At 44.0% G+C, this 72,089-nt stretch overlaps 1 protein-coding gene and 2 long non-coding RNA genes across 3 annotated transcripts; 1 reads left to right on the plus strand and 2 right to left on the minus strand.

The window, feature by feature from the left end:
- Nucleotides 1–4,498: 4,498 nt before the first annotated feature.
- On the plus strand, nt 4,499–38,071 carry LOC135369263 (uncharacterized). The gene is made up of 3 exons (XR_010415034.1): nt 4,499–4,671; nt 7,365–7,517; nt 37,860–38,071. It is a non-coding gene; the product is annotated as an uncharacterized LOC135369263 (long non-coding RNA).
- Nucleotides 16,046–19,552, minus strand: LOC135369262 (uncharacterized). The gene is made up of 7 exons (XM_064602872.1): nt 19,164–19,552; nt 19,026–19,085; nt 18,613–18,864; nt 18,037–18,180; nt 17,760–17,894; nt 16,927–17,674; nt 16,046–16,365 (listed from the first exon to the last, which is right to left on the minus strand). The coding sequence occupies exons 1-7, from the start codon at nt 19,476–19,478 to the stop codon at nt 16,112–16,114; spliced, it is 1,908 nt and encodes a 635-aa protein (XP_064458942.1). The 5' UTR covers nt 19,479–19,552; the 3' UTR covers nt 16,046–16,111.
- Nucleotides 38,072–53,888: 15,817 nt separating the features above from the next.
- On the minus strand, nt 53,889–55,272 carry LOC135369264 (uncharacterized). Its single transcript, XR_010415035.1, has 3 exons — nt 55,131–55,272; nt 54,063–55,015; nt 53,889–53,985 (listed from the first exon to the last, which is right to left on the minus strand). It is a non-coding gene; the product is annotated as an uncharacterized LOC135369264 (long non-coding RNA).
- Nucleotides 55,273–72,089: the final 16,817 nt, after the last annotated feature.

Consider the following 72,089-nt stretch of genomic DNA (forward strand, 5'->3'; position numbering starts at 1 on the left):
CAACACATATTTTGAAAATGGCACACACACGCACGTATCTGACACCTGGTCTTGACATCACTCCACACATATGCAAAATGCCATATGCGGCGCGGGAACATCTGTGCGGTCTGGACATGCTCTCACAGAGATGCTCTGGCAAAGTGAAGTATTGGTGTTCTGCACTATTCTTGCTATTCACGTACAACTTTGTGTGATATTTTTATCTTTGAGTCATCAGCTGATAGGAGTGCCGCACCAGACAGACAATCCCTCTCTCAGGATCCATAGTGGTTGCTTATCTCCGCTGCCTAAGTAGGGGGCTATTGTTTACCTTGCCAGAAAAATCTGAAAATGATAGCCTGTTAACGCAACAAAGAAACGCCGATTCCTCGTTCTGTGTTATATCCCTGTCGCACAGACACTTTCGAGCAGGATCCAACTCTGATCCTCCTCAACCCGATCCAGTTCGTTAAGCGGGATTGAGATTCTCAAGACAGCTTGAAGACCGCCATTGGCGTCCTCGAAGTCAGTGAATTTCTGGTGGTAAACAAAACATTACATTAATTTGCAAATGTTCCTATGCAAGCCCATGGAGTTTCACGGTTACTGTTTTAGTCTAGGCATGAGGGGCGACAGCGGTTGCTGATTTCTTTAGTCTCCACCACTCTCGACACCGCGCTCCCCGTAAAGGCTTAGTAAGCGGCGGCACAATGCGGAAGATGATGCGGTTATTCTCGACTTTTTAGGAACATATTTCTCAATCACAACGTACTGACTCGGGCCTGTTAGCGCCGCATGACGACAAGCCAACCTTTCGATACGCATAGAGTTGGACCGTGTATAGCACCATCGCGCACCGAACGCTCTTGAGAAACTCGATGCGGATCGGATTCAATCCGCATCGTGTGCCGCACGGAATCCGCATCAGGATCATCCGAATCAGGGAATCCGCATGTGACAGGGTATTACGAAGATTAATATTGAGACCGCGGTGACAGCGTTGATCATGGAACTTGTGCGACGGAAACACATGTGGGACTTATTTTTGTTGTGAAAACTTCTTCGGTATCAAGTGACCGAAGGCACCAGATGTTGTCATTGGGACAACTTCGTATCTTTGATACTCAAAAAAAGTTAATTGTTAAAAGGTAATTAAGACTTTGCCTTAGGAGTTTGCTAATGCCCTGCTAATCAGTCCTCTTCAGCATATACTATACAGTGAACCCTCGTTGATATGACCACCACCGTTCCCGCAGATTTTGGTCATAAAGCAAATTGTCATACTAACGAGAAACACACAATCCGCTGACCTCAGAGACCGCTTCTTTCCGGCCATTCTTAGGTGCACAACAGCAGCAGCGGCACAGTGTGACCTGGTCCCGTGGTCACTGTTGTTTTAAGCACTACAGTGCTTTGGTTGTTCGAAATGCGCTACGATAATTCCGAGGTCAACAACATCAGGAGTCATCACAAGCCTAGGTGCCCTACTTGAACACGTGTCACGCTCTGCCTGAGGCATGTGTGTATAGCCTCTCCCTGGGATTACTCTGCGGGTCATGTGACGTGGTCATAATAACGAGAAGATAATACTTGTGTTTGATCCAACTTGTGACAAAAATCTCAGTCATAGTCGGATAAGCGGATTGTCATGCCAACGAGATTGATTTACATGGCGGTGGATCGGTTCCCAAGGAAAACGGTCATAAAGTGAGTATGTCATATTATCGGGGGTCGTATTAACGAGGGTTCACTGTATTGCAATTGATTTCATATCGGAAAAAGTGATACATATTAATATCTAAGCAAATATATGTTAGCATTTAGCTGGGACGCCCTGTATATCTTGTCTAAAAATCCGCTATCAGGAATTCACCCCACAGCTTGACTGGATTGCGACGACTGTCCAAGTCGTTTTAGCGAACAAAAGACCCAATTTAGCGATTGTTATGTTTAGAAACTGAATCCAAAACGCTGTCCGAGGCATGATCGGGTTAGGTGAAGTTCGGCGTGTGCCCCCCTTCCCCCCAGAGTAGCGAAGTTAAAATTCCGAAATTGGAATGCTTCCGAAGTGATGCCCCGTCTTTAGCGCACTGGAACGGAATGGGAATAGAGTTGAGTCACCAGCTGTTGGGAATGGAATTTGAATGGAATTATACCTCTTTCGGGCCGGAATGCAATCGCCAGCGAATGGTGTTAAATTTCTCGCCTCCAGCACGCTGGGTTTTGAGCGGAGGCCACTCAAACTAAGTGTCTGGCAACCATCCGTTGGAGACAAAGGAACATAAAAAAAAATGCAGTATACGATTTGTTGGCTGGCTGAAGCGTTCGCGGTTGGTGGGATATATAGTATCCCGTTACATTATTCTTTTTTTTTTTTTTTTGCACTTATCAGTGTACCAGTTAACAACTTATAGTGCACCACGTTAGCTTCGGAGTGGGAATGTCCTGTTCTTGGGTGGAATGAGGATGAGCCTCACGTCTTCATTCCGAGGAATTAAAAGGAATGGAATTTCGACTCGCGGCCACTCCTCGGAATGGAATTGAAATTGAATGGATCGACCCATTCCGCAACACTGGCCCCATCTTTCATCGGGTTACTCCAAATCCGCCATGGGCATTTTCCTGTACATGACGTGCGTGAATTTTAGACGGCCTATTTTCCAGTGATGGCCAGTAGTTAACTACATGTAGTTAAACTACTAGTTAAACTACCTGATTGTAGTTAAAAAGTAGTTATGAACCACTTGCAGAAATGTAGTGGCGACTACTAGTTAAACTACTATTTCAAGTAGTTAACTACAGTAGTTAGGTTACTGAAGGCGCCAACTACTTCCGATTTTGCCGCAAGTTTTACGGCACGATTGTGCTTCCTACTTTTACCTTGAGCTACTTGTTTGATGAGAACGGAGGTGCAGAGCAATTGTATCGTGCGTGTGTACTAAATCTTCACTTTTAATGCTTGTCAAGGGGAGCCTCACTTGCTGCAAAATAATTCTGCAACTTAGTTTATCGCATAGGCACAGAAAGAATTTCGCCGCAAGCCTTGTATTTGACGATCGTAGCAACGGCTTGAGCCAAAGTTTATCATTGCTCGTGATTCATATTTAGGTGTCCAAGAACACTACAAGGGATTGGTGTTGATGGACAACATTAAGTAGTTATGGATGTAGTTAAACTACATTGCAGTAGTTAAAAAAGTAGTTTTAACTACTCCCCTGAAAAGTAGTTGAACTACTAGTTAAACTACTCAATCGCAAAGTAGTTAGTAGTTATAGTTAAACTACTGTAGAAGTAGTTAGTGGCCATCACTGCTATTTTCTATGGGGGACAACGAAACGTTTATCTGTAACAGCTTGTATTGCAGCGCAGGTTTCTGTATGAGCGTGGATTTTGATATCCAGAATTTCGAAATAGGGCATATCGAGGGCTTCCCAATGTGGGTTTATATTGGGATTTTCTCTTTTTATCTCACGGATTAAATACGTAGCGCAGGGCCGGCGACGTTTTTACATCCTGTAGGACGCCGTCCTCATGGTAAGGCACCGTTACCAATGGGGTAGGGTAGGGTTTCTTCCCTGGCGATTAAGAACTCCACGCTCGTTATCATTTGAAAAAACCTGTTGTTCGTGCATTATATGGAATGTGCTTGCAACGACCCATGGAATACTGCTCTCGTTTCAGGATCAGTATAAAGATCCTCTCAAGTCACCCTTCAAGGGGCAGTAAAATGCAAAAAAAAAAAAAAAACTTGCTCTCAAATGAAAGTCCGTGTTCGAATAAGTATAACGAAGGTAAAATTTCTTCACACAGCGCCACCGTGTAGAAGAGAAATGCGAGAGAAAACAGAGCTGTCTTTGGCGCCAACGAATGGGATCCGCAGGAGGCAAAGATTGGCGGCGTCCAATAGGCCATTTGCAAAAGTTCCAGGGACCTGCGCGCGCCCTGGGAGGGCATGCCGGGAAATGCTGTGCAAAACGACACCGACAATGCACCCGTACGACGACGACGACGATCGGAGACGATAGCAAATCGCCGTCGTTTTGCACAGCATTTCCCGGCATGTCCTCCCAGGGCGCGCGCTGCTCCCTGGAACTTTTTCAAATGGCCTATTAGGCAGCAGGAGAAGCACGCCGACCTATCATGGCCTGTGAGGCCGACAACGGCAAGCCCTATCACCACCACCACCACCACCACCACCACCTATCATGGCCTTGTGGATCGTAGAGTACTGTATATGCGAGGCATGATGCACACTGCTAAAAACACCCATGCACGAGCTGAAAGCACATTCACTGCTTAGTGGCGAAGCAAGAAAGAGCCCGGTATAATCTCGATTGTAGCTCCGTATCGGAATCAAAGTTTGGCTTGTGATAACAGGCGCGAAATTAACGAGCGAACATAATTTGAAGTGAACTTGTTTTCGCATTTTAGTGCCCCTTTAAGTGCTTGTATGTGCATATAAAACATGATGTGCGTTGCATAACATTATGTTTCCAGTCTGTTTCACTCTTGCAGAAGATGATCGTGGAGGCTCCGGAAAGTCAAGTAGTTGGCTACGTGCAGGAGAACTGCAGCATCTTTCGCTCCTTATTTACTATCCTCGATGCCCATAAAGAGCCTGTGCTTAAAGTGGGCGGCGTCAAAACCTGGTCAATTCTTCCCTGCTGTCCAGCGAAAAAAGCTTTCGGGGTACTGTTCTTTCGTACAATTGGTGTGCGTGTGATTTGGTTGCAAGGGTGAAGGTAAAGAAATGGGCGATTAATGTAATTAATGCGGCAGAAATGCGTCAGGATTAGACGTATTCTCCTACATGTTTTTGCGCGTTTTTTTTCCTTTTATGTGTTCTCTTGCGCTTTATATCTTTTATCGGATGTTGCCTTTATGTGTTCCCTTATCACCCCACCACGACGACCACAAACAGCACCACATACCACTACCACCACCAACTATCTAAATCTGCTATCTGCTTCTCTTCTCATATCTAACACCCTACGTGTCAAATAGAGGGTTCATATCTATCCGTCAGACTGACGCTTCATATAGATGGACGGGTCGCCATGTTCCAGCTTGGGGGTTTTAATGGGAACGTATGAAAACTTGATTTATTTTTAATTTATCATTCCTGGATTTATATGTCCCGAGACAGCTGCGACACAACAGCAGTCGGTCTGTGACCGGTCGTTGCGCGAATCGTTCGAATCCCCCCTTGGGAATAACAATAAAGTGAAAACGCTTATTTGCAACTGCCGAGATCGTGAATTCAACGCATTTTATTATTTTATTGACCTTTGGAGGGACTTTATTTCCACTATATACTGTCTAACCCCCCCCCCCCCTTCCAGGGCCTGCCGTCCGGCACTATCTCCGTCCAGAGCGCCCGAGGCATCTCTCGCTCTCACCTCCCCCTCTATTAGAACGGCTCTGCTTCCTGACTTACGCCATTCTACTGAAGGAAATTTCTTCGTGTAAATTTATAGGAAAAGTGCCGTTGGGGACACGGTTGTCTAAAATATCCACCCCGTGGCGGAGTCATCCCCTATCGGTGATGTCGCGCACGAAGGAACTATACCAATGCCTTCCTCGAGGGGAGGCCGTGCTGAACTGCTCTCCCAGCAGACGGCACTGTGAATGCGATGGTACTAGAGTCACTGTACCCGGGGCGAAGAGTATCGCATCCGCTTTCGCCGTGCCGCCGCCTTGCTCATTCGCCGAGGCGCGTCACGTGGTGCGTTTTCCTCCTCTGCTCCCAACCTCCCGCCGGGTCTACGGGGAACGCAATAGCTGGGACGCATGTGCGCGTACGCTCGTGCGCCGCTCTTGTTTTTTTTTACGTGAAATGGATCTCAGAGCTGAGGAACTACGAACAACCATGTCTGGATGTTGTGCTGCAACGGGACAGAGTCAGGCAAACCATTTTTCTGCATTCCGGAGGGCAAAAGTAACGAGACGCGTAGATCGGCGCAGAACCTGCCGGAAGAACTTCGCGCCTACGAATAACACACGCTTGAGCGAGGTAAATTTCGTGGCGTGTTTATTTTTCATTGCAGAACCTTTGCACACAGTATTGAATAACAGTTCAACTATGCGGAGAACAGCCGGGCGTATCAAGGTAGTGCTTGTTGGATCTTGCCATTGCGTTCCTTTTCCTGCGGCGCTAACAAGACGCCACTAGCAGGGCCACTTCACACGCGACGACTTCGAGGACAAGGAGATTCGAAAGAAGTTGAAGTGGACGGCAGTCCCAAGCAGTTTTGCATACCGGACACCTAGGAGGCTGAGGAAGGCCCCTATCCCCCGTTCTTCGCACGCAGAGTTCTCCGAGGAGTCACCAAAAGACTTGCACACTGAAGTTGATGACAACCTAATGTAAGATCAAGGGGCAGTGGAGGATGGTAACGCGTCGAAATATATGTAGATATCCACTATGAAAATTATTGAGTTACTCTTCCCCCGGTACAGTGACTCTAATGGTACTCTCTCCCGACAGGTGGCGCTGTGCGGCCTTACCTCGGATAATGTAATAGTATAATTCCCTTGTGGGCGATGTGACCGATAGGGCGACTGCTCGGCCGAAGGCCTGAGATTTTAAGCAACCATGTCCCCAACAATACACGAGGTTACGCACATTTACAGGGCAACACCAAACTGTACATTAGAAGTGAACAAGCCCTTCTTTGCACTAGAAGGTTTTGTAGAAATAGAGGGTGTGGTGCACAGACCCCTTCAAAATTGATGCCGTTCTTCCGAAGCTTTGGCAGCGTGATTGTAAAAGATGTGAGGAATCATCAGCAATGCTAGGTCGCTCGAGAGGCTCCTAGGTAGCCAAACCATCCGCGTAGCGTAGCGTCCTCTGCTTGTTCACTGTCAATTCACTTCAATCGCCAACAGTCGTGCTTGGTGACTTCAGTGCTCATCATATGGATTAGGCACGCCGCACGGCGGCCGGCCAGAGAAGGAAGTTGTTGGAAGGAATGGAGAATGCTGACATGTGCCTACTTGACAATCGACAGCCAACTTATATGCGATCACCGCCCGCGATATATGCTCGAGGTAGTGGATACTTCGCGGTGCTCTGCGGACATAATTCGCCACTTATCGTGCGCTACCGATGTCGACACCCGAGGGATGTCCCACCTAAATGCAAACATATGTTTTAAGAGTGAAACATCTATTTTTCCGAGACTAAATCAATTTCAATATAGCATATGCCGAAAAGCATTCCTTATTTTTGGCGGTTCGTTACCCTGGTTAAAACTCATTTCTGCAATGTTCCTACTGTGTACTACGTGCAGCGATGAATCGGGGCCCTTGGTCTGTAGTCGAATAAAGAACAAATACACCTTGTATGGGCCCCTGCTAATAACATGCATTTTGTCTTCCAGATTGAAACTAAAGACCGATCCCATGTGATTGGATATATAATCTTCGATTCTGTGCCAGAAGTGGCGAAACGTTTGCAGCGTTTCATAGTCGCCTATCCCAAGGACCTCGACGTTGGAGTTAAAGCCACTCTCATTGGCTGCGCAATGCTGCTAGTAGGCATATCTTTTGTCTCAAATCATAGAGCTGATAACGTGAATAGTTATAGCTCGAGAGGGGATTTCCAGTCATATGCCTTTCCTTCGGGTGATACACAGATGCTGCCTTCGAATCAAATAAGTGCCGGTCAAGTCTGGGGGGACCCACTAGAACCATCATATTAATAGTAGTAATCACTGACCACCAGTACCATAAAACATTAAATTTGCAATTAGCATCCCTACAGTACTCAGGACCATCCACTCAATCATCACACTAATTGGTAAGCATCTAATTCATTCCAGGACCATCCTGGATATTTTCTGATACTTGTGGTCATAAAAATATGTGCAAAAATACTCCAAAAGCCGGGAGACGACACTCTACTTTTTGTCCAGTTATAAAAATATATAGAAATATAGTGGACAGAAACAATTTATTTAAAATGAACGATGTCATCTCGAAGAAGGCGGCCAAGACCTGACCCTGACCATTGCTGTGTCAACGGTTGTGGAAACAGGTGACTACCTAGTTGCAAGGCATTACGTCAGGTGGTGGCACAGTTCTTCTTCTGACCCCCAGTTCCAGTTCTGAATAACGTGGGACGTCATGTGTGATGTCATCACAACGTGTCTTTGTACGTTAGGAGAGCTCTGGACAAGCAGAGAGAAAAACACATAATCGAGACCGACGAATGCAAACACGTGATGATGTGAAAGAAACAACGAACTATGTTTACAATGGGCACTATCAATACTGCAAAATTAGGGACTGCTTATTTCACCATATGAGCAACAATTTCAGCATATTGAGCAATGCAAATACTGACACTCAACCACATCTAACAAACAAAGAAACCCACTTCCCCTGATCGAATATGATTCAGCTTTACCAAGCGACACGAACGCGTTCTGCATATAAAAGCAGTGAGAGAAGTAAAGAGCAGGGAAAAAGTACACACACTATTGCCCGAATAGCTATGACTGCACAAACCAAAGATACGCTGATAAACTGAGAACATCCCACCAATTTCTGTCATCGGAAAATTCATGCATAATGTGGGAAAGACACCACAGTTTCCCAAGCGAGCACAGAAAGTCACTACTACCTGAACAGCATATGATAAGCGCTGAATTTTTACTGGTAAGAATTGAATAGGGGAGGCACTGCTAAACAAGTTGTGACATGCGACATCACATACAGAACGCTGCTGATCGGGGAAAGGTTTACGCCAGCAACAGAAAGTTATTGAGCGTACACAGTGCATATTTTTCTGTGTAAATTAAGCGTAGGTCGCTACTCGCTGCCTGGAAAATGGCGTACAAATTCCCTTAAGTCAGCAGGAAAACTGCTATTCGAACAGCACTCCAAATTTCTACCAAGGAACCAACAGTGTATCGTCACTTGCGACTGCTCTACCTCCTCAGGCGCACATCACAGACTCTATGTCTTTGTGAATATATGCTGCAGGTACTCTAAGAGAGATTTATCACAAAAATAATCATCTGCTGCACGTAGAGAGAATTATGCGAAATGGATGTCGTAGAACCGCCGATGCGGATCTTCGAGGGACCTGTGGAGGATCTCTATTCGGGCCCCATAGGTATCGTGCGCTCATGGAAATATTGTAATTTTAATCATGAGATAAACACAAGGATGCAAGTGTGGACCTAAAATCCTTTATTTCTGTGTGGACTTTATTTACATGTCCATTCGTACATGCCTGCCGGCACATAAGCCGTACAAATAATGAAAGAACGTGACAAGGTGGCATATCTAGATCATTCCCGTTCATACAGATGTTGATCACAATATCGGCAGTTATGTAAATAAGGAAAAAAACATACATGATACTAGCCACGTAATTAGTTGGCATCTTGCAATGGAACCGACGCAACTGTATCCTCAAGCGCCTTCACGCCTTATGGCAACTAGTGTCTTCATGTTGTTCCTTTCTGTGTCTTCCAGCCTCTGGAACTCACTGGCCAAGTTCTGCCAACGAGGCACGACAGACATAATACCGGCATTATCAGCCGCTGCCTAGGGCACCGCGACAATAAAAGCGCTTAAAGGAGGCAAACACAGATGACACAACATAGAGCACGTTCAATAAAACATCCATTTGGCCTTGGTGGTACATTTCGGTGACGATAAAAGCGCTAAGAGGAGACATTTTTTTTCGAGAGCTTTTATCTTCACGGAAATTTACCAATAAGCCCAAATGGATGTTTTACTGCCTAGGGCACATGTGCATACCAGCGTTTGGCTATAAATCCCATTTACCTAGTATTTGTACTTGTAACGCATTGACAGTAAATAATTCCAAGACTGTTCATACAGAAAACATCCCACACTCTCTGGGAGACGCTGAGACACACACAGCAATGAATGGCCGATGCTGAGTGGTATAGCCGCTTATGCATGAAAGATTTCAAGAACACAGTGAGTGGACCAGAAAATAAAAGCAGCACACACGTGTTAATGCGCCTATATTACAAGCTCAGCTAAGGTCGATTGTATTTTTTTTTCACTCGCCAGTGGTCAAAAGTGAGCTGAACAACGTTGAACAACCAAGGAGTCCAAAACTCGAGTGCTAACAACCAAAGGCACCACGGCCGCTTACCTGTATTTCGGTCATAGATAGTGACCCCCGATGATGAATCCGTTACCTACAAGCAGGGGTCGAAACCGGAACTGAAGCGTAACCGAAAACCGCAAAAAAACGTTACTTTTTGCCCGAACCGAACCGTAAACATTTTTTCGCTTCCCTTGAACGAACCGGAACTGAACCGAAAAAATGAGATTCGGTACGCCTATACCTTCCCACTCGACTGCCGCGCTCCAGCTGCCTACATCGCTCGAAATCTTGCCGAATTCATAGAGCTGACAAATTGATAAACCAAGAAGTGGTGGTACATGCACCTCCTACAGCCTCACCTGCAAAAGGTTCACGACACCTCTTTTTATTTTTGTGACTCTAGGTGTAAAGATGCGCTACGCGACAGCTACACTTTGCATTGTTCCCTTGGCTATACTTGCATTCATTCAGCCTCGCAGTGTGAAGGTGACATAAGTTTTAATAGTTCACAGAGTAACATCCGCAAGCAATGCAGACCTCTAGCCACTACGGGAAAGAGGTTGGCATGTGGTCCAGACCCTGAGCATCGAGGAAGGAAACACAGGAGCGGCAACCTTTTTTAAACTGGTAGCAGCGTGTCAGCCTGCGCAAGGGACTTTGGGATACGCGTCCGTTCTACTACATGTCCGTTTTCTTCTCTTTTTTTTTTCTTTCTTGAGAAAGTGGCGATAGCCTTTTGCAGTGGAGTTCGATGGTATGCTAGCGATGTGATGTGATAAAGAAAAAATGGGGATGTGAGTTTCGACCAAGTCGAACTGGCTACTCCAGTACACTCACATGTCACAAAGTACAAACAGATGATGAGCTGTACGCCATTTCCCAGCACTTTTTGGTGCAGTAAGAGATCAACTGCTGTGAACTGCATGGTTCTTTGTACCTATGAAGTGTAGAGGCGAGGGAGTAAGATGAAGAAAGAAGGAGCAAGCCATAGCCGGAATCTGATATTAATTCTCACATCAGGTAGACTGACTAGCACAGCCATACGTAATTCGGTTCAAACCGTTATTTTGGTTGCGTTGAACCGGAACCGAACCAATAGCTTTGAACCGGAACTCGAACCGAACCCCAAAAAATAACAGTTTCAAGCCCTGCCTACAGTGCAATTCCATAGTAACTTTAACCAGAACTCGACAACTCAACTTTCCATCTTGCTTCGCGATGTCAATGCCAATCGGTCGAGCCGACTGAGAGCGAGCGGGTCGTTTGACCAAAATCACGCATCCTACAACTAATGCACATGCGCGATAGTCGGATCGGACGTTTCATACGGGCTAAAATGTCGCTGGTTCCCCTAATGACAACGGAATTGCGGCAGGTCAATTAAAAAACAGTGTTTGTAGGAAGGGATGGCTCTTCTGTGAAGTTAGGTGCTTTCAAGTTGCTGCAAGCATTGTGAGTTGCTGTGGTCACGGAAGTGTCTCATTCCTTTGTATTCTCGGAGCGGGTTGGAAATTTTTGGTTCATAAAATATTGTGATCCCAATGAAGGCTTCTGAGGGATCTTTGGCATTGGCAGTTACGTGGTACCGATTGTGTGCTTCAGTGCCTATCATAAGACATCTCAGCAGGACGAGTGCAACACCTGCTCCTAGAGGGTGGAGGGCTTTCGTAAAGCCCTTCATAACACCACTTCGTATCCAGATCGGTGCCGACTGTACACGCTGCTTCCTGGTTCCCTCAGCAAGAAAGATATTCAGCGCTTGGTCCCAGAATCCACGAAGCATGTGATTGAAAAAGCGCGCACGCTGAAGGCTGGAGTCTGGGCTGTTCCAGCCATCTACGCGGGAAAGAAGGATAAAAAGGAAGATGTGGACGTTCCTTTGAAGTATTACGCAAACGACAACTATAGATGCTCTGTGCAAAGCCCGAACGTGTAGGATGTCCTCACGGTAGTGATCAACGACGAAAAAGGTCGAAGTTGTGAGGCGTTTCATGACGCGAACAGTGCGTGAAGCGTACCAACTTTTCAAAGATGAAAACCCAGGTGCCCAGATACCTGTAAAGGGTACACGCACGATTTATTTTTTATTAATTCCGTGTTAGCGCCGCGAACCAACTGTGGCTATGAGCGGCGTGCACGCACGATAGATATATCAAATAAAAGAGCATTGAAAGATCAGTAGACTGATACCAAGTACGGTAATGACGGACATCTACAGCCATGGATACCACGCGTTGAAGTGGGAACAAAACTGTGCTCTAGATCATGTTCTCCATTTTTTTATATCACAGAGCGCTCGGGCTGCTGGTCTATAGGTATGCTAAAGTCTAAAACAATTGCAGAACAATACCCCTTAAAACTCTGGAGATATACACGTGCAAAAACGGCAAAAGCGAAACACTCGTATTCAGGGCCACATCTTCTTTATCTCTCATCTCATTTATCTCTCTCTTTATCTTATCCTCTCACGTATCTTTTTCTTTTTTTCTTTGCACAAAAACTGTTTGGTAGAAATAATTCATTTGGCCGCTTTTGATCATCATATACAGGGTGTCCACGCTAACTGTGAACATATTTTTTAAAAAAAGTGTATAACACTTTTTTTCAAGATGAAATCATTGCAATATAGCATATGCTGAAGGGCACTCCCTAGCAGGGCATTAGCAAAGTCGAAAGGCAATGTCTTAATTAACTTTCATTAATTAAGTTTTTAATTATAAAAGCTACAAAGTTGTCCCAATGAGAACATATGTTCCTTTCGGTCACCTGATATCGTAGCCGTTTTCAGAACAAAAATCCGTTCGATAGATCGCCAGCAAAATTTAGTGAAGGAACGCCTTTTTTTGCTTTATTTTGTTCATTGCGCATCTTCGGAGACGCGTATTTGCTTCATCCCCAACGGAAGAGTTGGAAGGAGCACAGTGCCGCCTCATGCGACGAAGATTAGCTTTAACTTGCGGAAAAAAAACAAAAACAAATGTTTCAGGTGACTCTATCGGAACTGGTTTTATCTTGGGTTGCATTTTCTGTTTCCTTTTAATCTTTTTCCAGGACGCGACAGGCGATAGTGTGCTCTTTCTCCCTCTCACATTGGGGGTGAAAGAAAGACGCGTCTTCTAAGAAGCGCAATGAACAAAATGAAGAAAAAATGGCGTTCCTTCACGAATTTTTTGCGGGCGATCTATCGAACGGATTTTTGTTCTGAAAACGGCTACGATATCAGGTGACCGAAAGGAACAGATGTTCTCATTGGGACGACTTTGTAGCTTTTATAATTAAAAACTTAATTAATGAAAGTTAATTAAGACATTGCCTTTGGACTTTGCTAATGCCCTGCTAGGGAGTGCTTTTCAGCATATGCTATACATGAATTTTCTGTGGGCGTCGCCATTTTGGCAGCGCAGCGCCGTCTAGCGTGCGAAGGGGCGTCGGCGCCATGCTGGCTTGTGCGGATAAATGGGAAAGCCTTTGCGTGCTGTGGGTTGCTGCACGTATCGACGTGTTTGCCAGTTCGACTAGCAGCTTCTTGGATTGTGCCTTTGCGTGGAGTTTTCCGTGAGACAGAGAGAGAAGAAAAAACTGTCAAAACGGTGACTGTTGTCTATGCCAGCTTAGAATGAATAATACAGACGTATCGGCCGGAGCCGACACAGGCGAAGGAAGAAGATCTGTCCAACCAACAATATGCATTGGAGGTGAGCGTTTATTCCTTTCTTCGTATTGAATGCTTGTCATATTTGTTATCTCTTCATCATATTGGCGGAACACTGTGCGCCGCTAGTTTTCGTTTCTTTCGTTCAGGCTACGTTCGCGCAATGGTGCACCACGCAAACTTGACGGCATAAGACGCCTGGGTCTCTCTGGGAGGTTCAGCCCAAAGCACTATTGTTAGAGGATGTGCAGATGGAAATTATTCCATTTATTATTCAGGAAAAGCTTATGGGAATGCTGTTTTTATTTTAACTTGAGGCGGTTGTTTGTACAGTTGCCATTTGTGACAAAGCCATGCACATATGAGCCCCAATATCGTATGCCACATGTGTGTGAATACTGCGTGTGAACGTGCCTGTTCTATCTTGCGCAGATAAGCACCTTTACTGATTGCGATGCTTGATTTCTCTCGTGTTTGCACAGGTAACAAAGTATATCAGCACCCAACCTCTATCGCAGGCTGGAGTGACGATATGAAGAAGTGGCCGCAGGTACGAATGCCTCACATTGTGTGTTATCTTGTCAGTAACAAGGCATGCGACCTGAAGGATGTAAACGCCTTTCGAAGCATGGACTCGTACACATACCTTCAGAGTGGCTGGGTTGGTGCAGTGTTTGTGCATGAGATTGACAGCTCTCTTGTGTTACTGAAATGTCAAGTACAGGCATCACAATCAGTTAAAGTACATCATGACTCATGGGTGTGCTGTCAGCGAGCTGGTGAGGTAGTTAACAGTGGCTGCACATGTATGGCAGGCAAAGGCAAAGTATGCAGCCATGTTGGGGCCCTGTTGTGGAAGGTGGATCTTGCCGTGGCATCGGGCCTCACTGGGGAGGCGTGTACTGATAGAGCAGCTGCATGGAATAAGGGCACCAAAAGAAACATGGAGCCTGCAGCTCTTCAAGATATCAACTTCAAAGTACAGACGAGAACCATAGATAAAGATGTCCCAAGAAGGCCGCAGCCCCCTTTGCCACAGCTGTGTGGGAACGACAACGATCTGAAGGAGTTTTACAAGAGGTCCCCATTTCACAACATTATAAATATACCTGGTGAGCATCATCATGTGACATGATCTGTTGTATTATGCTGCAGTTACAGAGTTAACTGAGTGTGAAAAATGCTACCTCTTTTTTGTATTGGGGAACAGTCTCAACAGTCTGGGAACATGTAAGTAAAAATTGTGGTTCATAGCCCTGAAATGTGTTCGCCTTCATATGTAGGAGCACAGCATACAGATACAGCACAGCATTCATACTCATTGAGCCTGGAAGCTTAATAAAGTGTATGCTTAATAATAAAAAGTATGAAAATAAAATAAATAATAATAATACTAAAATGTGTGCTTAATGTATGACGCACCATAGTGACCGGTGTTCTTCACTGCAGGCACATTATTTCATGCAACAATGGCAGCTCCAGCACGGCAGCCACAGCATCGAGCAGGCATTCCTGCTGTCCAGCATTCATCACATGAGGACATCGCCAGTTTGCCAGCATCTTGTGGTCCATGCAACACGTTTTACAACAGATATATTGATCTTTCTGTTTCTGCAATGACCACTTTAGAGGAAGCCACCAGGACACAGAACAGCTCCCTGTGGTACATATCCAGAAAGCTGCGAATAACTGCCTCGAATATCAAAAAGGTCCCGAAGCGAGCAACAACATCAACGGCCAAGGCACTGCAGTCTCTCACCTCTCCAAGTTTTCATGGAAATGCTGCCACACAGCACGGCATAAGGAATGAAGCAGTCGCTCGCCAACAGTTCCAAACTGACTTTGGGCTTCGTGTCACACACTGTGGTACACATGTGTGCAAAGACTATCCGTGGCTTTCGGCCACGCCGGACGGTGTTGTAGAGTCCTGTGATGCAATATTGGAAATTAAGTGTCCCTTCGTAGAGGACTGTGAGGAATTAATTGGCAGCGGGCGGTATGACATAGCCAAGAAAGGCAAGGACTACATTCTCGTAGAAAGCGGTCCAAACAACTACTACAGTCAAGTTCAGTACACAATGCTGTGCACTCAGAAAAAACTGTGCTTCTTCTATGTGTGGTCAGTAGCAACTGCAGTACTTGCAAGGGTACCTTTCAGTGAAAGTTATGTAAGAAAAACAACTCCAAGGCTAAAGAAGTTTTATTTTGGAAGTATGTTACCACGGCTTGAGGAAATGGGCCGGGAAGGTACACTGGACATGGACTTGGAGTACCGGCAGCTGTCACAGATGTAAAGATATCACGGGAACTGAGAAATTGAAATGTTCTTCCAGGTACACAGTAAAGTTAAACTATACAGTTCAATGACTGAAGTATTTTATTCATGGTTCATGTGCAGTCTGGCCCCATTGTTGCTCCTGTGTGCCTGTTACGTCAGCAATAAGGGGTGGCTTAAAGTTACACAGTCCTGCACACACAAAAATCATCATATCGATTGTCTTTTTACATTTGATGCTAAGGGATGACTTGAATATTCGATAGGTTTTCATCCGGTTGATGGCCCTCTCAACATGGATTCTAACGGATGCAATCCGTCGGGTTTTGGTGACCTCCTCTTCAGACAGCTGTGCCTTGCCTTGAGGGGGTACAAACACAGTATTTCACCCGATGTGGACAAGAAAAAAAGTAGTACAAATTCTACTTGTCTGAAGACTATGGGGTAATGCTATTTATCTCGGGGGAGATTTTGCCATGACTTCTGAGCACTTCTATGAAATTTAATTTGTGAGAAATTGTATTTTCAAAATTGAACTCCGAAGTTTGCCAAGTCCGCCTCACACTATTTTTCAGGAAAAAAAAAGCACATCCCGGATTTCACTACTACAACGGTAATAGCCGGGGAAAAAACTGTATTGCTATTTGGTACTCGGCTCAGTTACTTTTTTTTTTTGCCAAGTACTCGGTAGGTTAACTAACACTTTTGGTATTGGTTAGCAAGCCTCAGCTGAGCACTGAGACCATGTACAGCAAAATGTCATTAACCAGGTATTATGGCTTGAATAATCACAAGAAATTAAAAATTCAAATATTAAATGTCAGAACATCTAATGGAATGGAAAGTTTGAGATAAGCGAAGCTGTTGCATGAATTAACAGCAATATCACAAGCACACTTCGCACATTCAGCATCCACCTACCTCTAGTGAAGGCTGGGACATTTAGCTTCACCCCTTGGGCTGCCAGGTAAGGGTCCAGTGTAAAGCCCCTATCAGCCATGATTTCATCATTTCGTGCGAAGTACTCTAGAATTCCACAATCCTTCACAATGAACTTATCAGAGGCCCGACCCCCATATGCTTTGGACACATACATTATAAAGCCGTTTGGCGCAATAACAATCAAAAACTTAAGTGTGTTATGTGCCTTATAGGAACTGTACGTTTGTGCCCTGGCCATTTGTTTCTTCGGTCTCTGGAGGAAAACTTCTGTGCAGTCTAGAATGCACCTGGTGTTCTCGTAACCGCTCTGAATGAATGAATCTGGCATGCTGCTTTGTATCCTTGACTTCGGCAGCCAAACCACGGAGTATTTCATAATTTCATTCAGTGACTTCAGGACACTGTTAAATATCTTGCAAACAGACGATGGAGATATAGAAAACCGCCAAGCAAGATCTCGGTACAAAGTCCCCAGTCTGAGGCGCATCAATGCAAGCAGTAACTGGTCCTCCAATGGCAATTGTGAGAGGGGCCGAAATGATTGTTCGAGGCATAGAAGGATCTTCTGAAACACTTCCTCTGACAGTCCTGTGTAAAACAGAATGTCAGAAGTCGACATCCGAGACCTCACGGATGAATGGAGAGTTCCCAAGTTCAGTGGCAAGCTGTATGTATGGTCCGCTGAGGCTAGATCCTCCCACTGTGTGGCTACGTCACGGTTGCGATCCTGAATGAACACAGAGAATTTCTGTGTTAACTATATTTCTATATTGCCTGTGCTGCTAAAGACAATAACTACTAAAGATACTTGCAGAGTCATTGTCTGTCTGTGTTTCAACAGAAGTTGTTGGCACAGATGGAAATACATGAAATATTTGTGATGTGCCAGGTCCACCGGTGTTGCAGTGCTGCACTTCAGGGGGACTCCTTTCTGCACTAGAGCCACACTTCAAGAAGAAGTAAAAGTATGAGAAAACATGCTATCAGTAACTGCACGTCGGACAGCAAGGTTATGGTGTGTGAAGCAAGCTGTGTACGGACAATGCTATTATGTACATATTGCTCAAGAAACGAAGTAGTGATATGCACCTCATCCCTGCTATCTGCTGCAACCTGCACCAAGTCCATGCCGGGAAACGAAGTAGCAATAGGCACCTGATCTCTGCTATCTGCTGCACCTTCCACAAAGTCCATGCCGGGAACTGTTCTTGGTTGCGTTTCGTCGGGACGAACCTAACAACGATTTTCAGAGAAGTCACTGACAAATGTATCATGAGGAGAGAGATATTCCAGTGCTTAGGCTTACGAAATCTGCCAGGGTGTTCAAACACCGGGTAAAGACAAGAACTACTAAAGACTCTTGCAGAGTCATTGTCTGTCTGTGTTTCAACAGAAGTTGTTGGCACAGATGGAACTACATGAAATATTTGTGCTGTGCCAGGTTCACCGGTGTTGCAGTGCTGCACTTCTGGGGGACTCCTTTCTGCACTAGAGTCACACTTCAAGAAGAAGTGAAAGTATGAGAAAACATGCTATTGGTAACTGCACGTCGGACAGCAAGGTTGTGCTGTGTGAAGCAAGCTGTGTACGGACAGTGCTATTATGTAAATATTGCTCAAGAAAAGAAGCAGTGATATGCACTTCATCCCTGCTATCTGCTCTAACCTGTACCAAGTCCATGCCGGGAAACGAAGTAGTGATAGGCACCTCATCCCTGCTATCTGCTGCAACCTGTACCAAGTCCATGCCGGGAAACGAAGTAGTGATAGGCACCTCATCCCTGCTATCTGCTGCGACCTGCACCAAGTCCATGCCGGGAAACGAAGTAGTGATAGGCACCTCATCCCTGCTATCTGCTGCACCCTGCACCAAGCCCATGCCGGGAACTGTTCTTGGTTGCGTTTCGTCGGGACGAACCTAACAACGATTTTCAAAGTCACTGAGAAATGTATCATGAGGAGAGAGAGATTCCAGTGCTTAGGCTTACGAAATCTGTCAGGGTGTTCAAACACCGGGTAATCTCAACAGTACTTTTCACGGTCTCACAATTGAAACCCAACGTGATTCCGGTTACTCACTTTTCGTTTTTTTCTCGGCAGGTAGGGTTGCCTTAGAATGCGCCGTCGACCGACCTTCACCTGAGATATGCATGAAGCATGTGAGACATTGCTTAATAAGGCGAAACAATCGCATTGTGAACTCCCAGAGAGACGCACCTTTCTTTCATAGCCAAGGTTGATCATCGGCGTCGGGTTCCTCTCTGTTCTTCTTCCATCCACAAAGTGTTCAGAGCACACGCGAGATGACTGTGAGGGCGTAAAATCCTTTCTGTTTACGCATGCTATCCACTGCCGACGCTCCTCATCGTCATGCGGAAATCTGTGCAGGTGAAACAGTTTGCAACCGCAATGCCCGCGCTGCTGGCCGTGCACTTCACAGACTTCATTCTCCAGCATTTTTCGTTTCCGGTAGTTGTTCGTGCATCCGAAGATGACACAGTGGTTACCCGTCGATCGTACATTAGTTGACATAGCACTAGTACGCAGGGAAACGCATTAGGACAACTGTATCACGACGTCAACGTACGCAGTTAACACACGGAACACAGCCGCTCGGAAGTCAGGAGGGGTGTTCGCACATTCCAGAGAGGAGGAAAGCGCTTGGCGCGCTGCGAGCATGCTGGGGACGAGGCTTGGTTGGAAAACGGTGTATATTGCAATGATTTCATATTGGAAAAAAGTGTTATACATATTTTTAAGAAATATGTTCACAGTTAGCGTGGACACCCTGTACTATGAGTATCTAAACAAGCACACATATATATAAAGAGGGGGAAAAGCCCTTAAAGAAATAAGTAAATGACGCTAGACGTGTTTGAAATTCAAACTTACAGATTAAGATGGCTTCTATGGCTGCACGTAGAGAAACAGATACTCATGGAACGATGCGACAGCACCAGAGGACACGTGTTTCGCCGTGTTTGCGGCTCGTCAGCCCTGGGTAACTGCGCATCGTTCGGGATTGGCAAATGGGTCACTCAGCTGAGTGACCCAGTGACCCCTGGTTTGCCAATCCCGAACGATGCGCAGCTACCCAGGGCTGACGAGACGCAAACACAAACATATGCTATATTTTTCTTGAGTGCGACATGCCTCTGGAGGGCGACAGCCCGCAAGCAATACTGGAAATAAGCCTCTGTCGCGGCAGAAATGCCCATGGCGACGTTTGAGTGTCAAACATATGCTATACGTGCAGCCAAAGAGCTCCGGGTATTCTTTTTTCTAGTGTACTTCACTGGCTTTGCACTAGGCTTTCAGTGGTGAGTAAGCTCACCCTGACGGGAGGAATCACGTGTTACGTGACCTTCTGACGCCATCCACTCAAACGTTGCCTGCTTGCCGTTGTACTGCTGACGATAGATGACAAGAAAGCACCTGGTGAAGACGGCCTGAGGCTAGTATTCTACAAGAAGTACTGGGACAACGCCATTCTTAAGTATGGTTAATGCGGCATTTAATGAAAACAAGCTCCCGACGTCCTTCTACCAGGGTAGGATTGTCCTGATATGTAAAGATGAGAATAAGAAGGAATCAATCAGAGCATGGAGGCCAGTGACATTATTAAATATCGATTATAAAATAATCGCAAAGCTCCTTGCAAACCGCATCTACCCAGTATTGTGTGATGTGGTGAGCGATACACAAGCTGCCAATATACAAGGAAGTGCAGCTCAGCTAAATGTGTTATCAATAAGAGACATCATGTGTTATATAATAAAAACAGGAAATGCGGGAGCACTTTTCACTATTGACTCGGAAAAAGCATTCGACCGCGTTAATCATAATTACATGGTCGACTGCTTGACAAAAATTGAACTGCATAATAAGTTAATTGAAAAAATAAAGCTAATATACATTAGGGGCACGTCTCGAATTATGGTCAAGGGTCACCCCACTCGGGAAATTGCAATCAAGCGAGGTGTACGTCAAGCGTGTCCGCTATCTGCGGCACTCTTTGTGATAACAATGGAGCCACTTATTCAAATGATTCAGCGGCACACAAGGCCTGTGTTCTTACCAATAGTCAGAGAAGCCCTGCCTACGTTTGCCTTCGCGGACGATGTGTCCGTGATCATCAATAGTGCTGAATCGGTAAAACAGGTGTTGCGTGCCTCTGAACGATACGAAGGTATAAGTGGAGCAAAGATTAACAAAGACAAAAGTGAACTACTTTTCTTTGGTAACTGGGACGTCTCCACAAGTGAAGTTTATGGGGTCCCAGTCGAAAACGATATAAAGGTATTAGGCATGCTGTTTAACAGGGAAGGTTTGGCACATAGCAACTGGAAAACAAGAAAAGATAAGAGAGAAGGTAAACGATCTGAATCAAGTAAAATTCAACGCTTTCGCACGCATACAAATAACAAAAACACATTTAATGAGTTTATTAGTTTACGTGATGCATGCTATGCAGCCAGACCGTAAGGTAATTAAGATAACTGAGAGAATTATCTTCCCTTTTATCTGGGGCAGGGGTATCGAGTTTGTAAAACGCGCAGGATGAAAGAGCCAAAGATAAGGGGCGGGTTTGGCATTCTGGATATAGAACTAATGTCAAGAGCAGAACATATAAAGTGGGTGCTTAAACCAATATATTGTGACATGCCGCTAGTGAGCGCGATTGTTAGGTACTCGTTAGGTGTAGGTATTAGACATATAGAGGGTAAACTTGATAATGCAAATCCGAGAGCGGCGAATCCCACAAGGTATTATCAAGATGTTGTAAGCGATCACAAGGTCATTGTGGGAAAAAAGAAAGACATAGACGTGTTTAATATGACAACAACAGATATGGCAGAGTCAATAAAGAAAGTGAAAGTGTACCAGGTACGTTTGGAGATACCTGGAGCCCAGCCAGATTGGCAAAACATTAACTCTTATTTTCTGGATGGGACACGGAATGCCTTTGTATGGCGTCTAGCGCATGGCATACTGCCAAGACTCGATTATCACCTGAATGCTAAGCACCTAGCTGGGGTGTGTTGCCTTTGTGGAGGTAAAGAAAGCCTCCAGCATTACTTCTTTTGATTGCCGCTATATAATGCCGTTCCTCAATGAAGTGAGGCGCCTCTTTCCCGACCAACCTGTCACTTACCCAACAATATGCTTTTTGAACTGGTCGTCAAAAAACAAATGCATAAAGAGGCAGTTCGTGGTTCTTGTGGCCGAACTCACCTACCGACTATGGCGCATGTGGTGTGATGTCGCCCGTGGAAAAAACCCCACCCCATACTTCAACAATTTTTGGTTTGTGGAAAAACGAAATTAGGTGGTCTCTTAGAAGAGAGCTTCAGAGACAAAAGAAAGCGGAGTTTATTAGACTGTGGATGTCACGTGCTGTCATCTTTCAGATGACCGAAGAACAAATTGAGGTGAGCCCGGGGGTCTTTTAGCGTTCTAATGCTCCTTCCCCATTTCTTACCCTTTTGCCTTTACCTCTTTACCTTTTACCCCCTTTTATCATCTTTCATGTTACTGCTCCTTTCATCGCCACGCTGCATTTAAATCTTTTGTCATAAATCATCAAGACACAACTCCTCTTCATCATCACCATTATGGCTTAGGAGGCGGAAACTACTGAAAATATACTCTCTAAAACGTACTAGGTAGAGATACGTGAATGGGCGCATGAGTGTGACACTTCAGAGTGGCCACTGGCGTAGAAGGAATGTTCGTAAGCTAGGTCGTCATAAAGATCAGAGGGCTAGGTGGAGCTGTTCGTACAAGAACGATCCAGGTATGCATGAAGGACCAACGGCGCGGCATTCAGCCCCTGAACCAGTGAATGTATGGTTTTTTCTTGAGTGCGACATGCCTCTGGAGGGCGAAAGCCCGCAAGCAATACTGGAAATAAGCCTCTGTCGCGGCAGAAATGCCCATAAGCTCACAACATGCGTATCCATCTGTGTGATATTTTATTTCTTTTAAACTTTCTTCTGATCGCTGGTTACGCAACCCACTGATGCCAACGTCTGATAAGACCTTACTCTTATGATTGCGCGTATGAATGTGACACTCTACTTTTATTCAACTATAGGGAGAAGAGCCTCCAGGCCCCGCCAATGATGAACGTGAGCGAGCGATGTTCTTTTGACTCGCTTTGCTCTTTTACTCTGATATGGCGGCATGGCGACGTTTCAGTTTCAAACATATGCTATACGTGCAGCCAAAGAGCTCCGGCTATTCTTTTTTCTAGTATACTTCACTGGCTTTGCACTGAGCGTTCAGTGTTGAGTAAGCTCACCCTCACGGGAGGAATCACATGTTACCTGACCTTCTGACGCCATCCGCTCAAACGTTGCCTACTTGCTGTTGTACTGCTGATGAAGCCCAAGAAGGCAGAAACAGCTGTCCAGTACTGGCATGGCGACGTTTGAGTTTCAAACATATGCTATACGTGCAGGCAAAGAGCTCCGGCTATTCTTTTTTCTAGTATACTTCACTGCCTTTGCACTGGGCTTTCAGTGGTGAGTAAGCTCACCCTGACGGGAGGAATCATGTGTTACGTGACCTTCTGATGCCATCCGCTCAAACGTTGCCTGCCTGTGTACTGCTGAAGTCCAAGAAGGCAGAAACAGCTGTCCAGTACTGACATGGCGACGTTTGAGTTTCAAACATATGCTATACGTGCAGCCAAAGAGCTCCGGCTATTCTTTTTTCTAGTATATATATATACTACTATACTACTATATATAAATGGATATATATATATATATATCCATTTATTACTGCGTATCATTTGCATGCACAACAAATAAACACAACGATAAAACAAGAAGAGGACGTTTCGACGCCTATGCGGGCGTCCTCATCAACTTTAAAGCGTGAAGGAAACTGTTCATGAGAAGGGAGAAACCTTTTAAGAGGGCATACCAGCTCTCCGTCCCAATGTATTTCCTATGGAACAGTTTTTATGCTTTCTCTCGGTAACCGCCGCGCAGATTTTGACGCGGGTGCTTTCATCATAAAGAGGAAGACGAGATGAAGAGAATTGCGGTACAGGATTTCTCGTATATGTCGTATGTATTTTACGGCGACGTCACGAATGCGAAAAAAATACACAATTTTTCTCCTCCCTCTTTGAAAAGGTTTTATTAAACTTCTATAGCCATTTCGAAAAAAACTTTTCCGTTTCTCACTCTGGAATTATTTCAGGAATCGATAGACATCAAATTTATATGTCTACCACTTATAGTTTTTATAAAAAAGCATGAAACGTGAGTACGCAAAATCGCCCACTCAAAGCCCCGTGAACGGCGTCATTCTGTGTTGCCATCTGGTGACGCGACAGCAAAACCGCGCGGAACATTTTGACCGTATCCATCCGCCGACCATGCAGCGCGCACGCGCACCGTAGTTGTGGCTGTTACGAATGGTGTGGGAGTGTGGATGCTCACTTTGCAACCTACTTTCGAGTTTGGTTGTGCGTTTGGTCTCGCTGCGATGCCTCGAGGATTTGTGTACGGGAAGCATAAGCGGACGAAGAGGTTCATGGCGGATTTGGGTCGCATAGGTATTCGTGTTCGACGGTCTGGAAAGTCATCTGTTGAAGGTTCAAATGAATTATGTAATGTTGCATGTTTGAGTGATAATCCTCCTGATACTAGCGCGTGTTCCGCTTCGACGAGTTCGGATCTCTTATCTAGTCAGACTCCATCAATTGATGCTGACGATATGACGTTTCCAGCTGTTGTTTCTGATCCGGCCCCTCCTGTTGATGTTGGCGATAAAACTGATAACTTCGTACTTGACGGGCGACGTATTGTCGAGATTGAGCATTTCTTTTCATCTTTGCAAGCTTTGTCTGTACATACACGTTCTTTTACGATTCACACTTCTGGATTAGAAATTAATTATTTGTAATAATAGAAATACAGACATATATAAGAATACAGACATAATTAGAAATTATATCTTTCGATTTTGCGCGAACTCAGTCCGCTAACAAAGAAAAAAGCGGAAATGTTAGCCTCCAAATGAGGGACAAACACACAGGGCACTGGACCGATAACCCAGAGAATGTGTGTTCGAGTCCTAGAGCTGGCTAACCTTTTCAGTGACTCCCTTCTCTCAAAGGTTAGCCTGCGCTACGGGGGCTTGCTATTCCCGGCAAAGAAACAATGAAAAAGGAAGGAAGAAACAAATAAAAAGAAGAAAATGAAAATGTAACAAACACTGAAGGAAAATAAACACGAAATTGATTACGTCCTCTCCTTTGTCAACGTCGTTGCCTCCGACGTACAAGGCTATGAAATCCAGACCAGGCGTTACCTGGAGCTCCAAAAACCTCTCAGGGAGGTCTGTTAGCGTCGCACCACCGATGGAAAAGGTGCACACCTTTACGGACCGCGGCAAAAGAAGTCTTTCGCTCGATAAGAACTTGGTTTGGCTGTCACCAAGGATGATTCCCTTCATAGTTCTGCTGCTGCAGTTGGCTTCAGAAGAGAAGCATCAAAAGAAGCTGCGGTTTATATACCCTCCAGAATGCATTTGAAAAGCCCAGAAATGTCAATCAGGCTATTGGACAATGTGCCCGTGGGCCTGTGACAAAGCGTGCGGGCCTTTTGAAGTGCAACAACCCGATGTCTTCGATGACATCATGCTGGTCCTGCACCTTCTTTCTCCCTCTCTCCTCTATACTTTCATGGACAGCTGACTTAGGGCATGGCCTTGGAGACCAGAACAAAAGCTTACTTAGCTGCTCGTAAAGGGATTATCGTCAGCCAGCATTGTCGCGGCAGTGTAAGAGACACCGAGACCAATAAACCTCTTCTATTGAGCAACAGTCTTCTCCGGAACCCAAATTCACGTTCGCGAAGCAAGGAAAACCAACGACAGCGACGGGGGAACGGGGATATATTTATTAGACGAAAAGGAAAAAAAAAAAAAAAAAACGGGATAAAGGTCAGCCAAACCGGACGTCGGCTTGCTATTCCGGAAATACATAAATAAATAAATAAAATTAAGAAATAGGAGATAAACGAAACGGACGCGACGGAACAGCACGTTAGTTAGTTGATTATTACGTTAGTAAAAGTTCGGTGTTTGCATTTTCATGTTCAGGTTAGTCTTAGTGGGCTTTGGTATTTTTCGCGCAGAAATAGCCAGATAACATTTATTTACAGTACCGTATTTTCCGTGTATACCGTGTATAACGCGCACTCGTGTATTACGCGCACCCCTAAAAATGAGCCGAATTTGAAAAAACTTCCATGTATAACGCGCACCGGTGCATAAGGCACGCCGCAATGTTGCTACAAGCTTCTGTACTGCCACCAGTATACAGAATAAAGCAAGGCGGTGTATAATATATGCATACGCAGAAATAGCCAGATAACATTTATTTACAGTAGTTTATTTTTCAACGGGGACTTCGATCACGTTATTTTGAGATACGGCAAATTTTTCGAGACCGGTTCCCTGGATTTTCCATCTTTCGACAATTCTTGCTAGTTGCACGTTGGATGACCCAAAACCTGTACCCAACTGTCTTTGCACGGCGCACAAAGGGAGGCCTTCTAAGGAAGATAAGGAAAAGCTCCGGGTCACTGGGGATTCTCCGCTGAACTAGTGTCTACGCTGAACGAAAGGTCTGGTGTAATGTGAAGTACCTTGTGAAAACCAAGGAGTGTCTAAAAATATAGTACTGAGGTTTCCGGGTAATAATCAGCGCAATTATGAGACGAAAATCGTGCTCCGAGACCTCGTCGCGCGTCAAGTTCCTCCGATGTTTATGGGTTATAAAAGCTCTACACCCACTTATTCAGGTGTTTCATTGCGGTTTGATTGCATTGAAAATATGGTTCATCAACATAGAAAGTATGAGGCAACAACTACAACATCATTGTCTGACCGCCACCAACAACAAAACAGAACTATATATGAAAATACCAGTATTCCGGTTGAGTTGGGAACTACGTCCGACGATATCCACGTTCAACGAGCGTGAAGTCAGAGCCTCAGGATAGTGGGCATTTGCGTTTCATTTCATTGATACGAATACAGAAGGTAATGTGTCATTGCGCTCAGTATTCTGTAGTACTCCCCTTTATAAAAGAACGCGGCTAACATATCTGCCAGAAATAAGTAGAAGGTAGCAGGACCTTGGAAAATCACCAGTGATGAATCACCTCGTGTCATAGTCAATATTTATTTGTTGTTGGAGAATCCCTTCCTAATCTTACCGCATTGTCTGCACTCAGCAAACTTTGCGAGAGAGGAACAGAAAGAACAGAAAGAAGAATTTCTGGCCGATACATCCATAAGTCAGTACACACAACGAGCCGTTACATCCAACAGAAAACCATACACAACGAGCTGTTACGATGCTAACGCGGTACCTCACGGGTACTTCTTTGAATATATTATTTCGTGAATATTTTGAGATTTGGGGATTTCAACTTGTGGACCAACCTCGTAATTTAGAACCTGACCTAATTTATTCTCTCACAACAGCAACTCTGTCCGTAACTTGTGAACATATCAAATCATAAAACATCATAATTTGACGGACTCTCACGAAAATCATCATCTCTGTTTTTCATCATCTCATCATGTGTTTGTGTAAGAGTACTGGGGTAGCCAGTTCGACGTCGTCGAAACTCACATCCCCATTTTTTTTATCACATCACATCACATCATGAAAACAAACAAACAAAAACACTGCGAGGATACGCCGCGAAATGTGTGTTATGGAGTGGCTGATTCCAAAACTACATCGATGCCATATTAGTTCACGACCGACATATCCTGAAGCCGCTTATCCATCGAGCATTTACATCCAAAAGATCACCAAGTCCACCGTGCGGTTACATCCAACGTGTCGGTACATCCATACCGTGCCGTTATAGCCAACGAGCCGTTGCATCCAAGGCGCCGTTACGTCCACCGATGGATGTAACGGCGCGTTGGATGTAACGTCTCGTTGGCCGTAGCGACCCCAGTCCGGTTAGAGCCGGGTCCTAGGTTAGGTAGTTTCCAGGGTAGGTTAGTTTAGGCTTGTTTTTGACAGTTCACCGTCCACACTCCATCGCATCGTCCTCATCACATTATAGCTGGATATTCCGAAATCCTAAGCTGTTTGGAGAGGTGTCCGCCCATTTGGTCGAACGCCGTTTGGTCGAACGTCGTTTGATCGAAGGCGTTTGATCGAACGCCGCTTGGTCGAAAGCCGTTTGATCGAAAGCCGGTTGATCGACGCCGTTTGTTCGAAAGACGTTTGTTCGAAGGGAATTCAAAGCTGCATGCACTGTGTTGTTTCTGTAACTTCTCCACTTTTTCTGTAACTTTTGACTCTAGCATACGGAGCAGGCAATCAGTGTCCTCTGCTTTTTTATTTCTTCTTTATTTTTTTTTATTTTTTTTGCTTTTTGCAGCCGAAGAGGGGAGACCACTGGTTAGTTGCAGGCGTTTGTCATTTACCAATCAGTAGGACACAAACTGAAGAAAGCTGTCCCAGGTTGAGAGCAGCCGATAGTCTATCCTTGTTCTGGGCACCCTTCTTATTGCTGGCGACATATTTAAAGGGAACGGTCTGAAACGGGATAGTCATATGTGCAAAGCCACTCGAAGTCTGTGGGTGCTAAGAACGAAATTTCGCCATGGTACAACGAGAGATATTAAATTAACAGCATGTAAAACCTTAGTTCGACCTTAGAGTATGCATCTGCAGCCGCGAATCACTACACATGCACGATATCCGAAGAAATAGAGAAAGTACAAAGATCTGCTGCCTTATAATCTTGTCTAAGTTTCGAAGGACTTCTTCGGTTACATGTCTGTTGCAAGAACTAAATTTAGGTTCACTTGCACATAGGCGAAAAGTAAATAAACTGAAACTGCTCTTTCTCCTATACAGTGGTCAGTTGATTACAAACAATAATCCACTGTTAAAATTTGTTCACATTCGACGGGAATAAACATCAAAAATTCCATTTACTTATTTTTTAATTCATTTGCCAAAATGTTTAATACTTGACGTCTATTATTATTTCACAAAGGGTTGGGGATTAACAAGTACAGCATGTTTAGTCACCATGTGTCAGAGCGGAAAAACCTATTCGGTTGTCCAACGGGTTAACGGTGAACAACCCTGGCCCTTGTACTGCTTTTTGGACACTAAAAGTGGGCTAACATGAGGAATGTGTTTACGGGGAAGCAGATTACACAAAGTTAAATGTCCCTTAGGATAACTGCATTTAGATCTGCAGCTTTTTTTTTCCTTGTCTTTTTTTGTCATTTTCGACACTCCAAGTGAACCAATTAAAAAAAATCGATCAAACGACCGCTGCCATTTCGATCAAACGGCGTTCGATCAAATGGCTTTCGACCAAATGTCCTGCGTTCGATCAAACGGCTTTCGATCAAACGGCGTTCGATCAAATGTCTCGGAACCGTTTGGAGAAGGATCGAAGACGCTTGGTCGAAAGCCGTTCGATCAACAGCCGGTTGATCGACGCCGTTTGTTCGAAAGACGTTCTTTCGAAGGGAGTTCGAAGGTCGCAGCGTGTCCTTAGCACCTCTTTTTCTGTAACTTTTGACTCAAGCATATGGGTGTAGGAAAGAATGTCCCCGGAAAAGTCCCCAAGAAAAATGTTCGCGAAAAAAATGTCAACGTTCCCAGCCCCTCAGGTAAGATTATAGCGCAAAACAATGCACCGACTTTTTGATCATACCTACCTACCTACATACCTACAACTGTGGGTGGAATAGAGTAAGTTACGAGAGTGAATAAAGTGCCGTGCAACAAACTGCCGTCTAAATACCATGCGATCCTAACCTCAACGCCCTTATTTTGTTTCTTTCGAGAGCTCCCGGTAGCCTCTCCACAGGGGACATTTTTGCCGGGGACGTTTTTTCCGGGGACTTTTTTTCCGGCTCCCCAAGCATATCGAGCATGAGGCAATCAGAGTCCTCTCCTTTTTTGTTTGTTTGTTTGTTTCTTGCTTCTTTTTTTTTCAGCTAAAGAGGGGAGACCACTGGTTATTTGCAGACATTTGTCATTCACGAACATCACAGCCGTTTCGGGTTTGTGCTTACTCAGTCAACTGCCTCATACGGCTAACGAGAATCTCTCGTATTTACGGTTAGTGGAAGGCCAACTTCACAAACATTCCAGTAACGTTCAACAGGACTGCCCTGTAATGTTCGTAATGTTGAAACCGCCAGCAAGCGGATTACACACAGATAAATGTTTCTTAGGATAACGGCACTTAGAACTGCAGCTTTATTTGTTGTTTCTCTTTCTTTCTTTTATTGATCGATTTATTTTTATTTTTATCTTGATTATTTTATTTATTTATTTTCATGAACTCTCCACGTGAACCAATAAGAAAAGTCGATCAAGCGACCGCTGCTAATTTCCGCCCACGCAATGAGCAACAGTCTTTTCCGGAACCCAAATTCACGTTCGCGAAGCAAGGAAAACCAACGACAACCAACGACAGCGACGGGGGAGGGGGATATATTTATTAGACCAAAAGGAAAAAAAAAAAACGGGCTAAAGGTCAATCAAACGGGACGTCAGCTTGCTATTCCAAAAATACATAAATAAATAAATAAAATTAAGAAATAGTAGATAAATTAAACGGACGCGACGGAACAGCACGTTAGTTAGTTGATTATTAGGTTAGTAAAAGTTCGGTGTTTGCATTTTCATGTTCAGGTTAGTCTTAGTGGGCTTTGGCATTTTCCGCGCAGAAATAGCCAGATAACATTTATTTACAGTACCGTATTTTCCTGTGTATAACGCGCACTCGTGTATTACGCGCACCCCTAAAAATGAGCCGAATTTGAAAAAACTTCCATGCATAACGCGCACCGGTGCATAACGCGCGCCGCAATGTTGCTACAAGCTTCTGTACTGCCACCAGTATACAGAATAAAGCAAGGCGGTGTATAATATATGCATACGCAGAAATAGACAGATAACATTTATTTACGGTAGTTTATTTTTCAACGGGGACTTCGATCACGTTATTTTGAGATACGGCCAATTTTTCGAGACCGGTTCCCTGGATTTTCCATCTTTCGACAATCCTTGCTAGTTGCACGTTGGATGACCCAAAACCTGTACCCGTCTGTCTTTGCACGGCGCACAAAGGGAGGCCTTCTAAGGAAGATAAGGAAAAGCTCCGGGTCACTGGGGATTCTCCGCTGAACTAGTGTCTACGCTGAACGAAAGGTCTGGTGTAATGTGAAGTACCCTGTGAAAACCAAGGAGTGTCTAAAAATATAGTACTGAAGTTTCCGGGTAATAATCAGAGCGTTATGAGACGGAAATCGTGCTCCGAGACCTCGTCGCGCGTCGAGTTCCTTTCATTTTATCATGTACATTTATACATAAAGATGGAGTTCAAGGAATTATTCCGAACTCCTAAGCTGTTTGGAGAAGGCGTTTGATCGAAGACCGCTTGGTCGCAAGCCGTTCGGTCGCAAGCCGGTTTATCGACGCCGTCTGTTCGAAAGACGTTTTTTCGAAGGGAGTTCGAAGCTCGCAGCGTGTCCTGAGCACCTCTTTTTCTGTAACTTTTGATTCGAACATACGGAGCATGAGGCAATCAGTGTCTTCTTTTTTGTTTGTTTCTTGCTTTTGCAGCTAAAGAGGGGAGACCACTGATCATTTGCAGAAAGGTTTTATTGGTCATTCACGAACAGTATAGCCTTCTGGCTTTTTACTCTCTCCCACCCGAAAGGAAATACAATTAAATAAAATTGAATTGAATTGAATAGAACAATGCGGAAGTATCCCGCGTAGCTGTAGGACACGGGATCCGGACAAAACGTCCCCGGACAAAATGTCCCCGAAGCAATAAAAAACTCAATCAAACGACCGCTGCCGTTTCGATCAAACGGTGTTCGATCAAATGACTTTCAACCAAATGTCCCGGGTTCGATCAAACGGCTTTCGTTCTTGCGTAGACGATTTCTCCGGGGGCATTTTTCTCTGGGGACGGTTCTTCCTGGGGACATTTTTTCCGGGGATGAAAATCTGGCATCTCGGGCGAGCTTTGATTATATGAAACGACTTCTCCGTGATCATTCCTTCATTTGGCAACTAGCGCTCATATTCATCTCTGGAAACCCCAATTTTGTAATTGCATCTGTGTTGCCCTTCAAGAATAGTAAATTTCCTAAAATACGCATAAATTTGGCTCACATGGTGTCCAGTTCTTCAGCTTTTCCACGACCGAATTTCACGTTTTCAAGTTTAGATTGAGCTAACTGAGACCTCAGCATCCAACACAACGAAATCTGGAGTAAAAATTTACGCTTCAGAAATTATTCTAAAAAAAGAAAAGAAGGCATATATTATCCTGTCCCACACAATAAGGAGGCCGAACTGTACTTTTTTGCCACACTCAAACAAGAACCTGTTATGTTGTCAGGTGACCATAGTTATTATTTTTCTACAATGTGTCCTTTTATTTTTTGTCGAATCGTTCCTCTTGGCGTTCAGGAAAAAAAAAAAAAAAAAGAAAGACTGTGTTGGGAATATCGCGACTCCCGCTGCAAGGCCTTGCCGCTCGACCTTCCCATATCTTTGTTGGTTAGTTTCCGTGTGTCGACCCCAAGCCTTTATCGCCCTTCACCTCCTTTGTACTTCACCTCCTTTGTTTTGCAAACTCGTACACCAGAAGAAAGGGAGTCCCCTGTCACTGGAGTTGTCGACTGACATCATTTTTCTGAGCGGGTATAAGGTGAAAGAAAAAGAAGGGAGAACATGGAGGAAAGGAGCCTTTCAAATATGTTACTGAAGTTTTCGGGTAATAATAAGAAGTCTGTTCTACGACGGAAATTTTGAAAATTCTTTTGCACAAACGCCTTGTAAATGAATTCAGATATTTGATAATGCTTACTTACCAGAAATATACATATCAAAATGTCATTTTTGCATGAATACAGAATCAAGGTACATTGCATGTTGTACAGATGTACAGAATCAATGCACATTGCATGTTGTAAAAACATTTTTGGGACCCCTCATATAGGACCCCGGTTAGCGAATGCTGCCCTGTTGTGCATTTCTCACACACAAAATATGGACTTTGTCGCAGGCAATGCTATGTACCTCGTATCTTTAATGAGCTCCCCTTCGACAGTTTTTCTTTGGAATCGAAGTACAAACTAAAAAAAGCGCTGCGGCAACTTTATCATAGGATGTAGTACCTTTATATGTTCATGTACTGTCAAACTGTATGCCGCTGACTGTTTCAGGCCCAGTGCCACAAGCTTTTCCGCTTAGACGGGCCTGTTTTATTATATTTGTAGTTTGCTTTCTTGAGTAAAATTATTATTATTATTATGTAAGCGAGTGCAGAAAAAAAAATGAAATACCGTTTCGAGCGGATTTTCCAGGCTGGCATTGTAAGCGCTGTGTGTAGGCAATGTTTATAGGCTAATTTACAGCCGCTGGTAGATCCAATTGAGAGCCTCCGAGATACCGGCATCCGTACTATCCGATCACACTTGTACGTCGGCATTATGCACTAGTAAAACAATACGAAGAGCAACTAAAAATTCCATAATCAGTCAGTACAGGCGGTAGTGTGAAAACAATAATTGTAGCATGAATATATAAGAACAAAAAATAAAAATAAAGTACTCATGTAGCAATAGGAGACAAGCAAAAAGACATGAATGTCTCGAATCGAACTGCGGACCTTTCGTGGCAAAGTCCGACACTTTACCACTCGACAAACAGCGCAGAGGGCGCGGGCCGCCTTAAACTCGCGAGGTCAACCATGCACAATGGGGATTATTTCGTGAGTCGGAGGCACACGGCGTGATAAGGCACGGCGAGCGTGGCGCCATCTAGAATCGGGAAAATCGTGAATCGGAGTTGCTCCCTGACTGGTATGGCCTCTTAAAGCCTTGTAGCAGTTCAGTAGAGTCCTCTTGTGATGATTACAGGCATTGTTGTCACTATGAATGTGCCATGACTCAAGGAATTTCCTTTCTCCTGATCTGTGTTCAAGGTCTTTACGTTATCAAAATCGAAGGATTGACCTGTGTTTTGTACATGCTCGACAAGTTCTCTGCGACGATTCTCTGCACGCGGGTTCTTGATCTGGGCTTTGTGCTCCTTCATCCTGGTGGCTTTCATTCTTCCTGTTTCCCCTATGTAGCACGCGTCACAGACTGTACAGTCTACCTTGTAAACAACACCTGATTGGTACATATGGGGCACATAGTCTTTGGGGTTACAAAGTATGTTGTGCAATGTTTGTTTTGGTTTGAACGCTGTATATGTATATATATACAGGGTGTCCACGCTAAGTGTGAACAGATCTTTTAAAAATATATCAATCACTTTTTCCGAGTTGAAATCAATTCTAATGTAGCATATGCTGAAGGGCACTCCCTAGGGGAGCATTAACAGGCTCCTAAGGCAGTGTCTTAATTAACTTTCAATAATTAACTTTTTAATTATAAAAGCTACGAAGTTGCTCCAATGAGAACATCTGATCTCTTCGGTCACCAGATACCAAAGCCGTTCTCATAACAAAAATCCGTTCGATAGATCGTCCGCAAAAAATTGGTGAAGGAACGCCATTTTTTTCTTTATTTTATTCATTGCGCATCTCCAGAGACGCGTCTTTCCTTCGCGCCCAATACGAGAGGATAAAAGAGCACACTATCGCCTCTTGCGTCCTGGAAAAAGATTAAAAGAAAACAGAAAATGCAGCCCAAGATAAGAGTAGTCGCGATAGAGTCACCCGATAGGTTTGTGTTTTTGTTTTGCTTCCGCAAGTTAAAGCTAATCTTCGACGCATGAGGCGGCACTGTGCTCTTTCAACCTCTCACACTGGGGGTAAAGGAAAGCCGCTTCTTTGAAGATGCGCAATAAACCAAATAAAGAAAAAAATGGCGTTCCTTCACGAATTTTTTGCGGACGATCTACCGAACGGATTTTTGTTCTGAAAACGGTTTTGGTATCTGGATCAGATGTTCTCATTGGAGCAACTTCGTAGCTTTTATATTTAAAAAGTTAATTATTGAAAATTAATTAAGACATTGCCTTAGGAGTCTGTTAATGCTCCCCTAGGGAGAGCCCTTCAGCATATGCTATATTGCATACATCTCGGAAAAAGTGATTGATATATTTTTAAAAAATCTGTTCACACTTAGCGTGGACACCCTGTACATATATATAAAGGAAATACAGCAGGTGGATAGGACCACCCTGCCCGAACTGACGTGAAACCGGCCTCTTGGCAGCAGCAAGTATGCACCACCTCGTTCGCATTTTACTTCTAAACTTTATATGTATTTCCAAGCAGCACACCATCATTAGTCTAATATCGATCCAACGTTGGCAGCCAATATAATTGGTCCAATATTTACCGTGCAACTCGGTCCGATATCGCGCCAATGAAACTGCCAATATGGTCCGATGTTGCAAGCCCGTGGTGATCCAATGAAAAATATGAATGATCTGTAGCTGTAGTAACTGCCACACCAGTCTAGTTTTAATTGGCTTCAATATGTAGCATGGTAACAGAAACGCATCATATTACAAATTATTATGTTTTCTTTGATTTCTTTCGTTATATTTTTGTGTAGATACTCCAACTTTGCCGTCGGGTGCGGTGGTGAGATAGTAAGCTCCCGCTTAGTCTGGAATCCAGGTAGCCCCATAGAACAACCCATAAAAAAAAAACATATGCGAGCATCCCTCAGTGGCCCTCATTGGGAACATCGCACGGTAACAGCCAGAATCATTGGCAAAGTTTGAAAATTTTACGCAAAACCCGCACCTAGTGTAAAAAGGAGCGTACTTCTCCTGCAACGGTGAGAGGTATATGTCTAAGCAACTTACAATCAATCTGTAATTAATTCGAGAAGCCTAACGTACAACAGCAGTATTCGTCCCTATCAAGAATTGTGTTTTTTTTTTTTTCATTTTAAATTCCACTACCACTATCGTTATCTGCTTCGCCGCCCACAAAACCGATAATTTTTTGGGCGTGGCTCGAAGTGCGTTACTCGAATAATTTCAAAATTAGCAGCATATCGACCGTACAAATAAGAAATATTGGTTGCCAGAATATTTTGCGGGACCACAAGTTATATTTTATAAATTATATTGTGGTTTGTCTCCTCACATAACGCGTACTGGGAATATTAAAGTACAGCCATGCTCCACCCGGGGTCACCAATGGAGTGCCAATGAAGGTACATTGGTTGAAATCTGGCTACATTGGCGTTTTGGTTTGATGGCAAACAAATGTAACGCCAATGAAGCGCCATCGTTCATTGAGTAACCCCAGAACGTAATTATATGGGCGACATGGCTTCAGACTGCAATAATAATGGTATTGTCATCATTTTCTAACATGATATTCAGTTTTGCATACTTCCGGTTGAGCCAAGATAACACCAATACAGCCAATAAAGCGCCATTTCTTTGCTCTTCATTGGCTTGATTGGGCCTCCTTAGGACCAATGAAACCGTGATAGTGCCAATATTGGACCAATATTGCGTGCTGCCTGGGTTCCTTCTTCATAAGCAGTTTTTTTTTTTCGAACGAGGCTAGTGCATTATCTTTTATAGACGGCTCGTTACTTTTTCTTTGTTACGGCATCTTTTTCACTGCGCTACCGAAGACCCTACACTCTTAGAAACGAACTTCACCACATAGCACGCTCCCAGCCAAGCATAATCCTGAATGATAATGTTCCCGCCCCTGATTTGTTGAAAACGGGAGGCGGAGCCTATTCTGTGCCATGCAGAATGGACAAAATAGGCTAATCATTCGAGATTATGGTTGGCCAGGAGCGTGCTGTACGGTGAAGTTCATTTCGAGGGGTGTAGGGAAGGTGTCCTTTAACGTCTACTGCGATTCCGAAAGGGCAATTCTGTGATGAAAACAGAGAAGTTTTGGACAGGCAGGAGGAACGACGCAAAACGTCGACTAACGCAAATGCAAAATATGTAACATATATGCATTTGCCTAGTCGACATGCATGTCCCATTAGCATCGTTTGTGCGTGTGTGACCTAGCAGAAATTTGCATTAGAAATCAGAAGCATGACATATCCCCTTTTTCTATATAACACCACACGCACAGGGTTTTCGTGCAGACAAAAAAAAAAGTTTTTACGAGTCAGACTTTCATGGTGACGACAGGGTGGCCGAAGCTACCTTTGTGCAGTGGAGCAACCTAGATCGTGATTACCGTGCTAAACGAACGCAATCTTGAAAACAATGTTGTGCATGGCCAGAAAAATACGACTTACTAGCATAGTGCATTCGTTTTTTTCCGGTTACAGCGCTCAGTAACAGTGCTGATACGCTCACGTGAGCTAGGTAGGAAGAACATGTTTTGCGAGCCGAAGTCGAAGGAGATTTCTGCATCGTGGCAAAATTTAAGCTACATCATTTGTATGCATATGGATAAAAAGGGCCGCGGGTCTGGCTGTCCATCGCCAATGACACACATGCATTTCCCGTTTGTTATCCTCCTAGAGCGAGTCGATAAATTGCAATACGGTTCTAAATCATCTTCGACAGGTACATACTCGTATGTAATGGCATTGCAACAAAAATACTAAAAAGGGGATAATTCTACTCATACCCTTATTTGCGTATGGGGATTCAACTAATAACGTTTATATCATACTGTGGTGCTCCACACTTTCGTTACATTTCCAACAAGACTGCTTCGTTCAGCGATTTTAAGAGAAGTCGCGCGAGTCCAAGCAAAGCACATTTTCCAAACGTTCCGTGTACACAAAAGTGAATATTTCGCAGAGTGACTTGAAAAGCCCTCGGATTGCAAATATGTATTATGCTTTCGGTAAGAAAGGGAACGATGAAGTTGCTTACTATTTCTATTTTCTTTTCGGCAGAGATACATGTTTTACGACGAAACGTCCCAGGACTGCGCCACCTGCTGCGATTGCGATTTGTGCAGTTGTGATTGTTGCACCTGTGATTGCTGGTGGAAGATGGGGACGTTGGGTCTGCGCGACGCACTCCGCTCTTAGTCCCCAATAGACAATTTTTCACTAGCGCCACGTCTTTAGGAATGTAGTCGTGGAAGTTCAAGTAAAAGGAAGTATATGTACGACATGCATCAGGTGTTGTTATTTTCTGCTTTTTTAACCGTCACTATTAACGCCTTTTTTTAGCTTAGAGCTCTTCATGGCATCGATATGCAATTTGGCATATTACAGATGACCGTCTCAATTACATGTCCCAGTGTCCCAATTACTTGTCTCAATTACAGATATCGTTCACCAGGCACTGCTGTGCATGCCACGGCGTCACATGTATCTAGTGTGGTTTAACTATACATAACAGCATGCAGATATACAGCTCATGAACATCCTTATTCACTGGACATACAACACCTGAAACATGGAGCAGTCGGAGGGCTGTTGTGAACGTTCCGCTGGGAATTTCACACACACACGTGTAGTTACTATAGACTCGTACCTGTGCATTATATGAAGAATCTATATAAGCAAGTAAAGCCAACGAATCTATAGACAGCATTGGAAGTCCAACTTACGAGAACAAACCTCCGGTGTCAACCGACAGGTCCAGACAGCTTTTCATAGAGACATTCACGTAGTTCTTGCACTTCACTTGCATGCAGACAAACAATGACAGTCGACTCGCGTTAATATGACACTCGTTTGTATGACATCCTCACTTTTTTGGAGGCACGGTTTGCTCCCACACTTTCAGAGAAAAGGGTGGAGCAGTTATAGCTTTCAGGCAGGCGGTTATATTTGTCGCATATGTCGTGCCTAAACGGTTGCAAAGTTATACCTCCTACCTCACTCTCTCCCACGAATGATAGGGTTACAAATTCTGATTCGGTGAGCGAGGGGGCGTACGCCATTTGCAGCGATTTGGATATAAGATAATTGCTTTTACCACCCTATTATACCCTTTATCAGACGCTATGTTGACCTAGGTGGTAACTATAGAAGTTACCACCTTTTCGCACCCTTTTTTCTGAGAGTGCAACGGAGGTCTTCTGTAAAGGCCCCTCGTTATTATGACAACTCGGTAATCCGACTGTCACCAACCTTCCGGAGACGAACTGTGGAGAACAGGTGTATTATTCTCTCGTTATTGTGACCGTCCACCACTGACTGAGTCATCCGAATGAGCCAAACGTTAATGGTCCCCGGAAAACGCACGCGCGGTGAATGCCGAAGTCACGACCCAAGTTCTGAGGTGACTCACTGCTACGCTAATTGCAATTGAAATACTATGCCTGCAATATCTACGCCTTCAACAAACTAGACAGAGCCAAACACACTTCTTTTATGAGGGGATTACGTGGATCATCATTCATCTTGCTCGTGAATATGACAATTCGTTCTATGACCAAAATCTGCGGGAAAGGCTTTGGTCCTATTATCGGGGGTGGACTGTACTACTTTGCGAGTGAAGCGAATTTCTCATTCCGGGCTTAGGGGTGCGTGTCAGAGCTCTGGTTCTTTTTTTTTTTTTTTTTTTGGGCGGCGGCGGCGGCGTTGGGCTATTTTATGGCCGGCGTCGGCGTTAGTCGGCGTCATTGGCAGCGGCAGCGTTCGGGGCTGATCGGCGGCGTGCTCACTAGTGCCGAGTTTTGGAATTAATATATGTATTTTTGTTAATAAACGAAATATCCATGTGGCTCACGATGGTGTCGGTGTCGGTTTCAGTTTCTTTCGTGTTTATATGCGCTAGACTATACTCGATAACTGCTGCTTAGAGAGAAGCGAGGTCGTACCTGTCCCTAATCCATGCCAACGTAATGGACCTCGATGAAATCTTCGCTTGTCGCCGATCATTGTTTGCTACGCGAAGAAAAGGTGAATGCCACACGCCCTCAACCAACATTCGACCACTCGATCCTGCATTCTTCGCACGTTACCTGCATTATCACGATAATTGAAGAATCAATAAGGGCTTCACCGGCTTATCTACTCTACTAATGTTCATTTCTCTTCTTCACGCCTTCCTCACGTAAAGACCAACGACAGGGGAAACACAAGCAATCAATGTCGATTGCACTCTTAAAAATGAACTTCACCGCATAGCACGCTCCTAGCCAACATAATTTCGAATTCTCTGCCCTGATTTGTTGCCCTGCCGTGCTATGTGGTGAAGTTCATTTCTAAGAGTGTGCTTTGACAAGAATGGCGCCCATATTTCTGACATACTTAACGTTTGGGAGGTTCGTAAATTCAGCGCGAATATTGTGGAGACTGCATGATCCGGCACCTTTGAACAACCTTTGCTCCGGCTACCGAAATTACGTCTTTCCAATGCAAGTGCGACAATTGGTTGTAGCTGATGAACACGTCGAAACAAAACGATAAAAGGCCATATACAGTGTGATTTAATAATCGTGTAAAAAAATTGAAGAGACGCATCGGAGAAATATGGGATCAACAACATCCCTCTACATATAGGGGACTTCGCCACGTATAATTCGTTTAAATCCATTGGAACGATGCCTATCTACACTACAAAAACAGAACTTCACCGCATAGGACACTGTACACCAACCGTTGCCACGATTGGTAGGGTTATCGCTTGTGATCCGAAGAGAGAGGGGCGTACGCCCCTTTTGTGGCAATTTGGATATATGAAAATTGCTACAAAAGGGCGGACGCCCTCTCCACCTGTCTTCCAATCACAAGAGATAACCCTGTGTCCTGGCAAGAGATAACCTGGCATGTCTAGTTGTAAGGCATTTAGGTGAGTTTAAACAAACCAATTTAAAAACGGACGCCGGCTACGGCCGGTGACAACACGATCCTGATTGGCCGACTCTTAATTGTACTTAATACGACCGAGATGGTCGTATACGCCCTTTCTACGTCAATGCTCCTCATATCAGACGCCACAACTGTATCAATCGGCATATAGTAGCCGGCGCAAACCACGTTTCCTGCGAAACCGGATATAATTTTGGCAGCATTCCGGAAGCGGTACAGAAGGGCATGTAGCACACTCTTAAAAATGAACTTCACCGCATAGCACGCTCCTAGCCAACCATCATCTCGAATGATATCGTTATCTGCCCTGATTTGTTGAGAACAAGGGGCGTACGCCTTTTTTGTGACACTTGTGCTGTTCATAATTGTCACAAAAAAAGGCGTACGCCTCCCGTTTTCAGCAAATCGGAGCAGATAACGATATCATTCGAGATGATGGTTGGCCAGGAGCGTGCTATGCGGTGAAGTTCATTTTTAACAGTGCAGTTGGACACCGACCCAACACCACCTATAGATAAAGAAAGCCGGCGCGTTGCCTCCTCTCCCTCCTTCGCTGCGTGGACATATACCGTGTATTCACACGAGCGACATGCCCACGGAATATTCTAGTGGAAGAAAAAACGAAAACACTGCTCACATAGACCAAGTTCCGACCCGTGTTATGTCGAGCATTCACACGGTGCGGAATATCGGGAGTGGCGAACTGCGCATTTAGCAGACGACGCTTAGCAGACGACACCGCCTGCATGTTTTCCTGTCGTCTGCTACGGAATATCTTGTGGCTGTGGCGCAGGATATTCCCCACCGTTAGCGGTGTATATTAAGACACGAAGTTTGAGCGCTCACGATCACGTGACAACAGAAAGATATACCGCTTTTCGCATCTTCCGCTTCTGGGGGAATGTCGCTCGTGTGAATACACGGATATAATCAGAATTCGTCCGCTACTGCGACTCACCGTTCCCCGCGAATTCAAGAACTCGCACATTATTTCAGCTCACCTGGAACCTGCGGACCTAAAGATTTGAACAAAAAGTATAAGACGCTTTCCAGAAAACCACTTTTGAGAAAGATTAAGACCGTTTTGAGCTTCATTCCCAAGTTTTTCTCATTTAGTACGCGGGGACGTTCAACCACAACTCGAAGACAGCGGTGGTTCTTCTCCATGGCCACGACTGCAGAAAGCACGTTGGTGATTGGCTACGGCCGTTGAAAACACGATCCTGATTGGCCGACTCTTAATTGTTACGTCAAGCCGACGAGAGCGCAGGTGGTGTTGACCGCCCTAAATCAGAACCGCGAGACATATTAAACATAACACGGTTCGCTATATTATTGAACTGTTTTTTTTTATTCTTGTACGAGACAGCACCGTCCATTGTAACTTTTTCTCACTTACTCTCACATTTTTTGTTCTTGTACGAGGCAGCATGTTCATTGTAACTTTTTCACACTTACTCTCACAATTTTTATTCTTGTACGAGACAGCACGTTCATTGTAACTTTTTCATACTTACTCTCACACTTTTTTATTCTTGTACGAGACAGCACGTCCATTGTAACTTTTTCACGCTTACTCTCACACTTCTTTTATTCTTGTATGGGATAGCACGTCCATTGTAACTTTTTCACACTTACTCTCACAATTTTTATTCTTGTACGAGACAGCACGTTCATTGTAACTTTTTCATACTTACTCTCACACTTTTTTATTCTTGTACGAGACAGCACGTCCATTGTAACTTTTTCACGCTTACTCTCACACTTCTTTTATTCTTGTATGGGATAGCACGTCCATTGTAACTTTTTCACACTTACTCTCACAATTTTTATTCTTGTACGAGACAGCACGTTCATTGTAACTTTTTCATACTTACTCTCACACTTTTTTATTCTTGTACGAGACAGCACGTCCATTGTAACTTTTTCACGCTTACTCTCACACTTCTTTTATTCTTGTATGGGATAGCACGTCCATTGTAACTTTTTCACACTTACTCTCACAATTTTTATTCTTGTACGAGACAGCACGTTCATTGTAACTTTTTCATACTTACTCTCACACTTTTTTATTCTTGTACGAGACAGCACGTCCATTGTAACTTTTTCACGCTTACTCTCACACTTCTTTTATTCTTGTATGGGATAGCACGTCCATTGTAACTTTTTCACACTTACTCTCACAATTTTTATTCTTGTACGAGACAGCACGTTCATTGTAACTTTTTCATACTTACTCTCACACTTTTTTATTCTTGTACGAGACAGCACGTCCATTGTAACTTTTTCACGCTTACTCTCACACTTCTTTTATTCTTGTATGGGATAGCACGTCCATTGTAACTTTTTCACACTTACTCTCACAATTTTTATTCTTGTACGAGACAGCACGTTCATTGTAACTTTTTCACGCTTACTCTCACACTTCTTTTATTCTTGTATGGGATAGCACGTCCATTGTAACTTTTTCACACTTACTCTCACAATTTTTATTCTTGTACGAGGCAGCATGTTCATTGTAACTTTTTCACGCTTACTCTCACACTTCTTTTATTCTTGTATGGGATAGCACGTCCATTGTAACTTTTTCTCACTTACTCTCACATTTTTTGTTCTTGTACGAGGCAGCATGTTCATTGTAACTTTTTCACACTTACTCTCACAATTTTTATTCTTGTACGAGACAGCACGTTCATTGTAACTTTTTCATACTTACTCTCACACTTTTTTATTCTTGTACGAGACAGCACGTCCATTGTAACTTTTTCACGCTTACTCTCACACTTCTTTTATTCTTGTATGGGATAGCACGTCCATTGTAACTTTTTCACACTTACTCTCACAATTTTTATTCTTGTACGAGACAGCACGTTCATTGTAACTTTTTCATACTTACTCTCACACTTTTTTATTCTTGTACGAGACAGCACGTCCATTGTAACTTTTTCACGCTTACTCTCACACTTCTTTTATTCTTGTATGGGATAGCACGTCCATTGTAACTTTTTCACACTTACTCTCACAATTTTTATTCTTGTACGAGACAGCACGTTCATTGTAACTTTTTCATACTTACTCTCACACTTTTTTATTCTTGTACGAGACAGCACGTCCATTGTAACTTTTTCACGCTTACTCTCACACTTCTTTTATTCTTGTATGGGATAGCACGTCCATTGTAACTTTTTCACACTTACTCTCACAATTTTTATTCTTGTACGAGACAGCACGTTCATTGTAACTTTTTCACGCTTACTCTCACACTTCTTTTATTCTTGTATGGGATAGCACGTCCATTGTAACTTTTTCACACTTACTCTCACAATTTTTATTCTTGTACGAGGCAGCATGTTCATTGTAACTTTTTCACGCTTACTCTCACACTTCTTTTATTCTTGTATGGGATAGCACGTCCATTGTAACTTTTTCTCACTTACTCTCACATTTTTTGTTCTTGTACGAGGCAGCATGTTCATTGTAACTTTTTCACACTTACTCTCACAATTTTTATTCTTGTACGAGACAGCACGTTCATTGTAACTTTTTCATACTTACTCTCACACTTTTTTATTCTTGTACGAGACAGCACGTCCATTGTAACTTTTTCACGCTTACTCTCACACTTCTTTTATTCTTGTATGGGATAGCACGTCCATTGTAACTTTTTCACACTTACTCTCACAATTTTTATTCTTGTACGAGACAGCACGTTCATTGTAACTTTTTCACGCTTACTCTCACACTTCTTTTATTCTTGTATGGGATAGCACGTCCATTGTAACTTTTTCACACTTACTCTCACAATTTTTATTCTTGTACGAGACAGCACGTTCATTGTAACTTTTTCATACTTACTCTCACACTTTTTTATTCTTGTACGAGACAGCACGTCCATTGTAACTTTTTCACGCTTACTCTCACACTTCTTTTATTCTTGTATGGGATAGCACGTCCATTGTAACTTTTTCACACTTACTCTCACATTTTTTATTCTTGTACGAGGCAGCATGTTCATTGTAACTTTTTCACACTTACTCTCACAATTTTTATTCTTGTACGAGACAGCACGTTCATTGTAACTTTTTCATACTTACTCTCACACTTTTTTATTCTTGTACGAGACAGCACGTCCATTGTAACTTTTTCACACTTACTCTCACAATTTTTATTCTTGTACGAGACAGCACGTTCATTGTAACTTTTTCATACTTACTCTCACACTTTTTTATTCTTGTACGAGACAGCACGTCCATTGTAACTTTTTCTCACTTCCTCTCACATTTTTTATTCTTGTACGAGGCAGCATGTTCATTGTAACTTTTTCACACTTACTCTCACAATTTTTATTCTTGTACGAGACAGCACGTTCATTGTAACTTTTTCATACTTACTCTCACACTTTTTTATTCTTGTACGAGACAGCACGTCCATTGTAACTTTTTCACGCTTACTCTCACACTTCTTTTATTCTTGTATGGGATAGCACGTCCATTGTAACTTTTTCACACTTACTCTGACACTTTTTTGTTCTTGTACGATACAGCACGTCCATTGTAACTGTTTCACACTAAGTGTAACACTGTCAAACTGCAGTACTTTTTCCCCGTGGAGACATCCTTCCTGGCCAGCGCACCTGAGTGAAGGCTTGCCGCCCTATTTCTCGGCCGCGTTTTCGGAGTTTACGAAATTCCACGGAATCATGTGTTTGTAAGACGAGATATGCTCAATCTTCAATGGCAGAAGTAAATTCGCAACAAAACGGTGCGGACATAAAACCAGTCAGCATGAGAGTTCAAGGGCCTCTCAATTCCCGAACAAGGACATACTGATTTCCAAATAATAGATTTCGCAAATTTTCAAGCACTCAAACGAGGTCGTACAGCAAGTATGCTTTCAGCGTCCCTTTTAGCACGTTGAAGTACAGTTGCCTTTGTGAGGCCGCGGCTAGTGCCCGGGCATGCACTGCGGTGTCTGCTCATCAGGAAGGTGGCGACACGCGACGGGAGTGGCACAAACCTGCCAGTGTTGTAGCTACCCTCAAGCGGGTGCCTTTTGCGAACTGCCGTCTTACCCTGGTTGTACATCATAGAAAACGTCATTTTGAGGTCATGTGACTTTGTTTACATGTCGTTTTGCCGCTCACCAACATATCTCCGTCATCCGCAACATTCCCTGCTGGAAACGGCCTCATACAAAATCCTGTGAAAATCTCATTGAACCTATTGGATATCATGTGCACAAATCTGTTTCAGTGATTGCGAAGATTCTCCTCCTCAATAGATGATTTGGGACAAATATTACATTGAAAATGGTGCAATATTCGATGAGTCTTACTGAGAAATCACGGTACGTGTTAATGAGATGCAATGAGAAATTACGGTAAGCGTTCATGAGATATAATGAGAAATCACAGAAAGTGTAAATGAGATGTAATGAGAGGTGGTGGCTTCAAACCCATTGAATGACCCCGTCTTGTCTCACTGACCCAATGAGCCCCAGCAGTATATTTCTCATTGGAATGGTTCCCCATTTCGATTCGCCAGCAGTTTTTGTGGCACAGTCACATTAGATGTGTAGAGCTTTCCAGTGAGTGTAAATAGATACCCGTAAAAACAAATTAGACTCAATGCAACTTGGATGATTTACTGGATCAATACACTATATGCTGTATCCTATCACAGCACATATATTCCAGCTTGGGTGTAATATTCTCAGTTGCACTGGGCGTTCACAGATGTGCAATGTTTGGCTAGTAACACTGTCGTGCGTCAGATAGTGAGAAATAGAACATCTAAAAGATGTAATTAACATGTAGCTGTAGCTGAAGGCGAAACCTCCTTCACTCCTGCTCCTTTTCCGGGGAGCACCTCATGAAGCGCACCAATGCAGTGTAAACCAACACTAGAGAAGAGGTTGCCAGAAGTCACTGTACAGAAGTATGAGGCAAACAAATTTGAAGGTATCTTGGATGGAGCAAAGTATGAACCTTTATCCCCACCCGGTCAGGTCTCGTCATCAATTGACAACGTCTCTTATGCATTTAACACCGATGGAGCACACGTATTTAAATCGGCAAAAATCAGCTTGGCCAATTCACGTGATGATAAATGAGCTGCCGCAAGCCCTGAGGCCGAAGCGCATGCTTTCAACTGTAGTTAAGAAAAGGCGGATATGAACACCTTCCCCAGACTCTGTAGACGATGCAAATGATATTTTCAGTGGCGTGACATGGAAGCCATGAAAGTCCTGGAAGTCAGGAAGCATTGTAAAAAAGCATTAAAAGCATTGCAAAAAAAAGCAAGGGAGTTGTGTCAGGGCAGGAGCCGCAAGCGAAAGCGAAAAGCAGATTTATTGGACTATGCTGCTGTGTCGACCCCGTATGTCTGCCCCCCCCCCCCCATGCAAAACATTGTCGGGTTTCAAGGCACTGCAAATGTAGGTGGTGCTACGTACCATGAAGGAAAGTAGTATGCCTCAGCCATGGATCCTCTAACATGGATCAGCCACTAACACCCCAAGAGAATCGACTGATGAAGCAGCAGTGAGAGAGATGCTGCAGTCGTTAAAGGACAAGATCTAATCTAAAGGGCCAGCTGCACTAATAAACATGCCACAATTCGAAATTATGCCTGGATTTGTTCCTGGTTACATGCACGCGGTGTTCTTGGGCGTTGTACGGACTGTTACAGGTACGTGGCTGTCTGAAATCAAAGAAGCATTATGCAGGGTGTTTATTTTTATTCGTCACATAAACTTGATTAAAAAACTAGTAGAGCAAAATAGATGCCGTTTTTGCAGTTGAGTAATAAGGACAGGTAAAAATATCCTCTGCAAGACAGTACGTAACTACATGACCACTGATTACCCAATATTGATTACTTAACTTATGGGATTTCGTATAAAAGCGAGAAAACAGAAAGGAATACATTCCTCGTTGATAGACATTCCATGTAAAAGCGCACCTCTCTTGAAATGTTCATCGCTGAATTTCGCTATGCAAATGAGCCGAAACAAGAAATACGCAGTTTGCAAACGCAGAAATGATGCGACCTTCGCTTTATCCGGGTCGAAGAGCGTTCTATCTGGTCAATAGATTAGCCCCTATACACCAATCACCTTCATCGCTCCAAAGCACGTGGCCCTCTCACGTGGGTTGCATGTCGCTCTTTCTACGCCAGAAAAGTGCTTAGGTCATGTTTCGGTTCATTTGCATAGCGAGATTCAGGGATGGATATTTCAACGCAAGTGCGCGTTTATGTGATTTTTTTTTCTACGTGAAATTGCTTTCGACGACGAATACATCCCGTTCTGTGCGCGAAGTCCCCTAATTTTCTTTGAGCGACTGTTCGCCTGCCCGTATAATTGCACTGGAAAGACGGCGCCTATTGTGCTGTACTAGTTTTTGATAGCGATTCTGTAGCGAATAAAAACAAACTCCCTGTATGGGTAGAAATCCAGCGAACCGGTAGAGATATAGGAAGGGAGTTGCCTCAGGACAGAAGTCGCCGATATTTCGAACTGTTCGAAATATCGGCGGCTTCTGTCCTGAGGCAACTCCCTTCCTAAAACTCCCTGTATGTTTGCAAACAAACAAAAATCATCACTTGGAGAAGAATAGTGACTCCATTGAGCTCTTTATTGAAACGACCAAGGGACTCCAATGAATATCGCTTTTGGAAGGCCTCAGAATGGAAAGGGTCGTTACTTTTCCAAGTTTAACCATGTATATAGGGTATCCCTACTGAAAACTTACGTCAGATCGCGTTGAAGCAACTGGTTCAAGATAAACTGTTGCACGAGGAAGCAGGAAAGGCTGAAATATGCTAGAAAATTATCAAGTGACAATGAGCAATACATTGGAAGATTTATTGTACGAATGTGAGACAGTTTGGCTGCAAATGAGGACACTGTCTATGCAAACTCGTTTAACAGAAAAGAATGAAGGTGCATGAAGAAGGAAGCTAAAACAGTAAAAACACCTATTTGCTTCATTGATTTGTCATCCAAGTGCGGAAAGTTGTTCCACACTAACAGGTATGACAACGGATACACTACAAATATCCAGCGTACATGCATCAGCAGTGACAACACTGTAAGGAGATAATGTGTCACACAATTTGAGACAGGCAAAGTCTGCTGCATGCATAGGCGACATCACGAACGTCACTTATTAGTAGGACTTTCTCATTTATTTGTCCGACAAAGTAAGTCTGTCCAGTCCGAGCGGGATGATGGCACATCATGAAGGCAGTACAGACAACAATGGATAAATATCGGGTCACTAGCATACACCTCATGGCTCGCGTTTAGGACTTGAGGATCAAACGTCCAAAACATGGCGCTTCCCTTTGTCGTAACAGAGCTCGTGCACGGGATCAGGAACAAAATGAATGACGGAGCACCTCACTACACAAATGCAAGGACGTTCACATTTTTATACTGTCGGAGGAGTTGAAGGGCAGGAACAACCATCTAATTTACCAGACTGCGTCTTATATCCTACACGCCAAGGGACTGTGGAGTGTTGCCCGACACCGTGGCTGCGTCGAACTGCCCACGCTCCCTCTCATACCCATTCCACTCACCGCGCCCTGCGGACAGACAAGCCACACCGCGTAGCGAGGACTTTCTTGCGAGGACTTTCAGGTCAATACAAGGGTCGTTCAAGGTTGACCAATACTTTTATTTTTGATAATGGAAGATTCGAAAAACACCTATGTACGTCTGTTTTTCAAAGTATTCGCAGCGCGCATCTATACAGGGTGTCCCAGAAAACGTGTCATTGGATTATAATAAAAACACTACACCACCTAGGGTCATGCGGTCAAGGGCGTTTGTTCTTACTGGGTTTTTGCCACCTCCTCATGTGAATGTCGTGTAACGTAAGTTTAATTATGTAAATTTTTGCGAGCTTAAGTCAGAAATTTGCCCAGTAATGGTCACTTTTTTACCCCACCAATGTGAAGAGCGTGTCTAATTTAGTCAAATTAATGATAATTGACAGGGATATTCATGAGCTATCCCATCGGAAAAAATCGCCGAACATCATGCTCTACGGAGGTCGCACAGAATAGCGCACGATGAATTTTTCAGCGCAATCTTTGTCAGTCCGACGAAAGGAGGTTGGAAACCTAGCCCTCCCCGACATTGCAGAAAGAGAGAAAACAGGTACGGCTTATCACGTTCGACTTTCGCTAGGATAATGCTTTCCCTCTCCCAATTTTAGGAACAGTTACTTTTTCTACTATCACTCTGTGGGTTGGCTTCGGAACCTCCTTTTGTCGCACTGCGAGCGATTGCGCTCAGAAAGACATCGCGCGTTATGGTCTGGTGCTCCGAAAAGCATGATATTCGGCTATTTCTTCCGATGGGATAGCTCGTGAATATCACTGTGAATTATCATGGATTTGAGTGAATTCGGCACGCTCTCATATTGGTGGGGTAAAAAAATGACCCTTACTTGGCAAATTTCCGAGTTCAGTTCGCAAATATTTACATAATTAAACTTGGAGTACATGACAAAAACCTAATAAGAACAAATGCTGTCGACCGCATGATTCTAGGTGGCGTAGTTTTTTTTATTATAATTCAATGACACGTTTTCTGGGACACCCTGTATAGATACCCAGCCATCGCTGTGGCAACCCTTTAATGCATTTGGCGTAGAAGTGGGCTGCTGTCGTAAGCACAGCAGGACATCTTTCTGGAGGGCTTCATCTGTGTGCAACGTCTTTTGGACGTCTGGAACGAGCCCCACACATCCCTTTTTTTTTTAGTGTTCGTCGACGAAGAAAATGAGCTCCTGCGAAGCAACGATGAGCGCGGGTCACCTATAGAGGACGCGCTAGGCCTCTGTTCCGCGCACCTTTAAAAAACTCATCCGCTCGCGAAAAGAGCGCATAGCAGAACGAGAGGATGTCTAGGCGAAACATGTTACGTAACATGGAGTGTCTTCTCATTGTTTTGTTATTAAATCGTCGCTAGTCAGCGCCGTGCCCTATATGCTGCTCTCTTGTTCAACTTTTTTTTTTCTCTCGCCGTATTCCCAAGGATGTAACATGGTCCATCGGCACGTGACTCGTAACGTACAGCGGCACAGCGGCGCGAGCTGAGAAGAAGAAAAAGAAGGAAAAAAAGGCACGTGGCCTTTTCCACGCCAAGTGAGGATCGTGTCGCCCGTCCACGGCAGGGAAGGGTAACGGTAACGGAAACGGTATATTACCGAAATTCGAGATAGTAACGATAACGGAAACGGAAACGCATACCACTGTCCTCCATTACCGGAAACAGAAACGGAAACGAAAATTATCGCCCGGTATTGAACTCGGGTAATAGCTATTCCTGTTGTGCGATGACATTTAACCGACATTTCATTTTATTTTTGCATTTTAATGTCACCGGCTGTGCTGTCTGAGGTTTTCTCTGGCTTTTCCGAAGACTTTCCAGACGAATGTCGGCGCAGTTCCCCCTGAAGTCGGCAAAGGACGCATACTAACCCCCCTGTCCCCCACTCCTTCCTGCTGTCCTCTCTCCATCTATCCACGTCTTACGCCGCTCATAGCCACAGTTGCTTCGCGGCGCTAACACGGAATTTTAAAAAAAAATTGATGACTCCATTCCCTGTAAAGCTCTAAATACTACACGTGAGTATGAAAACAAAGCGCAATATTGAATCTCGAGGGCGCTCACCTCGTCCCAGTCCTCATGACCCCATGACATCAACACCTGACTATACTGAACCATAGCACGAGGATGACAGCCTACATTTTTAGATAGTAATTCTTTACTTTTTTCCTTTCACCGTGGCTATGACAGTATTATTTACTACTCAGGGCGTCCGCTTATGAATGCAGCATTGGAGAAAGGTTACGCCCATCTTGAGTTGCTGGACTCAGAGTGACTGAAGACATGTTCCTACATTTAAAAAAAAAATCTTACAGGATGTGCGCATCCGAACGACGTAAAATTACTTGTGCAGTGTGTACGTGTGACACTAAAGCGGCACTTGAGCAAAACAGGGTGCTGAGAGAGCCGAACGGGATGTCCTCCAACAGCTCTGTGACAGCCGTTCGATTACCGGAAACAGTAGCGGACACAAAATTGAAAGGCTGGTATCAGAGACCTATAACGGAACCGAAAAGACAGGAGTAACGAAAATACATCCGTTACCCTTTCCTGCTCCGCGCTTGGTTTCTCATACTGTTGTTGTAAATTTGATTGCGTAGCTATAATACACCGCAGAGCGAAAATATTTTGCATGGTGAGATGAGGTGGGGTTTAGAGCCATGTTCAGTGTCACCTCATTGCTGGTTTAAGGGTTCAGATAAATGACAATCGCTTGAGGCTAAATCTGGGCTATAAGGTGAATGGGACAAAACCTCCCGGAACCTTTTATTAGCCTGGGGTAGTATTAACCCTTAGAAAAATGGTTTTAGAGTTTCTGATGAGCCTGTGGTGAGTTCTTAATGAATCATCACAAATAAAACAGAATTGCAAAGTCTAATGTATTTTGCATCACATTATCATCAACAACCTTACACAATTTTTACATTAAAGGAACCGAAAAGTGAATATAAACCTATCGAAACTTTATGTTCAGCGAAAAGCTTGAACCTTCAAAAGTTCAAATATCAAAGAATTCCGCTGAAATCGCTGTAGTTTTTCTGTAATCAAATTTTCCATAATTGCATGTCCAGGGACCTAGTAGGAAACCGGGCAGTCTGTCAACAATTGCATGACCCCGCGCCATCTGTCGAGGACGCATGTAATACGCGTACTTTCGGGCGCTAATCCGGGGAAAACGAAAATGGCAGTGGGCATTTGTGACCAATTTCTACGTCGAGAATGTCGAGCCTCTCGAACATATATGGGTGCGTTGTAATTCCGCATTCGAGAACTGTCGCTCACACAGAACTGTGGTTCGTGCGTTAGCGTGCTGGAAAGTGTGTTCGCAGCAGCAGAAGATTCCTCATCCAGAGATTAATCGAAGTCACATTTGTCCTCAGCAGTAGCTCATCGTGCGGTGAACATGGACTGCTTTGTGAAATTTCCTTGTATCAGGGAGAAGCACTTGTGTAAGCCGCAACAAGCGTTGTTTTTTCGTCGTGCAGGTGTTCATGTGTGAAATGCAAACCGACGGATGCTGCGGATGGATACTACGGTTTTTGCTGCCAAGAGGTAGAGAATGCGTGTGAAAAGCAGACAGACAATTGCATCAGAACTAACGAATATTTCGGAATGCTGTGCCTCGACACTGAAGTACTGCAAGTGTCTTTTACATACATCCGAGAAACCGAAGAGCATGGCAACATACACGGCAGCGCCGTGTGGTCCTTACGCGCTACTTGAACGGCAAACTGGACGGAAAACCCTTATTTCTGCAGGAAATTCCGTTGTACCACCTGCCGGCCATTCACAAGATGGATATGGGGTGCTCCGAGAAAATACAATAGAAAGTACTCCACTGGATCTCGATCTGCGTCATGCATGCTATTAGGGATGCTTTCCCATCAGTGCGCTGACTTGTAGAAATGTTGATGTCAGCATATTTTCATTTCTTGTTTGCTGCAAGTTTTCCTCATTGCTTTTTCTTTGTTGCCACAGCATATTATAATTACTAGTTTGTTCCTGGAGGGTTAAGTAACCTGTGGGCATAGATGTATTTGTAGGTTGTACTCATGTCTCAATTGTATATGTGAGGAGTAAGTAAGGTAATTTTCATCAGTGTCATTCAGCTGAACTGTGTTCATAACCTTTTAGTATACTTCTTAGTGACTACGTTTCCAAATGTCAATTAATACTTGAACCAAGATTGGGATTTAACACTTAACTCTGTTTTGCTAAACTGAGTAACCGACTCATTATCACGTCACCAACTAACATTTGTAAAGGAGGACTTGAGGTTTGACTTCAAGTATTATTAATCCTTGATCTCGGTTCAAAGTTAACCATGCAGCATTGGTGTGCATAGTACTCCAAAATGGCTAAATAATTTATAGCATAAGTTCTCTGTTACTGTAATTGAGATGTACTTTTGTAAAGTACTTTTGACAGCTCTGCAAATTGAAACTGGCTTCAGTGTACACTACAAATGCATCGTAACATTTAATTGAAATATAATATAAGAGCAGAAGCAACATTTTGTCACAGCTCAAACTATATCTCTCTTTTTTATTGTCCAGAGATTTAGGAAACACAGTAGGACTTCCTGCCCTCTGATGTTTTGACGTATTTGATAGAGTTGTAAAACCTGTAACAAAATAAACAAGAGAAGTATAAACAGTTTCGTCTTTCCCTTTTGAATTTAACAAGCTAGTTATATTTTACCATTTGTGCACTTTTGTATTCTCTGTTGGTGAAAAGATTACAGGGACAATAATGCTGCAGATCCAACAGTGACCTGTCATCTTGATGAAGATGAGAACTTTTCTTCATGCATGCTAAAGTGAGAAGAAAGAAAAGTACAATGAAGGTTGTACAAAAACAGCCAATCTCCGTCGACTAAAATCTTATATATGTGGATGTTACCAAATCGTGTAGTTTCCATCCAAAGGTAGGACTAGCAACGTTGTTTGGTTGTTGTTGGTAGGTTATTGGCATGTTGATGTGCTATGCCGTTATAGCACATCAATATAGATAGAGGCAAACACAGTAGACAGCGTGATGGCTGCAAACTCTCAAGTGAATATTTATTCAACGGAACAAGAACCTGAAATCATGAGTAGAAAAGGCAGTGCCCATGCAATGCATGGAGAACATCATTAGTCTCTGAGAAGATAGGATGGGGAGAGCAATAAAGAAAAATGACGGTTGCGTCTGAGATAGGGGAACTCTACAAATTTAGGACCAATATGATGTGGTAACCTTGCATGGCTCACTGCAGCAGTGACACACATTGAAGAATTCCAGTAGTGAGGCTTAAAAGACAACGAACTTTCACTGTTCCAATGGTCATTCAAGTGCAGAGGATGCATCCCTAGAAAATTAATTAGCGTTCCTTAGTCATATAACTACACCTTCTCACACAGGAAGTATTCTTCTAGCATTCAAACAAGCTAGCAGTTCTCATCGGTTTCTTCTCCTACTGTTGACGTTGTACTAATGTTCTGCACCTGTCCAAAGACTCCATAAATGTCACAAAGTCTGCAACACCTAACAAATCTACTGCTTCCATATCTGGACTTTGCATACCTGCTTTCAGCTATTTCTGTCATGTCAACTTGAGTGCCTGGATCACGCAACACGTAGTAGACTGGCGCCACTTCAACACTGGAAGGCCCCTAAAATTAAATTTGTTGATGTTGACAATATTGAGTACGGAACGAGTAGGATAACATAAGTTAAATGGAATACGTCATCGTTATATTATAATTTATACATGACGTCTGTACATACCTAAAGAGTTGTGTTGAACTCGTCACCTCGGTGAAGCAAAATGACTGGTTACTGAACGGCAGTTTGCTTCGGACGCCTTCGCAATTCGCCGTCTATGGCATCTTCTTCGTAGTCATCGGCAGCAAGATAAGCTCAGCACACACGCCACGCCTGCTGCATCTAATAGCCGAGTGTTTAGAACCACATTCGCTCTCGCGCTCTCTCCTCTTGTGGCAGAAAACGAAGATGAACGAACATGATTTTTGCATCCCCGAACACCAAAACTACACCAGGCATATGTAGCTATCCTGAATACGTGACACAGCAGCCGCGAACATGTCATCTACTTCCACTTACTATTTCGCGCGACCAACATGACCACCCACGAGGTAAACAATAAACGCGATAACACAGACGGCCTTGCAAATGGCGCGGGGGATCGTTGCCCGTAGCGGCGAAGTAGCTGAATGCTTTATTAACGTAGAAACTATGGAAGTGAGCGTCATTTTTAAAATGTCGTTTAGCTGTAAGATCCTGTGCGTCAACTTTGTTGTCTATAAAACTAGCTCCCACGTGGTACGGATTGACCAATCCCATGGAGCCCTGGACCGGAAACCGCCGAAACCCAAGTTTCTCTTTTTCGCCGTTTGTTGGCAGCACCGTCCATGTTCCGGCAATGTTCAAAATATTTATACGTAAAAAATATGCCGAATTGAAAAGTAATGCTTTCTGTGTCTTATCAAACAATGACGTTGTGCATGACAGTGGGCAAAAATATGGAGGTTATTTTTCACTTTTCGGTCCCTTTAACTTTTTAATGAGTGATGTACGTACTATTTTTACTGTGTCCGTGATGCGTGAAATCATTAGGTCCAATGCAGGATGTCCTGAATTCCACCAGTTCCTTATGTGCTGGCCCTTACAAAAATGTTTAATGATCTCTGAAGAATCTTGTGACAAATTTCTGATGAATTTATGTTTAAAATTGGCCGCTGTTTTGTGATTCATACTTGATGAGTGTGTTTCTCATTGGTTTATGATGCTTTTCTGCTAAGTTTTCGCTGGTCGCTGCTCTTTGTGCTAAAATTCACGACGTGTAACTCGGATTACACGTCGTGAATTTTACCACAAAGAGCAGCGATCGCGGTTAAAATGTGAAATTTATAATAAAGCAGCTGAGGCTATAAAATGTCTGTGGTGAGCAAAACAGTGTGATGAGCGAAACGTCAAAATACACCTCAACAGCGACGAAAACCAAGTTAAACAATGAGAAGAAAGAAAACGAAACAACAAAGAAGAGGGAACGGTCACGGTCACTTTCAAAAGCACTACCTGAATGTCTCAAAACATAAGGAGTATGAAACATAGACTTTGCAGTGATGAAGGGCTAATACTTCAATCAACTCCTCTCGCTTTGAGTATTTTTTTCTTTGCGTGATGGAAAGAAACATGGACAGGGCACCTTTCGTTTTGTGTTACAGGCGAGCGCGACTGTCGAATGTACGGAGGGTCACTTAAAGGTCAGCTACGCCGATTTCCCGATGTGTTGAAACGGTTGTGATATTCAGAACTAGCACATCCAACTGCCCCCGAAACGCACCTTCGTTTCTCAATTTTGTCTTCCTATTACGAAAATTAATTCATCAAAGAAACCAAAACAAGCCATGGGCGCAGCCATTTTTGTGACGTAGATGGGATAAACCTGCTCCATCTACGTAGATAGAGAATCGTGCGTCTGATTGGATGAAAGCTGAGGCTTTCTCTGACTTCCCTGGCGTCTTCTCCCGTTTGCGAGGAAATCCAGTTATGGCCGCCGGCTACGATGAGCGTTTTGTCCGAGGTAATCCCGAGAACTATTGAGCGATGGAAACAACAACCGCGAACTCCCGTCAACATCACTTTCGGCGTGAAATTGCGATTATGTGCTCGAGAACTTCGCAGTTCAACCGTTCAGCTGCCATTCACGTCGACCCGTTTGCTGCTTTTACTACAAGTGCAGGAATGGGAGCGATTGAGCAAGAACGTGAGAGTTGACCGTTTCAGCATATACCTGCAGAGGGCTGGTCTTCAAAGAAAGAAGACCGTATTTCTGCCCATGCACATCGTGCGGTTGCCAGGCATGTTACACGAGATACATATATTGTGCAGCATCATAGCACGACTGCAATGAACGACGTAGGAATGTATCGTGACCACTCGAACTGCATTCGTTGAACCATTCGTCGGTTATATGAAAGTGCTCATTAGAGTTCCCCGCACAAAAAGTGTTGGATGTAGCTTTGTAGTGTGTTGTTTATCTCGTAGAGCGCATCGCGGCATGTAGATCGAGAGCCCTTATACGTATTTTTTGCATGTTTACTTGAGCATGCGCATTGTTCTATACCACACAGGCCATATTTCATTCCTAGTAGTTTCGCAAATAAACACGTACGGGTCGATCTCATATTGCTTTTGAGTTAGGCATTGCGTCTTCAGATCAGGGTATGTGTATCCGGTTTGCTGGGCCCAACAGATGTTATTAAAGGTAGTGCAACATTTCCCACTTCATGAACCATGCTTTGAACATTGCCAGAATAAGGAACATTACACTGTGCTGTGTATTCCACACTCAGTTGTCTCGCGACGTAAACCCCCAATTATTATATTGGGTACTCCACATGTTCAACCAGGCAGCACTTCCCATATCCTATTTTTTTAAACACGTGCTTAAAATTGCACAACTGCCACTCAAGTAACTTTGCCACCAAATTAGTCAGCGACAAAAGGTATGTGTACTTTATCACAAATGTAATAACCTTGGTGGAAATGGTTGATAGTGTCCTCTGCCATGTACAGTGCACTTCATAGCAAAATACACAAGAGTTCAAATGTTTTCCTTGTCCACAAATGCCCTGTCAAAGCTGAAAGACCCTTATCAAAATTGGGAAGCGGGCTTGCTTGTCCAGAGAAACAAATATGAAACTGCAGCGCTCAACGTAAATAACTGCATGCTCAGCAACTAAGGCTGGTGATGCCGAAGACCTAATATTTCTAAGTTAAAAGGAACAAATGAGAAAAGTCCACTGTGGCATATTAATGTTGTTTCAAAAGTAAAGCACCACAAAATTTGTGAGAGTCAGTTGGTGTATTTAGTTATGTTGGTCACCTCCTGCACCAATTTTTAATAGGATTCAAATGCGTTGCTACCAACCAGGACCTAAGCCTGACCTATGATCTAATAATAATAATAGTATCTATCTACCTTCAACACTAGTTTGGTCTAGGTTTCACACGTGGCTTCTAGTGAAATCCGAAGCTTCTCTGTAGAGCTGACAGGAGACTTGCAGAGTAGAGAATTTTTTATTTATATTTTCCAAAGAACATGTAAAAAACAATGTGCTGTACCAACTGTATTCAAATAAATACAAACATACTTTGTTTTAGCTATGTGCATGTTAGCAGATTACAGGTGACTGATGACACACAATGGACGTCAAGGGTGAGAACTCAAGAATACTAACACTGCAGGCAATGTCCTGAAATTCTAAGTCACCATTTGTCAGAAAGCAATGACCACACACAGCCGAAAGATCATAGTGAGCTCCTTCCATTATTCTTTTTATTGACGGCATGTTGGCTGCCATCCAGTTCATGAAAGTGACCTTTATCGTTGAAAGAACGGTTCAACAGCAAGCGAGCTGGTGATAGTGTCCATGATGGCGAGACCTCAAGAGGAGATACAAGAAGGGACATACACACACTATGTTGAGACATTGTGTATGTCCCTTCCTATCCCTCGTCTCAGGGTTTTTCGCTATGGACCGTCATGATGTTTCCTTCCGCAAACTTTACATATCTTTATGTAGAATTGTGCATGTACAGCCAGGCGCTGTTAGCAAATCACAAAGTACTTTTCTTGAATCAAGAATCCATAGAAGGTACACAGTCATCTTCAGCATTGCACACATCTGTGGGACATGCTAATCGCTTTGGAATGTCACAGACATGTCATGGAGGCCAGCACATGATTAGTGGTGTTCAACAGACAACTATTTGTCATATTTTAGGCATAAAAAGCAGTTTTGGCACCTGCATGTTGAGACAGATGTATCTCTACATACTTTGCCATGACACAAATATATGAAGCAACAAATGCACTCTCTACTTTATTATGGTTATTAGTCAACACTGCCAAGAACGTGGGAACACAGTGTTGTACCACCTACTCTCTTCAAAATGACCTTCACACACGACACACTGTAGGTCAACGAGACTCCAGAATGATGTCCTCTCCCTCCACATTGACTGAAAACATTTTTCTACAACCTTGCATAAGGGGAAGTTAGTACAAGAAACACACACGTTCCTTTTTTGAGCAAATCAGTATTCAGAGCATTACCATACTGTGGTAGGCCTGCAGTACATTACGTGGTACAGCACACACTGTAAAAAATTTCACCGTAGAACATGTCCCCCGTTCTAATGACAGTCTTCTCCAGTTTTTCAAACTGCCATTTCCCATAGTGCTTTATGGTATGACACAGTATTTCTAAATCGCTACTGTAGTTTACTGGTTGTAGCAGAAAAAAAGACACCACTGTTTCCGATCACAGGACGCAAGCCATAAGTGCTATACAGAAACAGTACATGCTGCTCTCTAGCAGTTGTTCGTGTTTGGACATGGTATGGTGCATGCAGAGTAAATTCCATGGTTAAAATATCCAAACGTGAACAACTGTTAGGTTACATGATGTAGAATGATGTATGCTAAGTCGGACACCTTCCTACTTCTGACAACTCCCCATGATTTCATTGCACGGGCAGGCTCCCATTGAAACTACATGGGGACGAAATTCTCTGTGTCGGACACCTCCCTATCCTGGAAGTAGGATAGGGTTTTCCCTGCTAAGTCAGACAAAACCCTGGCCAAATTACCTCAATATCGGCCCATCTTTGCACCAAAAAGACCCAAAATGAGCCAGTGGCATTGACTTTCACCCCTTTTTTCCCCTATACTGGTCTCAGCATTTCGTTGTTTTAGTTTTTCGAGTCCAAAAACAACTGCTGTCAATCTACATTGTAATTCTTTGTGCGCGCACTTGTATTCGGTTTGTCTAGAGCCTTTGAAAGCGCAGTGCACCAAAGTAATGAAAAGCGAGCTGACTCTTCAGAGACAAGTCCTCGTTACTCGAAAAGCTCCAGAGGTGCCATTGAGTGGAATCTGAACGGAATTGAATCTACTAAAATCAGTAATAATTATCAGTGAAGAGTGGGTAGAGGTACCACTACCATGCACCACCACCAGGTACCACTAAGGAACTTAAATTGAAGAAGGGGGACATTTCTCACAGCTGTGATCTTTTTCATTTTTTGTTGCCATCATATTCTGTAACTCGGACACCTCTATAAGTAGGAGACGCTTCGGCTGCACCGCAGGTGTTCAACATAGGAAGGTTTCACTGTATTTATGCCCCTTGTCATGTGACCACAACCAATCTGTGCTTTTGCTCATGCTGCACAGCACACGCGAATTGAGCTGCATGTGAGGATAACAGCATGAAACCCGAGGCGCGGAGGAAAAGGCATGACTTTACGGTCTCTGTGTCAGTTGTTTCATGTTGTAATTGCGTACCAGCTGGCATGTACGTACCTGAGAATAGGTTTGATGCATTGTACACACACCATAGACATACAGTATGTGGTGTGTTGCGATATTAATGCCACTGCCAATTGAAGAATAATGCTCCAGGTGGATTGTTTCCGTAAAACTTGAACTATACATACCAAGGGGTAGGGCATCTGCGTGACAGGTTTACCTGGAAGTAAGAATGTAAATGTTAGCTGAAGTCAGTAGTAATGACTGGACACAGACTGTCCGCAACGCTACAAGACTTCTGGACACGTTTAATTAGCAATTAGAGCTAATTGGGACCCCCACATTAATCAGGATCCTCCAGGGAGTCATTACACTAATTGAGGAGCATCTAAGACGTGTCCAGACCACCCTGTGCGTTGCCGACAATCTGTGTCCATAAAAAATGAAAAAAATAGATAGAGATAGAGTGGAGAGAAGGAGCTTAGTTGAAGATCAACGACGCCATCTTGAAGAAAGCGGTCCGGAACGGCCGCTGACCGTCGCTGGGCGACGGAGCACAGAGGCAAGTTGCAAAGCATCGCAGCTATGACCACCAGTTCCGGACATCCTGTGACGTCAGCTGTGACGTCATCATGGCATGTCTGGGCAAGTTAGGACAGCTCTGGACATGCAAGGTGAAAAACACTCGTAATACAGAGGCTGGGAAAGCAAGAGTAAATATGCAAACCATCAATAGCTAACAAGAAAATAGAATTAGTTACACAACAAATGATCCCACCACAACAGGAGCGCAAAACGATGCGACTGCTCTATCCGACAGCCAGGCAGAGAACTGACTCGTAATGGTTTTTTTTATCCTGTATAAAGCCCCACAGCTGCACCCCCTAGCGGTTAATTTCTCAAATAATCTCACAGCAAAATTATTAAGAATCACGCCAGCGCTACTCCCGTTCCCAAGGCAGAAGAAGATAGAAAATGGCGGGGATGGCCGGACAACAGCAACCAGCACCCGACGTGCACTGGCACGAAAATCGCAAACAAAGCGGGAACAAAGTTGGCGAAAGCATTAGTTACACAACAAATGAGCTCACCACAGCAGGAGCGCAGACCGATGCGACTGCTCACCGCGACAGCCAGAGAGAAACTGACTGGGGCGGCGCGCCGCGGCAGCTACGCATGCGCGCTCCTAGCGCGCTCTGGGGCGACCACCTGCGAGAGGCTGAGAGAGAAGAGCATTCCTGCGCCCCCTGCTGGCCGTTCTCGTTGGTCGTGACGTCATCCTATTGTCTCAGGGCTACCCCGCTTTTTTTTTTCTTCACACAGTCCACACAACTGGACAAGGTCAATCTGCAATGAAGCCATGACATGACGTCATCATGCACCTGCGTGGCTCAAAGACGCGTGTGCTCTAGACAGGGGACCTATTATTTATTGAATCACTATCCCAAGATTATTTCCTTTATTCTTCTATAACGATTGAATAGGAAACTATTGCTGAAGAGCACCATGCATGAAAGCTGACCGTAGGAATTCCAAAGTCTTGCTAAATGAGACTTGCAAAAGAACAAAATATCCTAACACGTAACTCTATCAACGGCTAATAAGAGGACTAGGCACTCAACAAATCAACACAGAGTACAGGTAACAAGGAGCGCAGAACGACACGTCTACTCCGTCCGACAGCCAGGCACGGAACTGAGTCGCAATGCTTTTTCTCCTCTATAAAGTCATGCATCTATCCCTCTTGCGGTTGATTTCTGAACTAATTTAATCGCAAAATTATTAAGAATAGCACTATTCCCATTCAGGGCAGCACTATCGTCAAGACAACAATGTTCCTTGTCAAAAAAGAAAAAATACAAAGCGTCAACAAAGGAAAGCATGCATATCGGGGCATGTCAGAACACGTCAGGACAAATCGCACGACTGCTGGGCAACAGAGGAAAACAAAGAGACACTTGAACAGAGCGAAAAAGACACTCACCATCATTTTTCACGTTCATAGCATTCCCTCATTGTAAATCCGCTCGTCACAAAATCCACCTGCATGAAACTCATCGAACTCCATTCACCAGTGACGAACCACACATCCGCACCCCATCAGGGGCAGACAGAACCCCAGCGAAACTAAGTTCTTCCACTGACGGCCAACGCAATTGCCAGGAGCAGAATTAGCGTGCCCACACTCGTCACTGTCCAAGAGAGAAGTGAATCCTTGCGCCCCCTGCAGACCCTTGTCATTGGTCGTGACGTCATCCTATTGTCTCAGGGCTACACTGTTTTTTTTTTCACTAATGCTCCTTTGGACAAGGTGAATCTACAATGAAGCCATGGCATGACGTCATCATGCACCTGCGTGGCTCAAGGACGCATGCGCTCTAGACAGGGGACCTGTTATTTATTGAATCACTATCCCTAGATTATTTCCTTTATTCTAATATAATGATTGCATAGGGAACTATTGCAGAAAAACACCATAGACAAGAGGAGATTGTAGCATTTCATTCCCAAAGCCTTACTGTACAGGGAAAAAAATGGTTCAGCAAGACATGTCCATCCCAGCCAAGAGCCATGCACCTAACTGAATAACGACGAATAATGACGCTTTGTTCCTCCTGAATATAGTCACACACCTGCCCCCCTAACGGTTACTCTGTGAACTAAATGAATCGCAAAATTATTAAGAATAGCTCTACTCCCATTCAAGGCAGCACTATCGTCATCGTCAAGAATATTCCTTGTACAAAAAGAAAAAAACTACATGTAGAAGGAAAGCATGTCAGAACAGGCCCAGGCCTGTCAGCGCATGTTTGTCAGACAACAAGGGGGAAAAAAGCGAAAAGAAACAAAGAAGAAAACCAGCATCAAACTATTTCTAAGCACACGCACTCCTCTTATTCAAAAACAGTGCTCATCATAAATCCGTCCAGGGCAATACACACCATTTTTCTATAGCTACACTTTTTTCCAGTAATGGTCAATGCATTGCTACAGACTGCGTGACGTCATCACATCCTGTCTGAAGAAGAAGACAGCGGCAAAGACTCCTATTATTTATTGAATCTCAAGATTATTTCCTTTGTCCTACTCTTAATGACATTCATTCTCTCCTTAAAATTCAACAAAAAAGCACCCTGCATATTAACGATTTTCACCCCAAAGGCTCATCAGGGTCATTAGAATTACAGTAAACTGCGACTGCTCTTTTAAAATAATTAGCTGACATTGTTGTACCCTGGCGATAAATCTTTTTATTCCAGTGCCAGCCAAATGTATTCAGAAAAGGCTTCGGGTGTGTAAGGTCAGCCCAAGGTGTGTTGATGGGAGCGCACTGCTCTGTTGGGTCTCTATAGTATTCTTGCAAAATATATGGGCGCAAGAAAATAAAAGGAAAACGAAGAAGACAATTCACTCCTGTATGATGAGCGCTGCGTAGAAGCACAGCACGGTTTTCTTTGTGGAGGTATAGCGAACGCGCATTCCTTTCTTTCTTTTTTGGTTCGCGTCGGCCGAGTGGCGATATCCTATTACATCCGGAACGAGGACCTATCGCTTTGCGATCGCATACAAGAGTGCGCCATCTTTTGACGATGGTAGGATAATTATTGACCTGAGGAATAATATGGATTTATGTGGTTGTGAGAATAGACTTTGTGTTTGTGAGTGTGAAAATGTGAGTGTGTGGCTGTGTGTGCGCGCGGGCGCGCCCGCTTTTCTGAACCAGGGATCCCACTTGACAAGTAAGTTCTTTGTGTGTGCCTTTTCATGTGACACGAGTGATACATTTATGTACTATTGCGTGGAATAGTGGTTTAAAAAATAAGTGTAGCAGCGCTTGCATTGCTAGCTGTAGGATAGACCGAGAGCGTTTTTAATGGAATTACCTCGCGAACTTGGTGAAGTCTTCGTTTTGGGCAGGCTATTTTATGAGAGCCGGTCCTGTTGCGATGCATTTGATACGCTTTCCTGAAGCAGCGTGCTTTGTTCTTGTAGTGTGGTTTACGCCTTTATCAATAGAAATGAATAGAAGTGTTTGTTTGTTTGTTTGTTTGTTTGTTTGTTTGTTTGTTTGTTTGTTTGTTTGTTTGTTTGTTTGTTTGTTTGTTTGTTTGTTTGTTTGTTTGTTTGTTTGTTTGTTTGTTTGTTTGTTTGTTTGTTTGTTTGTTTGTTTGTTTGTTTGTTTGTTTGTTTGTTTGTTTGTTTGTTTGTTTGTTTGTTTGTTTGTTTGTTTGTTTGTTTGTTTGTTTGTTTGTTTGTTTGTTTGTTTGTTTGTTTGTTTGTTTGTTTGTTTGTTTGTTTGTTTGTTTGTTTGTTTGTTTGTTTGTTTGTTTGTTTGTTTGTTTGTTTGTTTGTTTGTTTGTTTGTTTGTTTGTTTGTTTGTTTGTTTGTTTGTTTGTTTGTTTGTTTGTTTGTTTGTTTGTTTGTTTGTTTGTTTGTTTGTTTGTTTGTTTGTTTGTTTGTTTGTTTGTTTGTTTGTTTGTTTGTTTGTTTGTTTGTTTGTTTGTTTGTTTGTTCAAGCTTTTTTTGCTTTGCAAAAATTCAGACTTTATGGTATTAAGCTGTTCGAGTAGAAGCGATTTTCCCTGCTCGCTTAAGATAAATTGTGTATCCCTGTTCTGTGCTTTCTTCACGCAGGGACAATGCAAATGAGTATTTAGCATTATGCAATAATTATCTGATAGCAGAAATGGGTGTCTTTGTCACAGTTTATTAGCGTGTGCGTCGATATTTTATTTATTTATTTATTTGTTTCTCTCTTATAGCTATGCGAGCAAAAGTGCGTGTAATTTTTCGCTGCTCTTTCTTATTTTCTCTACTTTTTATGCAGAAGAAAGCCTCCTGCATAAAAGCTGAATAGGGTTCTATCAGTGGAAGTGGGGTTGTTTGTTTGATTTTGTTGGGTGTTCGATATCTTGACGAAGTAAGCAGTGCTTAATTTTGCAGGTTTTTGAGCAGAAATGCTGGTATCTGAGCACGAAGTAGAAATTTCTATATTTCTCTGCTCCTTAAGAAAATTTGTACGTCATTTTCCAAGCAGACCGCGTTTAGTTTACGCAAAATAGAAAAAATGAAGTTGTGTATGCTCTATGATGATCCGCCGCAGGCTTAGGCCTTTTCCCCGATGAGCAGTGTTTTGTATGCGATGTCGCATGTCTGGACTTGTTCAGTTGTGTTGCAATTTTTACCCTTCGCTAATATCTTGTTGCTGTCGTCTTGTGTTAGACGTTGAGCTTCGTAGCGATGTGCGGTAACGCTACGATTATTCCTGAGAGCTCCGTGTGTTTAATGCGTTGCCCTCTGCGCGTGCGTGCGTGTGCTTTTTTTTCCTGATTTGTGACGTCATCATGGCATGTCTGGTCTTGTTTAGCAGTGTTGCAGTTCTTCCCGCTGCTAGTATCTTGTTGGTGTCGGCTCCTGGCTTCCTGGATCCTGGAACCGATTCCTGGCTCACCAGGAATCGGTGTCTTTTGGTGGTAACATTTTGAAACACGAAGACATCCGGTGGAAACCGGTGAGGAACGTGACTGGTGTTTCCCATGCATACAGTGAACCAACACTTGATGTCCTTGTGATATTCTGTTTAATTACAAAGCCGACACTTAGAATTAGGGATTTATAAGTTTGCGAGGTACATATGTCAGCGATACAGGTGACATCGCACACCGGTCTTTTCACTGTAAGGAATTATAATCGGAGGAAGGCAAATCGTTCATTCGGTCCGTGTCCTAGTTTTCAATGTTTGTGGAATAGGCGAATGGTTCACATTGGTACACTCCAGGCTGTGGCTGAGGCGCACTTCCTGACCGAACAGCGACCTATTCTCCTTATGCAGATCTGTTTGTTACTGGCCTGGACCCTGACTATTGGCAAGATTAAAGCCCCGTAAGACGCTAAAGAAGCAATATCTGTTCTTTAAAGAATGACCTCATGTCCACTGCCCGCTGCCAACCAGTTCATAGCGAAGAGACAGGAAATGAAATCAAGGCATTGAAGTCGACATTTCGACGAAAATCGGTGAATAATTATATCCACCGAGCTTGTAAAAAAATTTCCGGCATACGTTTATCGGTGCTTTTGGGTAAATACCGAAGACCGGGAACCCTATGTCATATCTCTGACATCGCATTAGGGGCCCCTGACCTACTATGAGGCATTACCTGTTTGACCACAAAGCCTCATTGACAGACCATTCATCCTGTGGGGCCCCTAAGCTCACCTCATGGGCAGTTGGATACCCTTTGTTGTGTCGCCAGGGGCCCTGTGGTACCATCAGGCCTTTTTGTGCAGTCATTTGGCCCATCTGACGGTCTGTGAGACAGCATCTGTCGGACCGCTAACAGTCCTGTCGGATCACTAGGAGCTGTTAATGGGCCGACAAGCTGTTTTGATGGTCCATCAAAATATTCTAATGGACCATTAGAATTTTTGATGGAGTCTTGTCGGGTTTTTCGATCGGGGTTACTAATGCGAAATCTCAAGTACACTGTTACAGAGGAAAGCAATTGAAAGGGAAACCATCGTGAGGTAAACGCTATCGCTAAAATATCGTTCGTTAACGCGCGGCTTGCACGCCGTCGGCTTGCGCTGAACTCCGCCGCCGATTCACGCCGCCGTCGCCGGCCCAAAATGGACCCAACGCCGCCGCCGACAAAAACGGATATCGGCGCACACCTCTATTCCGGAGCAGAGTAAAAGCTTGGCCTTCGGGATAGAGGTGTGCGCCACGCGTCCACGCCGCCGCCGCCGGTCAATTTATGCTCGCTGCCGCCATCGATTCAGTCGATTGGGGCGCCACTCCCTAGTAGCACATGCTGTGGCCTCGACGTTGCAGCAATGTAGCGAATGTTGTCCAACGTAGAGCAACGTTTATCAACGTTTGCAACGTCGCTGCAACGTTATCAAAAGTGGACCAACATTGCTTGACATTCAGCAACGTTCAATCAACATGGAAGGCCAACGTTTGAGCAACGTTGCGGGCCGAACGTTCCTGCAGCATTGTCAGAAGTGGACTAACGTTACTTGGCATTCACCATTCACATTGTGACTCTACGTTTCCTGAACGTTGTGTATTGACTTTCCAGCAACATTACACCGCGTAACACTCTTACCCACACAGGAAGCCTACCGGTTTTACAGCTCCAAAAAGTAGGTAATCATACTACAGAAGAAAGCTCCAATTAAAAACACAGTACATGACAGGGAGGGATGCCAAAAATGTATTCGAGTGCACTTGACTCTTGCAGATGCAAGGGCTAACTTCAAGCGCGCATCCTGGTCACCGTTGCAAACGTTGTACGCATTGCTACACGTAATGAGCATGCCTCCAACACTTCGCATTTTAGTATATGCTCCATCCTGTTCGTAAATAGAGGCTGCTGGTTGATGACAGTACCTCTATATTTAAACGGGATACCCAAGCGTCTTCATTTTGCATCATTGAATTCATTTCATCTCCCCTCCCCTGTAAGTGAAACGGGGGTTTGCGGAGCTCAAGTCGGCTGCCAGTGGCGTGCAAGTGTTTGCAGCCAGCTGCGTCGGAAGCCTCGACGATTTCTTTGCCGCGTCTGGTTGCATGAGAACTGCCCCACACCTCGTGATGGGCTTTGAAGTCCCCGGAGATGATGAGGCGACCAGGGCAGAGCTGCCGTAAGATTCTGAGACGACTCTGGAGCTCATCTTGCTCGAGTTTGCCAGGACGAATGTAGACAGACACAATTGTTACTGTCAGCGTGTGTAACGATATGTTTGCTGCGACGAATTCTGCATTCTCACAGCAGTGGTCGTGTAGGTTGAGTTCACACTGTGTTATATCCTTTTTAACGAACAAAGCCGGTAGGGAAGGTTGGTATGTTGGGCTTCCATACTTAGTATAGCCTTGGATACTGGACGGCTCTGGAAGAGAACATTCGCTTAAAGCGATAATTGGTACTGGTTGCTTTTCTGCGAAACAGGTTGAGTTCATAAAGCTTTCCTTTGAAGCCATTGCAGTTCCATTGCATGATTGCGGAGGCTGTGCGTGGGGAAGTAGTGGCGTTGATTGGTGCATTCATGCATAGTGGCTAGGTACATGCGCTCCCTGGGGAGTAGTGTCCTGAAGCGGGAATGCAAAGGGCTCACACTCCAATGAAGTTCGTTAGAGATTGCTGAAGCGGGAGAATCAGAGAAATGAAGTGACGCATGCCTAATGGAAGCATTCATGTAGTGTCCTGAGGACGCGATGTCGATGAACGCAGCAAACTTTGGTAATTGTTCATTGGATGTTGCTTTTTGCGACTGGTTTGATTTGGGTGTGTCGTCTGCCGTTTTTGGAGAGATGTGGTTTCTTGTAAACGTTACGGGAGCTGCCGTAGGAGGCTCCCTTGCAACGTTATGAGTCTTTTCAGCGGTGTGTGGAGCAGGGCAGGCGGATCTTTTGATCACCTCACTGAAAGATACCTTGGTGTGCAAGGCGCCTTTGCGTGGGCAAGCATTCGTCGCGATGGATGATGTAGTTTCATGACGTGTGGAAGGATCTTTTCTACTTTCTTTTGAAGCACGGAAGATTCTACGGGCCTCACGTATAGGGACACGACTGTTGACGCTGTAGCGATAGGCCGCTGTTTCCAACTGCTTTACGGGGCAGGCATTGTCGAGCGTGGAATATGCCTTGCCACAGTTCTGACATTTCCGTGTTTTCTTCGATACAAGCGCTGATGTCATGATTCCCGGCGCATCTCATACAGGTCTGGGCACGTGTGCAGGCTGCATTTACGTGGCTGAAACGTCCACACTTGAAACACTGACCGCAACAGCACGTTGCACTCCTATGGATATCCGGGAAATATCCGAGAACGGACATTCGGACGTCCCATGTACATCCGTTTTAGGTCCGTTTTATGTGTGAGAGAAGGGCTGAATGAGACAGAAAAACAGCGCCATTTTAGCGCCCAGGGATGCGGACATTAACGGATCAAAATGGGCAGTGCAGGGGACGTATATTGGCTTTTATATTTCTGTCGGTTTTGTTTCGTATGGCCTACTTTATGTTGACATAATTTACACACTTCTATATTTCTCCTGAAAGGCTGAAGACTCGTGCATTGGTGACATTGTTTTATTATGCAAAAAGATGCACTCTGTAGAAATTTGTTGGTTCCTCCCAGTTGCTCATTCTCTGTAGCTCCAAGTCTCGTGTCAACAGGTGTGGGCAAAGCCGTCGAAACAACATGCGAACAACCACTGGAAGCTTCCTCACACACATTTGACAAAGTGTGACGAACCTTTCGTTGCAGCTTTTGGTAAAAACGTAGACCTACACTGAGTCATTTTCAACCAGCGTTTACTTGAAAGTAGCGCGTCCACCTCTGCGTACCACATTCACGTCGACGCAGTGTAGTACTACGTAACTCGCACGACAATGTCCAAATTTTACATTCCGGTAGTTGACGTTCCCTTCGTGTCGTGCCTTGTAGTTACGACAAGAATTTCTGTTACTATGAACTCCTCAAACACACGCAGACCCCCAAGAACACATTGACATCCTTTGGATAGCCTAAGCGCATCATTCACGGACGGGGTGACGTCGTCCTCAGGAGGGTCAAATTTGATCCTCAAATCGTCTTCAATGTGTCAATTTGGCACTCTACCGCGTCCTCACAGTATACTCAGAATGTTCACATGCCATCCTTAATGACAATTTTGGGACAGTGTGATGGCACATCAGGGACAAACTCTTGATTCCCTTTACTGTACCCTATTTGTTTTTGTCCGAGACCACTACATTCTGTTTCACTTATTACTATCCATTTGTCTTGATAAGCTGCCGCTATGATGTCTAGCTGTTCGTCTTTCCCCAACGGACAATGAGCAGGGCTCAATAAAAAGCAAGAGGAGAAATATAAAGGATCAACAAACAAACCTTGCCAGGCACACCAAGTCACAAAGTCCGAGAAATTCACTCCGGAATGTACCGAATCCCCTTTCCGAAAAGAAAACAAGTACTATTTATTACTTGTTACGCGACCTTCTGTGAGTCCCATAGTCTTGCTAGCCTCGCACTCACAAACGGTAAGCTGTCAGAGTTTAATTCGATTAGAGAAAAAAAACAATATTGAAGAGGGGAATTGCTTGAAGTATGAACTCTCCCTTACAGCGAAGTCCATGTTTTTTACTGCTGTTGGTTTGAGGCATAGGGGTATGGCATTCGAAAGTCAGAAACAGTGCGTCAGGATCGCGCTTTTGCCTTTTCCACGATAAGTCACCCTTTTTGGTGGAGAAATGTTTGCTTTCTTTTTCTTTTTCTGGAAAATGTCATTCAACCCCTAGGATTGGCACGAAAAACAAAACAAATGTGTCACTCAATATTCGGGGAGTCTTAGCAGGTAAACAGAAAATAAAGTAAGATTCCCGTCCGCCTAGCGACCACTAGGGGCAGGCACAGGACGTACCTGAATGACTCTTCACGGATAATCCGCGAATGTCATCCTCAGGACGCTCTGGGGACAGACATCGAAGGACGAGGACACGATGACACTGTGGGGACATCCTGAGGACCGTGTGTGTTCTTGGGGACGCGGCACAACAGCAAGGCAAACCCTCCACACACAGAAAACAGCAATACCAAGTGTAGGGAACTTGGAGGAAGGAAAACTAAGGAGGGAGCACGACCGTTTCTTTCCGAATCACAAAAGTGTAGTGGAAGTGACGACATATAGTAGCATCATGAGAACGTCATATCGATCAGGTGACTGGAGGCAGCCAATCTGCGGTGAGACTTCGCCACAACTGGGACAAACACACTGGGGCAGCTCCCGGCGTGGATGGCGGTTTGTGGCGCCCGGCGAGATGCTAGAGAGCTGGGAGAGGAGAATTGTTTGTCCCAGTTGCTTCTCCTCACCCAAACTTCCGGAATCGTGCAAAATGACGTCACACTCCCTCCTTATTTTCCTTCCTCCATGGTAGGGAAGGAGCAGAGGGGCCGACACTAACGCCATCTAGGTGTTCGGGTTCAAATTACGCCGTCAGATATTTCCACCGGCGACGTTCTCTCAAATTAAGCATCCATCAGTGAAAACGACAGTTTGTTTTGAATTGTAAATGACGCATTTGAGCTTCAGTTATTACTACACCTATACCGGCCGCACTTTTCTTTTTGTCCCAGACGTGCATGATAGATCCTGTCTGGATGTTCCCCCGCGGCCACTGGGCAGAGCTTAGCGATTCGGGAGGACCCGGCGCTTAAAAGATGTCGGCCGGATGTACGCTAGTAGGGACTGTGGACATTCGGATCTATCATGTACATCCGACGGACGTTCGGTGTTGTTGGGGGAGTTGCTTTCGGTTTGTACTCGCTGGAACTTGACCGTTTCAACATGGACCTGCTTTGGTACGGGGCCTGTGGAGAAGCACAGCTTCACAAGCATTCC

This window comes from Ornithodoros turicata, chromosome 9, assembly GCF_037126465.1.
Source record: "Ornithodoros turicata isolate Travis chromosome 9, ASM3712646v1, whole genome shotgun sequence".
Classification (NCBI taxonomy): Eukaryota; Metazoa; Arthropoda; class Arachnida; order Ixodida; family Argasidae; genus Ornithodoros; species Ornithodoros turicata.

Excerpts from the sequence above, each read along its gene's own strand:
- LOC135369262 (XM_064602872.1), bottom strand. The coding sequence starts at position 19,478 with ATGTCAACTAATGTACGATCGACGGGTAACCACTGTGTCATCTTCGGA. Across the intron at positions 18,865-19,025 it reads TGCCGAGAAAAAAACGAAAA|GTTCGTCCCGACGAAACGCA; the intron begins GTGAGTAACCGG and ends AATCGTTGTTAG. Across the intron at positions 18,181-18,612 it reads CCGGCATGGACTTGGTACAG|GTTCGTCCCGACGAAACGCA; the intron begins GTTAGAGCAGAT and ends AATCGTTGTTAG.